Source organism: Anser brachyrhynchus, assembly GCF_964034855.1.
Source record: "Anser brachyrhynchus genome assembly, chromosome: 3".
NCBI lineage: Eukaryota > Metazoa > Chordata > Aves > Anseriformes > Anatidae > Anser > Anser brachyrhynchus.
The window spans coordinates 122,077,515-122,149,603 of NC_137696.1; the positions used below are offsets into that span (position 1 = coordinate 122,077,515).

The window sequence follows — 72,089 nt, forward strand, 5'->3', positions numbered from 1 at the left end:
ATTTTCTAGAGTAAACATTTTGACTTTTTCTTTTTATCATTTTTCTTAGTAACCGTTTTAGTTAAGTGTTCTATCCTTATATTTCAATTTTCATAGAATTTCCCAATTATTGTTAGTTCAAATAGTCATTGTTTTCTCTCATATTATAACTATTTTATTTACCTGAACAGAAGATTAGTTTTTTTTTTTTTTTTCTGTGGAGACTAAATTCCTGGCCCAAGAGGTTTTGAACTCATTTCTGCATATTATCAAGTGTAATAAATGGGACAGAAAATCCCTAATTTCTTATTATTCTTTTTTGTTCACTTTTTACAACTTATTGATTTTTTTCCATCCCCACAGTGCATGGAATGAGTGCCTAAGAGGGCCTATAGATAATGACACACTTCTAGGAAATGCGAAAAATGAGTTTAAGCTCCTTTTGACCAAGTAAAGTTTACAAGTGAGGTTTTCCTTTTCCTTACTTTAACTGGTGAGCTGGATTGCTAACCCAAAACATAGGGGATGTAAATCTGCTACTTACCTACCCTTTGAAGCTAAACTCCTCTAAAACTGTAGAGTTTACAGAGTAGCTTCCTTGTACAGGCTCTTAACAAGGTCTCTGAGCATCTAAAGAAAATGACTGGTGAAAGTTTAGGGACCTATATTTTAAGGTAGAGTTTGTGAATTGCTTACCTGGACTTGGCCACATAAATCTAACCTGTGTAGTACTTATACATCCTTTGAGGGATTTGAATCTAAATAATTTCAATGAACTTTCAGATGTAACATAAATAACACCGCAGCGTTCACTATAATACAGCTATAGCCATTATGAATCAAATAGATCCCCCCAGGCAATGCATTTACCCCAGAGAAGTAGTTGGCCTACTGTTGCTGAAGCTCTGTTAGTTTGAACACATCAAGCTTACAGGGGGGAGTGTATAGCTAAGTAGGTTTGCATGGAAAAGTTTAAATAAGTAGATCAAAAAAAAAAAAAAAAAAAAGTTATACCCAAACCCCAGTAAGCTGGGCCCATCATTTCACATTTGGATAGAACACACACACTCTGTTTTTTAAGTTTGTAGTTGATCTTTTTTTCTTTTGTGTCCAGGTTCATGATTAAATTGTAGAGTAAGATAACAATATCTTTCATCCAGATCTGAAACCATCAAAGACCATCAAATATCATACAGAACATACCTAAAGAATACATTTAAGCTCATACTTAATTCCTAAAGGCACACTTAAATTTTACTAATTTCTGTGGAATTTAATCACAGATTTAAATGAAAATCAAACACTTGATTAAGTGCTTTCGTGAGTCATTTTCATGAGATGGATCATTAAAATTAAGTATAGATTTTAGCCTCTAATGTTGGGAAAAAAATCAAATGTCTAATTTTATCTAAGTAGTTCCAACAATATATATGGGCTTCTATTGTATTTCAGCCAAACTGAATGTGAATGTTTGCTCAGTTGGGGTCCAATCTCTTTCCAGTTTAGGAACTAAAGAGGAGGGGGAATATCTCATAATGGAACTCTGAGAAATTTTTGATTCCTATCCTATTAGTACTCACTGAAATGCAAATGCTGTTCTCCATGGGAAGTTCTTTTAACTTTTAACTACAGTTCTCATAATTTTTAATGCACATACACGTACATGTTCAGGCAGCTTCATCATTTTAATTTTACTGTTTTCTCACTTAGTAACACTCACAATCTGAAGTTGTCAGGATCTCCTCTTTTGGTGAAGCCACCTAAAACATCTTTAGAAACTTTTGCTGTTTAAAGAGATGTGGACATTTGTCATGAAGACCCACTGATAAAGCTAAGAGATTTTAGTCATGGCTCTGTAGTGGTTCATACCCTCAGAAATAATCATTAAAGATTCTAAGTAGTCCAGAAAAAAAAAAATCAATAAGACATTTACAGTGTATTCTATTAAGTTTTTACAGTATTACCAGAATTTTAACATTTGATGCACTTGTTTTTAATTCCACCATACATATCATCTCTAAAATTTACTATATTACTTTATCTAAAAAAAGAAAAAAGAGACAACAACAACAAAAAAAAAGACTGGAATCTTCTGTTAAATATCTGAGTACAAGAGCAGACAGGGTGAGAGACAGAATATTTTCATAATGGCATCTTCTTTAGTTAAGGGGCATGAGTCTCTTCCATATCTATTTCTTTGCCTTTGCTTTCTTCCAATTTCTCCCACTAGCTGACTATAATCTGACAAACTATAAATCATGTAATTTGTGTCAGAGAATGTTTTGTGGAATTGAAGACAACATACAGGCAGTATGAAATTTTGTCTCTGGCATTATGTGCAATCAGTGTTAAAGCTTCTACGAAGCCATTTACATGGAAGACACCAAAATAGCACTACTATTACCTCTATGATTACGGCTACTATTACTGTTACTGCTACTGCTACTGATAATAATGACTGTAATGAAAATACTTAAACAGAACTTTTAGGTCTTACTCTGAATGGTGGCAAAACTCTGATTATAATCCAAAACTACATTAAAGTCAATGTTAAGAAAAAGAAAGAGTAAGTGAAAGAATGATCTTCAAAGACCAACCAAAAAAAGACGTTGTGAAAAAGATCGAAAACATATATATTCATTAAAACCAACATTGTGTGGAATAACTAACGTTAACTAACAAGCTAAGAGATATAGAAATCAGTCCTATAAAAAGTCAAGCAAAAACCTGCATCAAAGTATCTTATCTATTTCAGGGTGTTGAGTTTGAGTCAACCCTTTTTGATTAGATCTGCATGAAAAAAACAAAACAAAAAAACAACAACAACAAAACAGCATTATGTTGCTGGTATGCCTTTCTATATACCATACAAAAACAGCATTAAAAATGGAAAATGTCCTTGAAGTAGAACTGTCAGTTCTACTCTACAAACTGTGCTTTTTATGAGACCATCCAGGGTTTGGCTAGCAATGAGATTTTTTCATTGCGAAAGAGCTCACATTTAGTTCGCAACATGTCTGCATTTTCCCATATGGTTCCTTCCAAGGTGTTGTGTCATATACAATGATGTCACATTTTGGAGGAAGAAGGAAAAAAGGCCCCAAGCTGTTTTCTTCCCTTTTTAAAGCTTCACCGATTATGTGGTAGCTTTAAGCAGCCTGCTCATCTCTGGCGTGCAGTTGGTTATCTGTTCTCCTTAATTTGAGCTTGCATGTGTTCACAAAGCTTTAAAAGAAAAGGAACAACACTTCATACAGTTTCAGTGTTTATCCATCCACATTTTCAGTCCAACACATCTCTACTGGCTTCAGAAGTGTGAGATTTTAAAAGGTGCAGTGTAATATTTTACATCTCTATTAAAACTGATATATTTACATGCCTTGTAAACCTGTTGTGGTTAAGGCTTCCAGCAGCATTGCTTTGATTTCATTTGTGGTTTTATAATTATTGTTTTATTCTCAGGCATATTATTCTTGGAAGACCAACTTTGTAATGCAATGAGAATGTCCAGGAACTTCCTTTGTTCTCTCAGTAATTCTACTTACACATGTGAATGTATAAGCTGCACAAGTGATTTACAAAGAGTATTCCTCGAGTCTAGGAAAGTGTTTTTATGAGTCTAGGTAAAATGTTCCTATATAAAAAACTTACTATCTCTTATCTGACCATGATTGTGTTATCTAAATGTCCAATACCATCTGAGAAGTGTTACTGCATTCAAGACATCTAGACCAGACTAACAAGTATGGATCAGGATTGACAAGAGGCATGTATATTTCTGTGGCTGCATAGGATACCCCAAAGAACCTAAAATGTTACTAGATACCTTTGTTTAGACAAGTGAAACCCACTCTGTGGGGATGTTTCAGCTGCCTAGACTAGTGTCTTTCAAGTCTATTATCAAGCCACCTCTGTGTTCCTTGGGACCTCATCCTTGCCTCTCAGGCAAGTTATTTAAATTCTTATGATTTATTTTGCCACAATTCTGTCTGTATAATACCCTTATTCAAGAAATTTAGTAAAGCTAAGATGTCAAATGCTTTGGATTAATCTTTGAAAAAGTAGAGGTCTATATTGCAGCCCTATCTAAAGTCTAACCCTTTTCAATCCCCTAGTAAATGAAAGATGAGAAAAACGTATTGTCTGGGTTCAATACAGCTAATCCATAAATTCTAATCAAGAAAACTGTGCTGTAAATATGCCATTTTTGCTCTGTGAATACAGAAAAATATATTTAGCTAGCTGTTTTGTAGGTAATTTTATTGCTGTACGTAATTTTACAACAGAGACCTACAATGTGAACAGATGAACACCATTCCCATCCTGTATAGGTGAGTATTGTACAAGTTTTTCTGCACCTCACTAATTACCAAAACTAATTTTTCATCATTAATTTATTACAATGGCTAGGGTTTGTTAATTTAAAGAACTGAATTTGATGTCTACACAGACATCACCACCCAGCTGTGTAAACTCTTCCACAAGGACAGGTACGTGAATTCATCTGAAATACTAACTGCATAAGCTAGTTAAGTAATACAAAATTATTTGACATATTGGTACCTAAATTATTTTGAGATATTGGAGAGGTACACATGAACAATAAGAATACTTTATATAATTTTACAAAGCTATATATAATTTGAAATAAAAGCAAAGCAGTCCACTTAATGTTTATATTTCCTTAACAGAAGACAGGAAATGAGATGGCCTTAAAATAATGACTATAGGACAACAATGGATTTTTATGACAAACTAGTTGAAGCAGTTGATATTGTGGAACAATGCATTGACCACCAGCATTAGTTTTCTTTTTTTTAGAGTTCTTTTATTGCAGAAAATTCCATGACATCAGCCTACGTGGGACGTAAAAATCAGACTGAAAAGATACTCAAAACAATGTTGTTTTCTCTCTTACATTCTAGACCAAATATTACCCTAAAGCAACAATGTTGAAAGGGATTGGCTGAAAAATGAACCTAGGACACTCTAATTTTTCAGCCAATTCAGGAGAAAAGTACATTAATCAAAATTTCAGGAAAAAAAAAAGGGGGGGGGGGGCATTTTCAGTTAATAACTATTGGACTTACAAGAATATTAGAAGGTAATAATACATAAATAGAAAATGGCATCTTCCTGCCTAATTTTGCTATCCCTTCACCCATCTCTTCCATCTTGAGATTTTAGTTTGGAAGGAGTTAGTGTTACCTACAGTGATCTTAATTTGGTAAAACAGTAATATTTATGTCCTGAGGACACTGAAAAACAGGAAATGTTCCTTGTTTTCCGACCATTTCCAAACACAGCAATTAAAAGTTCCATGCAGCTCTGAAGGTCTTGTTCTAAAGCCTGGATCTTCATAGTCTAGACACACACCGTCATGTGGAGCTCCTGATAGACTCTCCCAAGAGGGAAATATTATTTGAAAATGTCCTAAAAAAAAAAAAAGTCCTTTGCAAATTTAGGACCTCATATACTTGCAGTATGACTTACGCAATGAATTCAATTCATTGAATTTAATTCATTGAATGAATGAATACACTTGAAAATAATTATCTTCTCAGTTGATACCTTAGACTGGTTAGTAAATATTAAAAATATTTACCTCAAGAAAACCAGGAATGTGATAATATTTCTTTGCCAATGAACCCTGCATTAACAACTCATTGTCACGTAGAAGCTTATACACCGTTGGTGACAGTCATTTTAAGTCATCTAAATACTGGGCATTCAAACCATGCTAGAGGTTCCCTGCACAGTCAAGAGGAGAAAGTTAAAGATAAAACAATTTTGAGAGCAGGAGGGCATTCCGTGGAAGGACCAGTCCTTTTCTGTTGACAACAGAAGGTTCCTAAATGACTTGATTAGATCAGACTTCCAAATTTTAGATGAGTATATATAGCTAAGGTTGTTCCTATGCAGTTATATTTCAGTTAGTATTTATTAAAGGATCCTACATAGAAATTGTCAGCACTTGTGCTTAATTCTGACAGTGATTAAGACAGTATTTAAGGAAAATATTACATTTTTCCTAAAGAATCATCGTGAATGAGTCATCATTCTCTGCTTATTTCTCCACTCTTCTTAGCAGCCAAACTGCAAACATTTATGACCACTCTAAGCTCCAAACCTTCAGAATATCCCTTCTCTCTCAACTAGATGGTTTGCATACAGTCAGCATGTGTGCCTATTGGATTAACAGCACTGGTTATATTACTGTTGTACCAAGCAGACAGGCATTACAAGGGAATAAATGTGGTCCGATGGAATTGAGAGGATAGAAGAAGGGAGAGGGAAAAATAAATAAATAAATAAATTGGATTAATCTGGCCAAAGTTTAACATTTTAATAAGTCAGATAACTGTACCTTAAAACTGCTTGTTTCACTCTGTTGTCTATTAAGAGATCCCAGGATTATTAGGGAAAGTGTAATCATGTGTGCTGTAGATAATTATTTTAATAAGATGAACCTTACCCTCAAGTTCTTCCCCCCCACCCCCCCACCCCCCCAGCTTTTTCAAAATTATGTCAAAAGTAGCTTTATTTTCTGAAACTGTCTGGAGATTTTGGAAGTCTCCTCTGCTAAAAGCCCAAATCAAACCATGGATTACCAACTGAGGTCGCTTACCCCACAGCTGTTCCAAGAAAAATCAAATGTACCTTAGTCATTTCTGGCAGGTGTTTGTCTAATCTATTTTAAAATATCTGAAATAATGAAGGCTGCTATTACTAGAAGATTTTGCTTAACATCTAGCAACAACTAGATTCTTTTTTTTTTTCCCTCATGTCCACAATATTGTTCAGAAAATATATATTTTTTGACTCAAATGCAGTAATTTTCTGGTAGTTGCAGTCAAAGGAAAATAAAATAAACAGCACAATATGGCAATAGAACTATATTAATCATACTTTTCTGAAAACAAACAAACAAAAAGCTTATTTTTCATCATCTTGTTAATATCATTAAATGATACAAAATGAACCTTGATACTAGGAATCAAATTTGATATGGAGATTTATTTTATGGAAGACCTAGAAGAATCTAGAAGGAATAATCTAGAGGCTCTTACTAATAATTGGAGACTCATTTACCAGCAAAGGTTAAGAAGTCAACATTCCATTACTGTGCTGGTACCCAACAGGTCTTGGACCAGTGAGGCTTAGATGAGTAGATGGATTGCCATCACTAATGGTAAAGAATTTAATTTAACATCATTGACGGATAGAAGGAGTGTATCAAATAAGCAAATGGAATAGACAAAACAAACAACTACTTCTTTCATCTGTGTGATAGACACCAAGCTATACACACCTGCAAGTCCTCATCTCTTCATACAAGCAGGGGCCTGAAGTAGCTATGATGCTTGAGTTAGACATACCTTCCAGTGGAAAACCAAAATTTTCTCAACTGAATCATGTGCATAACACCAAAGTGGTCTATATTTTATTTTATGTTGTTTTATTTTATTTTATTTTATTTTATTTTATTTTATTTTATTTTATTTTATTTTATTTTATTTTATTTTATTTTATTTTATTTTATTTATTTATTATTTTATTTTATTATGTTGCTTTCAATTTGATATCATATAAGTGTTATATTACTGAGTTCATTGGCACCCACCTAGCTTTGTAACTACCTGGAGCAGAAGTGGAAATCAATCCATAAGGCAGGGCTGTGCTTCAGAAAGTTTAAGAGCCTGCCATTTGGCTTGGAGATTTTTGGTTCCTTTCGATTCAGACTCTAACTGGAGTTCCCATAAATCCTGTGAATGGAATGAAATTCTTTTCTCATTTCATCCCATAAAATAAAATTGCCTTTCTTTTTGTCAACACTTAGGCCATCACAAGCTCAAAGAATGGGTGCCGCACACTTTCATGGAAATGTAGATGTTAATGAAGAAACAAGGTAGGGATTGAGAAAGAGAAACAAAGATTGTGCTTTCTGGGCCTTTATTTTGTAAATATTTGTACTTGTGCAAATTTGTTAATTGAGGCAATTGATTTTTGCCTGAAAATGGTAGTAATGTCTAATTCATTAATGCCTAAAATAACATCCTTTGGGCTAAATGGGGTCATTTCATTTGTAACCTTTTAGTGATGTATTAACAATTTGGAAGCATTTCGGTGCATATCTTAAAAAGTGCCACATTAACAGGAACGGGCCTGGAGAAAGAAAGAAAAAAAAAAAGTTACAAACACACACATGCATGCAGGCACACACACACACAATATATACGGCCTCCAGCCCCTGTCCTTCCTCTTCTGCAGCATTTTAAGGTCTGTGTTTAATATTGCCAAGCTTACTTGAGTGATAAATGCAACTGTATAAAAATTACTTATTACAAGCTGTCATGTTGCTTCACTCACATTGCAAGGCTAGAGGCACTGTACATAAAGCTAGAATCTCCACCTTGACAGCATCGGCAGCGCTGGCTTTAAAATAAAATGCTTTCAGTCATGAATAAAAAACATAATTTACCTTTTCATAATACTTCAGTTTGGAAACACTTTGGAAAGCTCATGTTACCATCAAACCTTTACCTGAGCTGTGCCAGCACCCAGTTAATTCCAAGTTGTCAATTTACTTCAGCGTTGCTTTCCATCACTTAGCCTTTGAAGAAACATTAAGCTGTTTAAATTGCCGTCCCTTTAATTTTTTTTTTTTTAAGTTATATTTATCCTCAGTTCTTTGGCAGTGAGTAGCTGACACAATAGGATTATCCCAAGCATTAAATTACAATTTGGGAGAGTGCCTGCTTGGTACTTTTTTTTTTCTTTTTTCTTTTTTTCTTTTCAGAACCTCCTTGACTTGCTGTGTGTTCACAGAAAAAAAAATAAAAATAAAAATAAAAATCCCGATTCCCATCCATTGCTTTTTCCCCCCCCTTCTTCCCTTCTTTTGCATAGAGTCCAGTTACACAATTGCCCTTGAATTGCTCCACCCTCCCAAAGAGATCCAGAGGTTTAATTCTTTGCTGTGGTAGCTCAGCCGCCCTTTTTCTCCTGCGTTAGTACTGTACTGATGCTTAAACATAAAAGCTCACTGTAAGCTGTGGATGTCAGCAAGATTGAAATTGAAAGTGAAGGTTCTGGGGAGACTGGCCGGGTAACAACTGATGCATTGTGACTGTTTTTATAGTTGGTCATGATGCATACAGTATGTGAAGTTCCCATCTGTACTGGTGTCTGCCCACCAGCCACCCTGCCACATTCGCAAAAGTGGCTCCAGCACCGAGCGCAATAGGAACAGAACTGCAGATGCCTCCCTTTAGCCCAAATTCCTTTTGACAATGTTCACATCCAGTTAGGGCCCAAAGTGCCTGTACTTGTCAGGAGGGATAAAGAGTGAGGAAAGTAGTCCCCTTTCGAAAGCAAAACAGAATTGCCAAAGGAAATATTTTTTCTTCGTCCCCCTCCTTTCCCTCCTTGGCTGCCCCCGCCACTGTAAATCTCTGTCCTCCCCCTTCCCTCCTCCACAGATGCAATGTCCAAAAAAAGGAAAGGAAAAAAAAATAGATTGGCATCTCTGATACAGGTTTACAACAATTGTCTTTTTTTTTTTCACTTGAGCAGTTGGTGGAGAAAATTATTGCAGTTGTGAGAGGGGGAGGGAAGGAAGATTTTGGAATTTGCAGTGCTGACTAAAACAGCCTGCAGAAGATGCACCATGCTCATGAGCTCTGGGACTCAGCTACTGGGGGATTCGTGGTTCTTAGTGGGTTGCTTAGCTAGGTGCCAAGAATGGGTGCATATTTTCTGTGCTATTTGAAGATATTTCAATTCCACCCATACAGATATCATTTGTCCAGAAGCAAAATAAATTTACCTTCATATTCCTTTTTTTTCTTTTCTTTCCTTTTTTTTTTTTTTTCTTTTTCCTTCTGTCTCTGGAATTTAATTTATTGATACATCATTTTGAGAACAGAGGCAAGGACACTGTTCTCATGACACAGGGTAGGAACTCAAAGGCCTTCTGGTTCTTCAGCTTGCTTTCGCCACAGGTCTGTGCCTCATTTTCCATATCTGTAAAGCAGCAGATGCACATCTATGTCAGTAGAGGACGCCGAACGTGGACTCCTGATCCTCTGTAGGGAGGTGTTCTGGTATCTGACGCATTAGATAGCAAAGCAGATAAGCCAACACATAGAAATTAATGTTTGTAATCAAGCTAAAGCTGACTGATGTTGTACTCATCCCGCAAACTCCCTTCATCCTAACCTTTACCTGAGGATCCCATTCCTTTTATCTGAGGATACCTGATGTAAAAGGAACTCCATCCACTAATTCCAGATGACTTGTGAAGATCTTTTCCAACCTAAATTTTTTCCAGAAGCAAGATCCTCAGGAAGATGCCTACTTCTGTAGAGCACTTGATCCCGAAGAAATATATTAAAAGGGTGTTTTATGTTCACAAGGGACTGAAAAGCATTTGAAAAAGCTAGCTTTTAATCTAGTATCTGAATAGTTAATATTAAAAAATAAAATAAAATACCTACAGTTGAAATACAAATGTATCTGACATGCTGTCCAATTATCTCCTCTTATCTTTTAAAAGTAATTCAATAAGAATCAAGAAATTAATAAATGTAGACCCCTTTTAGAATTATCCATGTATGCCTCAGAACATTAGTAAATTTGGGTTGTTTTCCCTGGGCTTTCAATTCTTTTTGAGCGGATATAGAAATTGGGTGGAATTTAGATATCTAAATGTCTTAAATGTTTCCACACTGCAGAACAAATGTTCTCAGGTCTGGCAGGCATAATCATCAAACTGGCTGACTTGAGATTAAAATAGAAACAAAGTCAAGGTGACCCTAGTTTAGATTTTGGATTACAAACAAACAAACAAACTGTATAGGAATTTTGGGTTGAATTCAGGTTGGTTGGCTGAAGCAATAACTTCCATGCTATTTTAGCTCTTATTGAGAGTACCTATGATGTAACCTCTGGAATCTCTATCGTATGAGACATCTAAGGACACCTTTATGGACAGTGCATGTTCTGAAAAAGCACTTGAAGCTGTGATGTACTCAGGTAGGCTCAGGCAGACTTTCTTTCTCTACTGGCTCCTGAGAACTTAGCTGTCCTTTCCTGGTTCCTTGCAGCACTGCACAAGGCAGCTGAGGGATTACCTCCGGGCAGTTGACATACTGTAGCGAGTAATTGCAAACCTGGAAAACAGCCAGAAAGAACAAAAAAAGGGAGGAGTTTCCTTTTTCCCCCTATAACCCCCCCCCGCCCCCAATAAACAAACAAACAAACAAACAAACAAATAAATAAATAAATAATACAGCTTTAAGGTCTGGGAAACAGCTATGAAGAAACTGGTTTCCCAATGACTCCTGGAACCCTGCATTTTGTTCTTGGAATAGCTGAACGTGATTTTACTACATATTCTTCTCTCCAACTCACATTTGATCTGGCCCATCTAGCCATTTCATAGTCCCAAAGAGGAAACACAGAAGTTCAGGGAGCGCAAAAAGCATCAACCTGCAATAGTATCCACGCTTCACGAGTTTCTGAACCCATTTTTAGTCACAACATCTGCAAGGAGGTTCAGCACAGACTTTTATTCTACTTTTCAGGGCAGCCATCTGATGGGGTGAGCAATGCAAATTTATCATATGGGATTCAAAGTTCAATGGGAGTGCAAAATGAAGTATGTATCAATTAAGAAAAGAAAGGAAAGGAAAAGAAAAAAGAAAAAAAGAAAAAGAAAAGAGAAGAGAGAAGAGAAGAGAAGAGAAGAGAAGAGAAGAGAAGAGAAGAGAAGAGAAGAGAAGAGAAGAGAAGAGAAGAGAAGAGAAGAGAAGAAGAAGAGAAGAAGAAGAGAAAGAAAAGAAAAGAAAAGAAAAGAAAAGAAAAGAAAAGAAAAGAAAAGAAAAGAAAAGAAAAGAAAAGAAAAGAAAAGAAAAGAAAAGAAAAGAAAAGAAAAGAAAAGAAAAGAAAAGAAAAGAAAAGAAAAGAAAAGAAAAGAAAAGAAAGAAAAGAAAAGAAAAGAAAAGAAAAGAAAAGAAAAGAAAAGAAAAGAAAAGAAAAGAAAAGAAAAGAAAAGAAAAGAAAAGAAAAGAAAAGAAAAGAAAAGAAAAGAAAAGAAAAGAAAAGAAAAGAAAAGAAAAGAAAAGAAAAGAAAGATTTATGTGATTACTTTCAGTCTTAACCATTAGCAAACAACAGTTTGCAAAGTTTAATAATGTGCTCAAGCACACCTTTTTATTTTTATTTATTTATTTATTGAGAAGGTACAAAACAACAGTGCAGGCAAAGCCATGCCACCCTCAAAACTAACACCAAATATGTTTCCCTCATTTGGAGAGCACTGCCTACAATACTGAGACACTTTGGAATTCTATTACATGGGGTTGGTGATACGGTCAGCTGAAATTATTTTTAGCCCCTCTAAAGCAATTAATTCACTGGCACGTGGATGAGCTTCAATTAACAGCCTTCCCTCTTTCCCTGCAGTTCTTTGAAAGGGAGAATTAATGGTAAAAGATACTGGAGATAGTCACAGTGGCATTTCTCTGAGGTTTTATAGACACATTTAATTTCCAAAAAGATAAATACTCAAGGCCACTCCACTGTTCCTTACACATAAACAGAATTTCAGAGCGATGATTTTGATCTTCAAGCTAGAGATATACTAAAAAATTGTTAGACACCTTCTATGCATATTGCAGAGATGGGAACCATGGGATGGTAAGAAAGGTGGAGGATATAATAACAAATATAATAATAATAACAGAGTATCAGTTCTCTGGAGCATCCATCTCTGTCCGTTTTAGGAGTTGCTTGATGAAGAACTTGGGGTGTATTCCATGACATGATGTCCTTAATTGAGAATTGAAAAAATATTAACGTCCTAATTAGATTTTGAATGTGATTGATGAGCACCATTGCCAGCACAAGGAGTGAGAAATGAACTGAAACACCCATTTGGAGCCATCCATCCATACCTAAATCCTCTTGCCCCCCAAAAGTGAGAGGGTGCACCCAAATTGCATACTAGAGTGCTCTGATCCAACTCCAGAACAGGAAGTTGTCTGGGACAATGCTTTATGGCATGGGCTAAAAACAAGTCAGTGGCCATTATGTAATAAGCTTGCCAATGTAAAAAAAAAAAAAAAAAGGGGGGGGGGGAATGATGGAAAAAGGAGGTGGGGGGGAGAGAGTTTTTAATTTCTTAATAAGATCCAGGCTTACATGACCAGACCTCACTTAACCAGTGGCCCAAAGATTTCCAGAGCCTTCACCAGAAATCAACAGTGAAGTCTCATGCAGAAAATATGCAAAAGTTCTTGTTCCATCACACAACCAACTGGTGTTTTGTTTCTTTAAATTTTACTGGGAAAATTTAGGAGAATTAAAAGCTGATAACTACCAGGGAATTTTAGGAGGAAGGAAAATGAAAGCTGTGTTTGCACAGGTTTGTGCAGTTGGAAACAGCTGAGTTTCACATGCCTCTGGCTCTTACATTGAATTCCAGCTATTGCAGTTTACTACTTTGTCTTTTGGATTAAGAATAGATATAGGAACTTTTCCACTGACTGCACAAAAAGAAAATACAAATCCTCCTTACGACACAGTCTCATTTTTTACCCTTTCCTAACTTTTCATGGTGACGCTCCATTGCTTTGGTGTGCTTGTTTAGGGAAGAAGATTCCTCTGCTTTCTTGTAAAGCAGAGCTGGGATTGTGTGTGACACATAAGCAGAAAAGGGCAGAAAAAATGAAATGTGTGAACTTTCCTTCCAGTCCTGACCTGGAGGGACTGTCTGTACAGTGAAAATATCCACACACAAAACTCTTCATTCATCTTCTGTGTTCCCTGTACAAAGATTGTCATCGGGACTGCCGGTCCATACCAGTTGTGTGATGTGCCATTTATTTGTTAGGAATTGAGTCTAGCAAGTCATTTTATGTAGTCCAGGTCTTCAAACAATATTTGTTGAAAACAAAGTTCAGCATCTATATCCTGGGTCAAATTTAAGCCAGCAACCTATAGTAAAGCACTTGTTATCTCATTGTATATCCCCATGAAGTCAAACAAGGCCATTACAAGTCCCTTTGGTACACTCTGTTTTTAGAACTATATTCAATTCTTATTCTGGATGAATCTATGCACATTCTGGGCCTTTGATATGAGTCTATTAATCAGACTTGTCACACTGCAGCATCTTTAGGATCAAGGAGAGAAGTATGAGCTTTCCCATGGACTGCCCAAAAGGAATGTTGATCCTTCTTAGGACACAATCCTTTCTTCACATTTCTCAATTTTTGATATAAAAACAAACAAACAAACAAACAAAACAACTTGTGAGAGATCATTCTTTTTTAGACGTCTTTCTTTTTAAACTTCTTAAATTCTTTTTAAATTGCCTGTATCAGACTACAGTATCAACTGTTTCAGATGAAGCCCATTTCTCATATGAAAATGAAGAGTCAGAGCATAAAGATGAAGAGTTTTTGAACTGTTTATCCTCTCTTCTCTTTCTCTTCTCATAAAAGTTAATGAGAAATACATCAGTTATTTGTGCACAGTCATCTTTATATTATTTCTGTCCTGTACCACACAGCACCGTTGCTCACTGTATACGAAGTAAGATGACCCAGTCTACAGATGACTGATGGTAACCGATTGTTTGAAAAACAGTTTCATTATAGTCTGACAATTATTATTATTATTATTATTATTTCATTCTCAGTTCTTTGAATTTATTTTTCCAAACATCAAAGTAATGAACTGGAACATAATTTACAATATTTTTGTTCTTCAAAAATGTACCGATGTTGAAACTATTAATTAAATTGTTTAAAACACATCCCTGTGAGAGATAACTTTTTCTTGTTACCAGATAATGTACATTTCTTCATCTTGGAACTGGAAAGGCAAAAAAAAAAAGACTTGTCACAAACTTGTGTTATTTTCATATTCCTGGGTAGTGTGTAAAGTTCTGGGAATCTAAAAGAATTGTTCTACCTTTGCTAGATCTGCACTTGTTCTTGTGCAAGAAATAAATGTCAGTCACTGGCAGAATCTTGATAGTCTCAGTGCTGTTTATTTCAATATGACAGCATGACTGAAGACAGGGAAGACGCACAATGATTTTTGTTGTTGTTTTTCCTAATGATCTTTTAATGCATTTCAATTTCTTAAAGTTGCTGGAGCCCATTTTACTATAAGAATGTAAGATTTGACATATCTAACTAATCCCCATCTGATCATCTCTGACCATGACTAGAGGTGAATATCTTAAGAACAGCAGAACAACGGGTTTCACACATAGTAAGAACAATGTGTTCTCCCAGTCTTCAATGAATTTTGGCTCTGGGCTGAACCAGGTTTTTAACTTTATATTAATAACTCTCCATGATTTCTTTCCTCCAGGAACTTCTTTAGCCAACCACTGTAGGCTTTGAGGATCCAAAACACCCTGCTGGAAAAAAAAAAAAAAAAAAAAAAAAAAAGAGGGAATGTTTATTTATATTTATATCCACTACTCAATTATATTCTGTATGAAAAATCACCTCTGGTAGTAAAGTTCTGCTGGCAAATTATGCCACAGGTGGTTGGGAGCACTTCTGTGTATACATAGGGAAATATATTTTACTGACCCACCAACCAACATTCTGCAAATAAATAAATAAATAAATAAAATGATTTAGTCATTCTGGGTACCCCTACCTGACTATTCTTCATGTGTGAATTTCTGCTTTATATGGTTTTCTCTCAAGACCACCCAAACTATGGATATAACACAGAATGACTCCTTCACAAAGAAAACAAACAAACAAAACAACAACAACAAAACAAAAGGAAGACTTTGGTGCTATCAAGTGTGTGTCTCCAAACTTGTGTCATGCAATGAGGGGCTTTCTTTTGACTTCAGATGGTCTTGAATAGGCTGCGTATGCCAAATCCTAAAAGGGATTTGGGGCCAAACCGTTCAGCATCAGAGCACCTTAAAGTCAGTCTTTGCAGAATTCATCTTGCAGACAGAAGTGCAGAGGTGCCTACATTCCCTGCAGGGCAACAGCTAATTCTGCTTAACTTCAAAACACTTGGGAAAAGTTGAGTGCCTTAAGCAGGTGCCCTCTTAGTGGTAAAATGGCTGAGCCAGCTCATTGCAAAGGCTGAGGGAAGTGGCTGGTCTGAAACACATTCCATGCCTTGGTTTTGGAGAATTCTGAGAAATAGGTATCCAAGGTAAGAAATTTTATTTTGGGATTAAATCTCTAAATCAAACCTTTGGGCATGGATAGTGAGGGTTGTGCTTCCACACCTGCCAGAAGAGGAGCTGCCAACACTCATCTTTTACATAATAGGCCCGTGGTTACTGCCTTGTCCTGGGAAGCTCAGCAGCTGAAGATTTAGCCTGAGAAAGATTTAAACCAGTTCTTCCCATACCCTGCAGTGTGCTTTAACCAGGTATATCTAATCCATTCAGTGTGGATAGAAGGAAACACTACCCTTTCTGCCAAAGACAGGCCATGGGCAACCACTTACAGGACCACAAAGAAAGCAGGCCTGAAAAATGCATCTTGTGGTTTATTGGGTATGAGCCTTAGCCAGAAGAGGAAGATCACATTTTCTGGTCTCTGCTTCTCCAAACTGCTTGATATAGTATTTAACAACTGTTCTCTAGATGGTAAAGATAATCCAAGTTGTTCTTTGTTAACTTTGTTAACTTGGATCCTGCCTGAGGAAAAGAGAGGGAATCAGCTCAGAGGGAGAAATATATTTTCCAAAAGACCCATGGTGACATACCACAATTGAGAAAACCAATTGCACAGAAAAATAACGTCATCAAGGTGGCTTCCCACCTGTCAGAAGAATTCTCTCCTCCTATGGCAGAATGAAGAGGGTTTGTGCACTGCTTACAGCAGCAAAATAAACACAACAGCACACAAACATTACCAGTAGACAGTTCATGCGGATATGAATCTCGAATCTTTGCACCAGAGAGGCTAAAGGTGAACAGAAACAATCAAACATCTATATACACTCAGACCAGACACAAGTACACATATTAGGGATAAATTTCTTGTATTTTACTTTAAATGCAGTACAGACTTTGGTTCTCATTTTGAATAACTTCATTAAAATAAAAGCTTGATTAATGATTAACTAAATGAGCAGGATCCATTCTTGAAGCAAGGAATCAAAAAAAAAAAAAAAGCAATCAGTGACTTAAAGCTTGCATGAGAAAACACATATGACAAAAGAAGGTGTATCTGCACAGGTGGCAGGTCTAGCATTACTTAGCTTCAGAGTGCTTCACTTCAGTGACTTTTTTAATGCTCTTTTAATGTTTGTATTCAAGGATGGATGGGCACTTATGCTTGTGCATGTGGAATGGAACAGAAAAGGCATAAATCAGTTTCTTTTCCCTTGTTGATCATAAAAACCTCTGTCAACACACAGTAGTATTGTAAATGCTCACAATTTCCAGAAATACTGAGGGACATCTTTCCAATGACAATTTTCCACTGATATTCAGAGGGAGAGCTGTAAACTGTAGCTATGGAAAATATCATGTGATAATTTCCAAAGTTAGTAATGATTTGTGTGTTTAGAATATGACATAAAGTTTGTGGTACATAGGCATAAATTTATTACCTTCCCAAGTTCCAGTCTTCCTGCAGTAAAAATACATTGCAAAAACTGTGCATGTTTTTTTTTTATTATTATTATTATTATTATTATTATTATTGTTTTTATTCTTTACTTTAGTTCCCCTTCAACTTTTCTAGAAAGACAGCTCAGATGAAAAAAAAAAAAAAAAAAAAGCCAATCCCTCACTGAACTTCTGCTTTATATATATATATGTATATTATATATATATATATATATACACACATATATATAACAACTAGATTGAATATAAGAGAAAAAGGACAAATATTTTCAGGTCAGAAATAGAACAAAACCAGAAGGCTGAAAAATGTTGAACATGGAAGTAATTTATTTTGTTATAAAGAGATGCAGGAGAGTATCACAACAGCCTTTTTAAAATTAAATATGGGCTCTGTAATGAAGTCATTGACACAACACTTATGAACACTTCTAAAATTAAAAGGAATATAATAACATTTCAAACTCACTTCCATTTTCATATCACCTAGGCCCATATTCACAATTGTGTCTCCCCAGGGTCTACTATAGCTAAACACAACAAGTGCAGTAGTGGAAAAAAAAGAATAGAGAATATATTTCAATGTTCAGTACACCAGGCCAGATTTACAAATTCACATGTTGTTTTTTATGTTTTTATATGTGGCTGCCAATTTTTAAGGAGATTTTAGTAGAAATCTATTGGAAAAAAAAATGTATTTATGTTTAATTAGGCTGTCACCAGATAATTTAAATCAATCTAAAAAGGGCTGTTTATTTGAAATTGACATAGCATTATTATAGAGATTGTTACAAGATTCTATTTATAACAACCTTAAAATTTTAACCTTCAATTTGTAATAGAAAGATGAATTTGGCATTAGCTGCTATTATTTCTATTAAAAGTAAGAGCATATTACTTTTAATGATCAGTGACAAATAATTATGTCATAAATTAATCTGGTGACAAAAATCTAAAGTTGTATATTTAAACCAACCAAAATTTTCTCTGCCTTAAGAAATTTTGCCAGTGTATGCGCGTTGTTTAGTACAGCAGGGTAAAAAATAGCTAAATGGCAGAAGGAGAAAAAAACTTGTTGACATAGTATTAAAATAGACACAGAATAAAGTCCTTTAGCTGATTCAGCCATTCCTTTGGGGAGAGGGAATTGTTCATTCTTTACCAGATATTTTTTCATCAGTATGGATGTGTCTTTGCTGATAAGGCTTGTCAATATATAACTACTGTAATTAAACTAATGGTAGACAGAGCCCAATCCCAATGAGAGAAGGAAGGCAGCTGCAAAGGAATTTCAGCACCTGAAGACATTCTTAATAGATGCTTCTGGGGGGAGAATTGGCTCTCCTTAGTCTCCTTGTTCTGGACTATGCAGAACAAAGACTTTTTGACGTAGTCATAGACATTGTATGGAACCAGAGTCTCCAAGTCACAAAACTCAGTATAGCGAAGGTCAGCAGCAAATTATCTTGACCAAAATTGATTATTTTGCCTTCATTCTGCATAGGGATTCCCACCCCCAAAGAAGCTTTAAACTACCTTTTAATTATTTTGGCATCAGTTTACATGTCAAGTATTTCTAAGAGACAGAGAAGCCACTTCTACTCAGTCTGAGGAGGGACAGGAAAATGTTGTTGAAAAGGATACAATGGGATGAGCAAAGTGGCCATGGTTGGATTTGTGTGTGCTTTTGTGTGTGAGAGGATATGCATGCAGAAATAGGAATTGCTGCCTCCTGCAATGCTGAATATCCCAGCCTGTCAGCCAGACTTGGTGCTGCTGTTGCATCACCCGGACTGGGCTGAGAGCACATGCTGGTCCTACAAACCATGCAGTAGCACGTCTCTTTGGCAGTACAATGCTGAAGGGTCAGATTTCCTTTGGTTATGTCATATGCTCATGGGGATTTAGTAGCAACAGAGAAATGGAGCTGGTCTATTCTTAGTGCTAGCAGGACAGGTGACACAGACACTAAAACACTGTTATTTCTGTCACTAGCTGGCACCACAGGCGACAGACACAACCGAGGCCAAGAATTTGGTCTTCAGAAGTTTGCTATTGGGCTTCAGAGAAATTAGTGCCACTGAAATTAATGTTTAAATAGCATAAGTAACAAAGACACTTGTAAAATATCTTTTTTTCTTCTTCTTCTTTTTTTTTTTCTTTTCTTTTGGAAATTACGCTACAAGAACAATCTTGTTCATATTCTGTAGGAAATTTGTTTGCAAAGAAGAGAAAGATGTGTGAGTGCATGTGTGTAAAATGGTTTCATATGTGCACAGAGAGAAGAGATGTGGGCTTGCATCAAACTTTTCCTCTGTGACAATATGAAATGATGAATTGTTTTGTCTACATGCAAATAGGACAGATATCTTCTTCCTGTATTATTCAGTCTCTATTTATACTCTCAGGTTTGACATTCAGCATTCACCCCTTTGAATTCTTTGGATTTGCTTATCATCCACTGTTTGTATTCAGGACCCATATGTAAGGAAAATCTTTCATCTGTTTGCACTGTCACTGTGGGAATTTGTCTCATGGTTGAAAACTTTGGGCTGGAGGTTTGTATTTTTAGAGCTGATTACTTACTAGGCATTTACCTGTTTTGGATTTGCCTTTTACAAGACATATAGTGATAGGACAAGGGGTAACTGTTTTTAAACTGAAAGAGGGTGGATTTAGATTATTTATTAAGAAGAAATTCTTTAATCAGAGGATGATGAGGCAATTGAACAAGTTGCCCAGAGAAGCTGTGGATGCCCCATCCCTGGAGGCGTTTAGGGCCAGGCTGGATGGGGCTTTGTGCAGCCTGGTCCAGTGGGAGGTGTCCCTGCCTATGGCAGGAGGCTGGAACAAGATGATCTTTAAGGCCCCTGCCAACGTAAACCATTCTGTGATTCTGTGAAGAATTAAATGCACACAAGAGAGCATCTTGATTTTGGTAAGAGCCCTCCAGCCTTCCTCTTCTTCAGGTCATAGCTGAAATCCCTGCTCCATGGGTTTGCCCCTGAGGGGTAGAAAGTCACACTGTGTATTCGCAGGGGACCTGGGCAGGGAGGGGTGCTGGGAGCTTGTCTGGTAGGTCCAGGCAGAAAGGACACCTGCCTGCAAGGCAACCCAGCTCCTACCTCTGCCCATTCTCCCTCCACAGAATAGTGCTTGTTATCTTTCGGCTTCTGGATATGAAGCAGTAAAAAGCATAATTTAAACATTAAAATATTTGGAAGAAATATTCTTTAAGAAAACATAGGGACACTAGTAGTTTGAGGAGAGGACAGATAGTCATGCTCAGATCTGCTCTGAAATCACAGCATACTTTCACAGCCCATCTTGCTTCTGTGAAACTTTCCCTATTTAATGTTCTTGTGCTTTTAAATTCAACCTTAAGGGTGTGAATCTTCACGTCTGATTTTAGGTCTCTGCTATGTGGCAATCCCCACTTGAGATAGTCATTTGGACTCCCTTTGCACTCAAAGGAAAGCAACTGATATTTGAGAGTCTGGTTCCACCCATCCTAAAGTATAATCCAAATCAGATCAAATCAGCTATCTTTTAAAAGTCCTGGTTTTATTTTGTTGGCAGTTACCTACATGTTGTCATGTAGTGCAAGGTACACAAGTTGACCTCAGGCTTTCTCTACAAAAGCATGATGATCATGTGTCTCACCTGACAGCTTCACGTCTTGGATATATTAGGACATTTTGACAGTAATAAACACCCAAGTGTTGGAAAAAAAAAAGACGAAACTCTTTTTTAAAGCCTAGTGAGTTATGTAGCTAGCTAAATGTAGGTATCTAAATATCTTTCTGCTTATCTTTTTCCTTTGATTGTGTTGACTGGGGTTTGGATCAGTAGCCAAAGCATAAATTTCTGATGCCATTTGAAAAGCCCTTGGCTATCCCGCGTGATATAAGTCCAGATATAAGTCCTGTGTCATATCTGCCAGCAGATTTCTTGGATACCATAGACAGTCACAGATGGTCCTAAACATATATATTTAGGTAACTGAATCAAAGTATTATATTCAGACACCTGGATCTGAAGCCAATCCATAAAGTTAGGAGAAAAGAATGTCATTCTATTTTCTTGGTCTACATTGTGATGGTGATGATGATAAATGTAAGACTCAAATTCAAATACAATGACTTAAGATTCTGGACCACCATGACTGGTTTGAGAATTTGACTTTATTTTATTTTATTAAAATTCTTCAGGGTGATGTTAGGTCAAGTTTTCAAACTTCTCAAAACCCACAAAGGTTAAAAAGAATATGTTTCCTGAAGGAGATGGACTTGCTTGATTTTTTCAAGAAAAACCTCAAGGTTTACCAGAAAAAACTGTTGAGAAAGTCAGTCATGAAAAAAGGGTTACATGTTATTAGGCACTGGCGAACAAAATATTACGACTTCTGATGCCTTTCAGAGCTTTCTATCAAATGTTAAACCTCAAATACATCCCTTGGCAGGTAAGACACCTGAGAGTCCATATCCACAAAAACAAAGCAAAACAAAGCAAAACAAATTCCAAACAACAAAAAGAAAACACTCCCAGCACAACTGTTTGTAAAGTAAAACTTCTTGAATTTTCCCTAGTAATTTGTCTTTCAGAATGGAAGAAACTAACAAACAAACAAGCAAATGAAAAACAACAAAAAACAACCAACAAAAAAAAAAAAGATGGGATTTGGGATTTTACAAAGAATTTATTACCTGATACAATTCATTTCAGATTTCCCCTCAGGTGTTAGTTAGACTTTTTAGTGAGTCAGAAGTTTTCTGAAGAAGGTTTACATTATTGTGGAAATGCAAAAGTCCAGATCTGCCCCTGACCTTTAAGCACTGAACAGATCAACTTTGAATACTGATCTGTCTGTTACTGACACGAGGCCCTGAAACACCTTTTTTTTTTTTTTTTTCCAGACACAGTCTGCAAACTTTGGAAATCGATAACAACATATATTTAAAAACAAAACAACAAAACCACACACACCTGTCATGAACCACAAATCTTTAAAATAAAATTGCAATGAAGGTATACTTTTAAGGGGGTGTGAAGAAAGGAAAGGAACAGAATAAATAGTGCCTGAAGTAAATCTGCTGTCTGGAGTATACCTTTTCTAACTGCCTCCAGTCAAGAGATAAAACTCCAAAGGAAGATTCAAAAATGAAGTGCAATGTAAGAGCTTTGAGTCAGCTACGAAAGGGCTTCTTTCTCTTCAGTGTTTATATATGGAGCCAAAGACATATCATTTTGATTTTGGCACCTCAGAGTAGTCCAACTTACATCTTTTGGACTGTTTGGACTTAAGTGTCTAGGTGGATTCAGCTTATGTGAGTTTACAGTCTGTAGTGTAAATCTCTATATTCATGTTCATCATCTAAAAAAAAAAATCATAATAACCAGTGGTTAGAAATAAACATTTCTAGGGAACGGTTTAACCAGATTAATAACTTCTCCTTTAGTTGAAATAAATTGTAAAACACACTTCCTATAGGTGCTTGTCTTTAGGAAGACGAATACTTCAGTTAGGTGCTGCAGAGATGTCCCTATACCTCTTCTTACTCACAGCTCTCCACAGGTCAGAATGTAACTAAAGGATTTAGTGCAATGGGAACTAGGAGAATCCCTTGTCCTGTTATTAGAATTTCCCAGGCTAAATTTAGTGTTAACTTTTTCTGAAGCCTCAGTGTTTTATGTTCAGTGGCTTAACATGCATTCCAGGTCCCTTGGTTTTTCCACATCCCTGATTAAGGTACTTGGATGCTCTTTTCAGGTTATAGCCAGAACAGTGTTACGATATAGACATGGCAATGTTTTCCAGTGGTGGATCTGGATGGGAAGAAAACATGTTTCCATGGCCTGAGGTATAAGATCAATTATTTTATTTTTGCAGCAACCAATTTTCACAGTAGTTTTTTTCACAATCGGTGATTACCTGATAATATTTTCAAATTAGTGATGTTCATGGTTGAAAAACATCTAGACTATCATATCAGAATAATGAGAGTAGGCCTACAAAATTCTGCTTCTCTTAAAAACAAGTAGATTTAAAAGACAGTATGACTCCAGCTGTCTGGTACTTCAATATCCTTCAGTATCTTCCAACACAACTGACAAACAAGGTATGCAGCTACAAAACTGAAGAGAGGTAGTCATACTAAATCTCAGAGTAAAGTTGAGATTAAATCTAAACCTTTTAAACAACTTCTGCCTCAGTTCAGTTTGAATGTCTTTAAATGCTGGGATACTAATAAGAATTTCCCTTACAGCTAATTAAGAAATTGTAGCCATAGAAAGAATCTGCAGAATTTTCTATGTTCTCATGAAATCTTTCAGAATTTCTTCAGCTTAGCCTAGGAAAAAATGAAGAATTATGCAGTGGAGGAAGATGGAAAGGATGTAAGGAGTTTCCATATTCCAGAATCATCTTATTTTTTTCCAAGAAATTGTTTTCTCAAGCCAGGTTAACCCATCTGTAGCCATAGCCTCAGTCTGTTTATCTTGGATGCTGTATGGCTTTACTATAGCAGTTCTCTCCTGTCCAGTTTTTCAGCTGACACTCAAAACTGTCTAATCAGAGAATAATTCAGTCAGTATAACTCCAGAGGAGTTTTCTCTTCTTTCTCCTTTTTCTTTCTTTCGTTTAAGTTTCCAATTAATGTGTTCTATTTTTATACTTTTAATACTTTTTTTTTTTCCTCCTTACTGGTGGTTTTTGTTCACTAATCCAGATCCAAACTATAGGAGGAACATACTGGCAAAACATGACTGGAATTCTCTTGTAGGAGATCCAACTCATCACGGTAAATCTGATTCCTGAGGAAAAGAAGTCCCAGATGACCATTGCCAGCTTCTACCTGTTGACACTAGGAAAAGACATCACAGATTGCTGCCTTGAAAAGAAACTGAATGATTATAGTAAACTATACTTTCTCCTGGAAATTAAGCCACCATTCATTCTCCTGAAATCAAGAAAAAGAGACATTTCTGGTTCCAAGCAATGCAAAAAACAGCTGGTTTGGCACTGCTTCTGTAATATTCTGTAATATTGGCAAGCCGTTCTACGGGCTGTTTGCACCTACCATCAATAAAAGACTAAGTGAAACTGCAAGCCATCTGTCTCTGGTGTGACTCCGAAACCTGCAGAACATCTCCCCGGTGATGGTAACCATTAGTCATCCCCTTAGTCTTCGGGGGAGATGCTTCATCTGGGTGCAAGGTGCAAATTTTCTCTAGTCATACTGGTAGATTGCATAGAACAGAAGTTGTAAACAGCAATATTTTACTGTAAAAGATATTTTAAAACCTTGGAAGGAGGAGATAATCTTGAAAATTTGACTTTAATCAGTTTCCTTGAGTGCTGAAACATGTTCTACTGTTCCTTCTATTCCCAAATTACAACTGCATTCATTAAATCAGAAAGTTCTCAGTATAAATTTGTCCATCATTTTCTTTTATATCTGTCTTCTGGGAAAGCACCAGACTTAAAACAATTGTTTGGGCTCCCATAGAAAAATCATAATGAGAAATGACCCCTGTAACAGCAGGTTTCTGTGTTTATATAGACAAGCCCCAGTTATCTTTAGTGAGTGAAAAGTCTGAAAAAATGGCCTTATATGGGCCCTCACGTTTTCACAACAGTGCATTTTCCTGGATTTTCTGGGCTTTGACTATTTTCATACTTATATACAGAGGTGCCATGATAAGAAAACGACTTCAGAGGAGCTAGGACACTAACATTTTTAAACAGGCATGGAAAGGATACCACCAGACTACTGAGCAGCTACTGCTTGGGATTTTGTTCTTGTTGAATTTATTTTATTTTATTTTACTTATTTATTATTATTATTTTTACTGAGATAATTGCGTCAACATTTTCTACAGACCAAACATCTGAAAAATTTCTTCTTTGAAGCTCTGGCACCAGTTGGTGGTGGAAACTTGGATCTTTTCCCCTCCCTCTGTGCCATAAACCTGCAGATGCCAGATCTGGCATTTGCATCCATGACAAGTATGCTGCCTTGCCAGCTTGTTTCACTGAAATTGGCTCCTGCTGGGAGGATCTGCTCACAAACTTGTTATGCTGGCACCTGACCATTTTTGGGTACTATCTTTAACAGGGCACATCTGTTGTAGGCACACATACTCTTTAGCTGGCTAAGTACCACGTGATAGACTGTCCTATTTTATGGAATTTATCCAGCCTTGACACACTCTTGGGTACACAGCTCAGCAATTCTACAGTCTTGGTTACACTTGACAGCCCAGGCTGACATTAGCAATCTTGTCTCACTTCCCCCCCTTTCATGAGGAGTAATCACAGTTGCCTTCCTCATCCGTATGGCTAAAACACAAGGCTAAGTCATATGGTTGTCGAGTCTGAGACATATTGGGTCTGTTTGACAACTCCTTTTTTCAAGGCTCTCTAAATAGTGCAGAAAATTCCACTGCAATTAATTTTGAAAATGTTAAGTGCTTATTAACTGTGAAAGCTCTGAAAGGAAAGCAAAAATAAATGGTTGTCAGGATTCCCTTTATTTAAACTACTATAATTTGTTTCCTTAAAAAAGGAAAGAAGATCAATGGCTGGAGAAAGAGCCTGGGAGATCCTTTAATTTCACCTTTGTATCTGATTTCTATTATGGGAGTTTGGGAAGTTCGACCCAGTTATATTCATTATTCTTTGGCAAGAGGTCTTGAAAAGTATTATTGATGTTAAAATTAATGCTGCTTCTTCAGCAAGAATCAGAGTATTCAGCTCTAGAGGAGAGCAATTAGCTGCTGATATATTTCACTCAGGCTAAGGGCAAGAGAAAAGATGAGGGAACCTGGGTCTGCCAGTACCACAACAGGGGGCTGCAGAGATTTCTCGTACTATGAAAGAAGACCAGGCAGGCAGCTATGTAAGCCATCAACTATGTTTATGCTCCATCCAGATCACAGCTCCATCCAGATCATGCCATGCAAACACATACAGAAAATTTCAGTAGTTATTAATTATGTAAGCTCTGAAAGGAAGGAAGAAACAAATGTCTGTCAGAAATCTCTTCATGTAAGTGAAACACTTCCAATTAAAAATAAATAAGTAAATAAATAAATAAAAAGAAACAAAATTTGCTTTAACGGTGTTTGAAAATTGCACGGAGTTGTTTTACCAGACAGGCATCAAAAGTAGCATAACGCATTTTCTATGTATACAAATACAAAATCACATACATGTTTATACACATAAACATACCAATATCTGTGCCCACACTTAATTTACTGTGAAACTGCATATTTATGTGTCTGGTCATCAGATTTATCCATATGTTTATGGATAGAAATATGGGTATTTAGGTGGTGATGCAACAGGATAAACTGAAAAGCTCCATCACTGACCATGTGTACATCACTATTCCTTTCTACCCTGCCCTATAACTCTTCCCTCTTCTCCCTTGTGAATGTGGCTTTCTTCCTCTGTACAAGCCCCTGGAAAGCAAAATTGAGTCCTGAAACAGGAGTCCTAAACGTTCGAAAATTGAGTCTTAATTGAGTCCTAAACATTCCAAAATCTTTACAATCAAATATCCTTCAGTCCTACAGGTCAAGAAAAGGGATATTTACACTTGCTTCTAGTACAGAACAATTATGTATATTAAATTTAAAAGTTGGGCTATTTTTATGTTACAAAAAACTGTCCTTGGCCCATATGAGAGAATTCAGTTTTGCTTCTTCCGTGCTCTCCATTCCGTGAATAAATGTAACCATGACACATCTGTTTCCAGTGCACAGACATCAAAGGAAATGCATTACAGAAAGTAGTCCTGATTAACATAAGTGGAAAAAAAAAAAAAAAAAAACAAACTTCCAGTTTCTATTTTGTTGCTTATTTTTCTCTAAATATTTCTGTGGCGTATTCCTAACATCTAGATGTTAGGAGAAACATGAAGGAAAGTGAAGCACTGGAGTAAATTGCCTGAGAAATAGGTGGTGGAATATCCATCCCTGGATGTTTCTGAGAACAAGGTAGGTAAGCAGCTGCCAAAAGAGCTTAGATATGGTTGATCTTGCTGTGATTAAGTAATAAAGCAGAAGACTTTGTGTAGTCCTGCTCAGATCCACCTCCTACAGATGCCATGTAGGGTAGATGGTGTTAGATGGTGATAGAGATATAAATGTTGCATTCTGATTTCTCTGTAATGTTTTGCTTTGTAAGGGTTTTTTTCTCTCCTAGTTTATCAAAGACAAACTAAAAACAAGCAAACAAGTAAAAAACCTTGATGAAAAACATTGTGTTGATACTCTCATACTTTCTATATATCACAAAAATGCATGGATACAGTGTTTGCCTTTTCCATGTCTTAGAAAACTGTGTGCAATAGACTTATTTATACTTACACTCCCATCTTGGAAGAAAATCAGGTCACCTACATTGCACACAAGAACAAACAGAAATATTCTGAAGCTATTATTCAGGTTAAGTGACATCATTTTATGGAAATTATACTGAAATTACAAATAGCTTAGAGTTAATGTAGTAAAATTGGAAGTTTAATGTAGTAAAATTGGAAGTGACTTCTTACTTTGTAAGGTGCACTGAAAGAATGTATTGAGATGAAATCAGGTCTTCTAGAGAGCATATGTATTGGTAAACAAATGTGTGTGTGCATGCATGTTTTACATATCTGTATATATGCATGAATGTGGTGTGTACATACCACAAAGCAACATTTTGGTATGGCTTATTGCTATGATATTTGGTTGTTTCTCCTTGACTGGAATTTGAGGCCAATTATTATCTAAATGATTTTCAGAATATTTTCTTTAAGGAAGATAAAACCAACAGAAGAAAATCTGTGATATCTCTGTCTATGGATATGTTTTCATTTTTCATTGCCTTTTTTCTCCATTACCTTGTGATTTTATTTTCCAGTTTCAGGCAGGATTGGAAGAGATCTGGAGGTCTAAAAAGTAAAAAATTCCTACTAGGAAACAGGTAGCTGTTAGAACTGTGAGACTAGTCACTCCGTGGCCATGAAATATACTACCTGAGCTTGGGAGCTACTATACGCCACAGAAACCCCTGGTTTTATCCCACTTCAAATTCACTGCTGGGTCTTCCTAAAGAACTACACAGAACCATCACTAAAAGATGCCTCAAGAGACACACAGTCCATCTGTGCACCTTCTTTCCACAGCTGTCCAGACTTGGATATTACATGGTGTTCCTTGGCAGTTTCCCTGTCTTCACAGTAGAAGTAAACAAACAAACAAACAAACAAACAAACAAACAAATAAATAAATAAAATGAATAAATAAATAAATAAATAATGTATATATATATATAAGATATTCTCAGGTTAGCTTATGGGCAAACATAAGCTTTATAATTGGGATTATTCTTTAAAATAAGTTATTGAGGCCATGTGCCATAGTCCATATTTCTAAGTACCTTTGTGTTATGAACATTTATGTCTTTTATCTAGTGAATCCTTTGCCCTTGTGTCTCTTGTTTTCACTACAAGACATATCCTGACTTAACAGTACAATACACGACAGCCTTGTGCATGAAATCATGCTCAGCAGCTACGTGGAAGAAAGGGAAATATTTACACTGTTTCTTCAGGACAAAACGAATGCCAGAATCAGGAGTTGCTGGATCTTATTATCCATGAACTTCCCACGTTATTGACCTTGTTACTTTCTGATCACATTTTGGGTCAACAGGCTTGTTGATCCACAAAACTTTATATTAGTTATTGAGATGTCTGTGGCAGTTTAGGATGTATCTATAGTCAATACAGCAAAGGACACAAGCACATTCATGAGGTGACACATCTTAGTTGAGCTGGCTCGTTCTCCTGAGATACCTCTTTCTTCACTCACTAGATAATGATTCAACAACAACTCTCATACCTTAAGTCATAAAGGATAAATCTGGACCTGGATTCTGACAAGAAAACTGAGAATCAGATCTATCTTGGACTGTCTGGTTTACACTGTGAAAAGTGATTCTCTGTGTTCATCTACACGTTAGGCAGGAAGGGCCTTGGAAGACAGACCTTGCAAGGATGACTGTTTCAAACTGTGCGACTGCCCAGTTGTGATTCATATACAAAGAAAAGGGGTTTCAACAGTCTTGTCTGATGAAACAAGGCCTCAGAATGTATCTTTCCTAAATATTCTTTATCATGGCATACCCAGCCTTTCACAGTCAGATGGCTGATTCTCTCCAGCTTCACATGAAATACTTTCCTGCACAAGCTGGGACACAGCATGGAAAGATCAAAGGCTGCTGTCTGACTGCTCATCTCTGCTACTGTTGAAAAATTTTTTCCAGGTGCAGAAAAGACCTTTAACCCTTTCTTCAGCCTGTTTGTTAGAGAGGAAAAGTGTCTCTTATGTTGTTTTAATCAAGAGATCCTGTAGGCTGTGTGTGAGAAAGGTTCAGGAGAAGGGGATTGGTAATTTTGGTATTTGCTTTAGAAGAAAGATGCTGGAGGAAGCAGTAAGAAGCAAAGTAACAAAGATCAGGCCTACCAATGTCTACACTGTCATATCCAAACAAGGATAATAAATATATTTCTATGCCATAACTATGCCTATCTTAAGATCTCTTTATTATCTGTGCATACTACTTGCACTAAAGGTTCACACTGCAGCATCACTACTGTGCTGGGAGAAGAAACATAGTGAGCTACCATTCCTAAAAATCACAGAAAGTCGTGCTTTGAAAGACTTTGAAAGATCTTCTGTACCATTACTCTGATCCAAGGCAAGATCAATTGAACCTAAAGATTTTTTTTTTTATTTTTTTTTTTATGTCTAATCCATCTTCAAAAATTACAGTATGATTTTACAGTTTTCCTACTGAGTGTGCTGGATGTGGTGGCTCCTATTAATGTCTGTGTCAAGAATCCCAAAGGCTCTAGTGGCCTGCAGTTCTCCTTTAGGATGTCTCATAAGCTACTTATTTTGCCATGAATGGGATATCTTAACAGTAAAGTCTTTGTTTTGTAAAATTTGGAACCACTTTATCCCTGAGTCAAATTAGAACCAGAGAGCTATCACTTTGCAATGTAGAGGCATCTTGTTCTGATATTTTAGTCACCATGATACTTCATTCCAAAATGATCCAATTAAATAATCCAATCCAAATAATTTGTAACATTAGAGTAGCATAATCCACTCTGAATAGTCTGTAGCACTAGATTTGCATTGTGAGCAGCACAAAATCTTGCAGAACTCAAAAGAAAGACTATCAGAAAATTCTGAGCTTGACATGCAGGATTTCACAAGAGGGAAGACTGAGGCTATCTTGGAGACATGCTTGCATTTGAAATATATAGATGTTGATATCCAGGGGTAGATTTATTAGTAGGAATGAAGAGGGTTTTTAAAAGCTTTATCTTGCTATCTTGTTTGCATACCATAGTGTTGGGTTCCTGGCCTGCATGTCAGTCAAGCGTGTTGGGCGAGGACTGTGGTGGAACAGTAGCATTGCAAAACATCTGTTGGACAATTTCAGCCAAAATTCGACAGATGGGGTACAGATTGCAAGGATGTTACAGCTTCTGAGTTTCATAAAAAATAAGCGGCCAGGTAGATGAAAGAGATATTGCTAGTACTTCCTTTACAGAGCAGGCTCAATATAGTCTCAGTTATTATAGATAGCAGATAATACATGGAAGAAAAAGAATCTCTGAATGTTGCAGCCATTCACGAGCTTGAATAAGCTTATTGGACATGAGGGGACTCCGCTAAAAAAACAAAACCATTACTTGCCCAGCTTCAGTTGTCCCACTGCATACACAGTAACTCATTATGCTGCATTTTTCTCATGCGTCCTTGATTTATCTTATGTCTTCATTTTTCAGAGCATTTAGTAGAAATATTATCATTTTTTTTTTCTTACAGAAATAAATGGACCGAAGTGTTAACAGTTGAAAAGGACCACAGAAATTAATACAGTTAATTTACAAATGTAAGAACAAAACAGCAGATTAATGAAAAAAATTGATAAAAAAAAATGGTGAAATGAGTTGCCCAGTGTCACACAGGAAAGTAGTAGCAGAGATCAGTAAAAACAGATATTTTTGTGCAAAAACCAAAGTAAGGAAGATCAAACATCCTTTATTTCAAACTCTAGAGCAATAGAAAACATACACTGGACAATAGATCAGACCTTGAATTTAGAGCACTTTAATATTTCCAAATTCAGGAAAGAAAAGAAAAAATCAACTCCTTGATAATAAGCACAAAGAAAATAGATCTTGAATTAATGTCTTGAAACAGAAACCTGGGAATCCTGAATTCCAGAGCCCTGCCAATTATAACTGCAATATATCTGTATTTAAAGGACAATAAAACTCTGCTGTTTAAATGGATTTGGTTCTTCATCCTGCAAAAGACTGCATGAGTCAAGTGGTGGGAATTTTCCATTTGTGCTAAAACAGCACTTTTATTTCTCTTTTACACTAATAGCTCAGGCCCCGTGTCTCTCATTTCATAACCCAAAGGTATGGAAGTCCTACTTGCATTATGCTCTGTCAGCTGTGTCACAAAAATACTGATTTAAAGCTCTATTTTTTCCTTCTTTTGCATGTTTCCAACAATGTCTGGGGCAGAACTTTCTACAGGTAACCTCCCATATTTAATATTCCTCTTCTCAAGAAAATATGTGCTTCTTAAACAGTAGATAGTCTGAAGAAGAAGAGAGAGAGAGGAAGAGAGAGAGAGAGAGCCTCCAGGCCTTCTCTTTTTCACAAATGACTGTGATAATGAAGAGGAAATACTGAAGCTCTCAGTTTACAGTTATTCTGTGGGATCATAATTTCGGAAAACCTTATTTGCCCATGGTCTTCTTACAGAAGAGCTCTTTGCTCCATCCCTCACATGTGCAAGAGGGTAGAAAAGAGATTAAGCGGAGTGGTCTCATCAGAGCTGCCAAGATAAAAGGGACAGTATCAGCTATTGATTTTCATGTCCACTGCTGCCACATCTAGCCCTATTCTCCATATACTCATAGGACAGAGGGCTTTTTATTCAAGGTACCTACCACTGAAAAATTCTAGAGAAGATCACATTTTGGAAATGGAATGTGGGTAACAAAATGAATCTTACTTGCTCCAGATAATGAATTACTTTTTGGATATAAGCTCAGGCAAAAGAAAAAGAAAAAAAGCTTCACAACATGCTAATTCTTATCCAAAAGTAGCATGAGAAATTCTCCCTTTTTCATTTAACAGTTATGCTTTGATAATCACGCACCTGTCCAACAGGGTTTCTGTTCCCAGACATACTTTTCCTTTGTCCTGATGGACATCCATGTAGAAATAGGTTTCTGGGCAATGATATTCTGTAGTTAGTTTCTTGAATCCTCTGGTAATCATATAAAAATAAAATAAAATTAATATGTATATATATCCTGAAGAGAGAATCATTCCCATCAGCTACCAACCTCATCATTACCCATTCCAAGTATACCAACATGCATCATCAGTCTCAAGATCACATGAAGTACTCTTTCCTCTCCACAACTGCATATCTCCCCTAGGATAATAATCACAGTTCTTGAATATTTCAAAACAATATCAAAAACAAAATAAAAATCCCAATTTTCCCCTAAATCCTAATCAAATATATTTTAGTATCTGGAAACAACACAAAGGAGTCTGTATCATGTAAGTTGCTAAATGCTTGTCTGGCTGCAAAAGGTGCTGGTGGTTGATAGTCATAATTTGAAAACTAATGTAGAGATAAAATCAGTGCTGTCTGTTGCTGGGCTATGCCAGGTAGGGATCATCTGTGACTCATGGTGAGAACAGGAGAACACAGGAAATCGACCTGGAGAATTTTCCAAGAAAGAAAACAGAGTGGTGCTATTAAAACAAACCATTAATATATGACTTTTGAACACGTTTGCTGAAAAACAGTAGATGTACCATCACTGAAATCCTCTTAATTTCCTTGGTCAAGAAACACTCTTCAACTGACCTAAGGGCATGAAGAAGCTGCCCCACCTGAGAAGTTTCTTCTATCTCTGTGTTCAAAGATCTTGAACTAGAGCAGCTGATAGCCTAAATATTTCTGTTTTCTTACTGAGGTAGTTAATTCTCTAAGTAACATGTGCAATGAACAGAAATCCTTTGTGCATTTCACTGACTTTACTCAGATTAACCCCACCTACCACTTGCCCCCTGAAGTCAATATAATGACAACTCCTGAAAATATATAATAATTATAGAGTCTTTGATTTGACACTTTTGAGGAAAAAAATGTAAATAAAAATAGTTTCTCTTACTACCATAGGTGCCTTTGAAACATAAATTAGAATTTCTTGTCCTAATTTGCCGTTGACAAGTCTTAGAGGCAGAGTTAAGACAAAATTCTTGAGCCAGCAAACTTGCTTCTACAAGTACAAAGGAATTTAAAGAGTGGCCTCAGGAAGAAATGGATGTAGCTGTCAGTCACATGAAAGAATTTAGAAACAGAATGCAATGCTTTGTCAAATGGTGGGATTCAAATGTAATGGCATGTCGTTGACCCTGGTGCTCAGCAACACATATTTCAAATCCCCAAAGATTAATAGGGAAGATGGTTACAGCTCTCACAACAGCTGCTGGAAAGTGTTCCTATCTCAGGTTTTAATTACATGTATTTATACAGTAAAAAAGTCCTAAATGCATTATAGCCTGTAGTATGCAACAATTTTGAACATTTATGAGATTCAGGCAATTAAGAGTCTAAACTTTCAAATGTTTCCAGATGGCACACTGATTAACAATTGTGTGAATTTAATATTTGTTTAAATGCGCTACTCTTTAAAATATTTCTTAATAGTATATGAATGCATTCAAATAAATCTAGGCACAACTTTTCTTCAAGCACAACTTGCCTCATTGCCTGAAGAAGTGGAAATCTCATTAGCTGATTATATAGACCAAAAGCAGTAGCAGAGCAGAGGTAAGAGATGAAAAAGACGAAAAAGAAGCCAAGCTATTTTTTAACTAATGAATGTTTCTCCTTTCTCTTTAGACACAGGTCCCACGGTATTCATGCAAGCCATTTACAACATCAGTCTCTCAGTTCTTGCAAGTGAACCTACTCATAAGGACATTTCCTTGGGGCTAACAGCATTATGAATGTTGACATCTGTTGCGTACAGTAAATGGAAGGTGAGGACCTATTTTTTTTTTTTTTAACAGCACTAAACCTTTTGTGCTTTCAATGGGGTTAAACCGCTTAAATTCCTTAAATAATGTATCTACAGCTTATTTTGATATTTCCAGGCCTTCCATGTATACTACATTTTTTTGCTTAAGACTTGAATCATTGCAATCCCCCTTCTTCCACCAAAATGCATATTTTCGTAGATTAAATTTACTCTAGGAGACAGAAACTTACTGATGATGATGGCAGTCACTAGCTATGCATCTACATCCTTCAGAGATTTTTGTGTGAGTTTATGGTTTGGTTAGTATCTATATTTGAATCCAATACTAGAGTTTGGAAGAACAGGACAGCTCAAAAATTAAATATCAGGAGTCCTGTAATTCCTCTGCTCTCAAATCTGCTGCTAACTAACAATAATCGTTTAAAATCTAGCCTCTGCCACATTCAGGAGAAATTGGGTTTTCATTTTGTGCAGTATTTGCAGTATGTGCAAGTCACAGAAAATGAGATTTATCTCACCTGCCATCTGAGGTCTACAAGGTAATCATCTGAGACCAGGATTTGGTGATATAGTAACGTCCCCTGATAGTTAACAGAGAAAAATACATGCCTTCAAAAAAGACATGCCTTCAAATCCAGATGCTTTTCTCCTCTTTCACTCTAAGAGGAGACTGAACCGCTCTCTGAAAATTCTTGCTCCCCCCAGTTTGTAAAAAGTCTGGACTCATTGCTTTAGATATAGTTGTATAACTCCTTGATACCTATATTAAGTAAGGTAAATCTCAATAATAAAGAAGATAATTTATTTTGAATTTCAAAATAGATGTAAATTTCAAAACTAACGTTTTCATGTGTGTGCATGTGTGTATCAGGGACAGCTGAAGTTAGAAAAAACAACAGAAACATCTACATTTTGGCAGAAATGATCCAGTTCTCCAGCTTGACTTTCACCCTTAATAAAGCTATTTCATTGTATTTTCTTTCTGAGGTACAATTTAAACCATTAATTACGCCTTTTGCCTTTCTTTTCCTCTGTTCTCTTTTCCCTTGGGTTACTTCTGCAGGTTGCAAAACTGGCAACATTCATGTTGGAGCAGTTTTTGAAATTCCACACAATCTCCTGGTTTTGAAATTAAGCAAAGGAAGATTATTTATTCACAAACCTGTAAGGAATCAGAATGAAACCTTAAAAATTAAATTAGCAAACTGAAATTGTGTGAAATGATTTTAATAGAAACAGGAGAAACAATGGAAACCTACCCCTAGGCGCTGGTTCCTGAACATCTGTAAGGGAAATTTATGAAGTAGATTTTGTGGTGTGCTGGGTGTGATTTTAAGGACAATATTCCTAGCTCAGTAGCAAGAACAGACAATCTCATCATTTGCTTCCACGTGGGAAAAATACACAAAAGGAAAAGGTATGAGAAGCAGCCAAAAGAATATAAAATATGAATGATGTCTAAAAGAAGAAAGAATGTTATGATTTCCTTTAGTTTAACACTGGGTTAGCAGGAGCTGGGAACAACTATAATCTAGAGCCCAGAGCCTGGACACTACCTGGCTTTTAGGATAAGTAACTTGTCTAATTATGTTTTCTTTTAATCTCTCTGCCTGTTTGGATTGCAAACACAATTGATGGAAACAAGAGAACTTCTTTCTATTTCTTTGACCACAGTCCTGCATAGGAACGCAACAGGCAAAAATACCTAATATACATATGATGATGTCTGGCAGGCTGTTTGCTGGCAGTATTGAACTCTTAAAGACCAATTTATTTTCTCCTTGTCTGGGACTACGCTGTTTGTTGTGTTTGTTGATGGAAGTTTATATATATACATACATATATATATATATGCCAACTCTATTTGTCATTGAATCATTGTGTTATGGTAATCTTACATACTCAGTTATTCCTCCACAAATTTTGCATCTGCCTTCCCCTTCTATTTCTATTTTTTAAAATGTCAGTGCGTACTGATTTTGTTGCCTTCATTGTTATGACAGGTGTTTTTTTTTTTTTTTTTCTTTTCAGCAGGAGTCATGAAGACAAAATTTTAATGCCAGTATTAACTTGTCCATAATAGCTAGTGGAGAAGGAAGACAGGAATGATGAAGATGTTCCCCCCACCCTCAGAAACAGACACAACTAGTCTGAGTTACTTGACAGAGGAAAACCTCTTCTGATTTCACCCACTCAAATAACCATCACATCTTTATGAAGTGGTATGAAAACTTTATTTTTACAAAAACAAAAAATTATTTATTTTTACAAAGAAAAAAAAAAGCATAGCAATTATACCTATTCCTAAATATCTTGACAGTACAGCTAATCCCAGGAAAAAAAAAAAAAGTTTTACATAAAGTTGTTTCTAAGAAAAAAACAATTTTTCAGTATAGCAAGGTAATTAGCATAGGCTTTCATACCTGAATTCTAATGAATTCATTCCTATTTATTCTTAGTGTTTTATCACCACTTACTTTTCCAGATACTTCATGTGATATATTAGTCTGTTTGGATTTGATAGGCAATAAAAACAGACCAGTCTGTCTGTTAGCTCTATAACTCTCTTGCATTTAAGAAATAATATAAATAGTATAAAGATAGAGGGAGAAATCAACGCGTCAATTATTTATATAGAAAAAAAGTCTACCTAGTAAAATGAAATTGCTTAGCTCCTAAAGGGCAGAGATGAACTTTTTTGGCTGCTTATGCAGAAATGTTATAAATATTTAAATGTAAATAATAAAATCTTTACATGCATAAATAAACATGAGATTGATATTACGCACACCACAGCATCAAAATATGACAACTGCTGCTTCTTCAAGAAAATGGATATTTCCTGTGACTGAATTTAGAATAATCTCAAAGCTAATAAGAACCTCACATATGCTCCCATTCCACATTGCTTTTAAGCAAATTTCCTCTTTTCAGAAAAAAATAAAAATAAAAAATCTGAAGACCTCTCTGGAAGAAATGTTTAGGATGAAATAAAACACAGGTTCTGACTTCATCGAATATAAAATACTAGGCTTAGAATGGGGGTAGCTGAGGGAATTTTAAGAGCTAGCAACATAAAAATCGTCAGCTATTTTGTCCATTATAATGGTCCTTATGGCTACAGGAATGAACCAGTTGACGTGACTGAAGGTTGCGTCAATAGCAGTGGTAAAGAGCCTGGTATGAAGAATAAAGTGGTGATCCCCAGGCCTTCTCTTTGTCTTCCACCGTAGCATTCAGACCAGAGGAGCCTTCCCAGACCAAAGTCTCATGTTGTGGCAGATCTGATGTTCACAGTCCCTCTCTGTGCCATGCGACCCAACTCACTGCTATCTTCTGCCTTCAGCCATCATGAGTCACTTCATGGCCACCTGGCTGTCTGTGATACACCTCGGCAGAAGGAACCAGGTCCAAGCTCATTACCACTGTTTTGCCAGGAGGTTTGTTTTTGAACCTTTGGTTATGTGCATATGATTACATAAAACAGGTCATGGATCAGTCAGAGGTCAGTTCAGTTCTACAGCTAAAGGAACACTCTGGCTTGCAGACACATGCCTAAAGTCTCTTTCCCTACAGAGAGGATAGCAGTGTTCAAACTGCCTGTTGGGAACAGTCCTTAGCATGTACAATCCCCTGGGCCATGCCTAGACATAGTCTAGGAGGGTGCTAACCTGTGCAAACCAAAGTGATATAAAAAGCATGTGAACAATTACATATTCTGTATAATAAGGGAATGGAGGTTGACAGCATGTTCTGGCTTTGATTTGTTTGTTGGTATAGACATAACCTTTGTTCCCAGTAGAGAGTTATGAGGTTCTGAAGAACTCCATGTTTATGAAAAGACTCTAGAGACAGGCTCTAAGAGTACTGGAAATTCTATGATTAGTCTCTTTTCCCACAGACACATTTATTTAAGTAATTTCCCTTTGCTAACATGAGCTCATTTTGTGGTATACAACTGTTCTAGGCTTTTAATCCATATCACCATCTGTATAGTTTTACCAATTGTAAGCATGTCTATATATGCAGAATATAAAGATACTCCAGGAATGTTAAATAAACAAGTTCAGGAATACTACTTAACATTAAAAATAACAGCAGCAACAAAAGAAGATAGAGTCCTTCAAGAGGTCTCAAAATCATGTCTCCCTCTTTGATGTTATTTTAATAACAGACTCAAGTTCAAATGTAAGACCACCTGCCCAAGTGAGAGATGGAAAATGTTCAGGACTGTTGAGCACTCCACACATTTTCATAGTGGCTCCGCAAAGAGCTATTTAGCACAGGTGTTTAATTACGACACATCAGGGAAGCTCATGGCATTCTATGCTCCTTAGCCTCACGCTCCCACCTGTGCAGTGGACTTATGTCAGCAAGCAGGGCTGAAAAAGCAGCTACACTGCAATGCTCACAGCTTCCAAAACTGCTCTGGGGCTTTTCCGACTTAGTGGGAGTAACCAAGCTCATTGCAAGAAAGCCACAGGTATATACTGCATGAGCACAGGAATAATGCTAGATTATGAAATGCTCTCCAGTTACATTGTTTGGAATTGGAGAGTGGCTCATGAGCAGTTTGGATCATGACACTGTGCTAAGGGTTTCTGTCCAGAAGCCCAAGGAATGGGAGAATGATCTTAAAAATTCAAGAGAAAGCTGTCTGGAAAATTTCCAGTGCAAATACTTTTTTCCTTCTGAAAATGCTGAGTTGTTGAGTATAAAATGTGTGGTGGAAACTTTCAGACTTCAATTCATCCTAACCTGCCCAAAAAACACAAGAAAAGAATGGAATGACCTTGTAAACTCAAAATATTCAAAAATACTCACTTTCACCCTCCCCCTTTTTATTTACTTTTTTTTTTTTTTTTTGAGACAAGATGCTCTGAGTTTCCGTTTTTAAAAGCTTATAATTAAATAAAAGTTTGTTCTAAGTTTAACTATAGTCCCTGAGGGTTACTAAAATAAAACTATTTCCCTATATGAGTCTGTCTCTCTTCCATCATCTCATATTTACAGGAATTTTTCAAGTTTTTCCCTCTGTGTTTGTGTATGTTTGTTTGTTTGTTTGTCTTAAATCACATTCAAACCAAATTTAAAACCTATTTCCTTTCTAGATCTGACCAACCATCTGACAAGGTGCAAGATTTCTAGCAGGAGAAACAAGTGTCTTATTAAATATGTTAATGTAGCAGTGGCACCTGGTTACTAGTAGGCTCTAATTTCAGTTTAAAAATAGAAACTGTTATCTTCAGAGTTATACACAGAACACAGATATTCAGATTGGATTGGTTCCAAGCTTTCTTACATAGTTATGAAAATCGTAGTCATAACATAGACTTTATTGGGCTGGTCCCTTCAACAGAAAGTAATAATAGAAAAAGAGTACATTAACTAGCACAGCATCAATATGATGCCATAAACAATCCATGGGTTTTGATCGCTGGAGTGCAATTCACAGAATCATAGGATCATAGAATACTCCTGACCCCATACAGCACCACCCAAAAGCCAAGCCCTATGACTGAGAGCATTGTCCAAATCCTTCTTGAACTCTGACAGCTCGGTGCCGTGACCACTGCCCTGGGGAGCCTGTTCCAACGCCTCATCACCTTCTCGGTGAAGAACCTTTTCCTTATATCCAGCCTGACCCTCCCCGGTTTCAGCTCCATGCCATTCCCTCAGGTTCTATCGCTGTCCCCAGACAGCAGAGATCAGTGCCTGCCCCTCCGCTCCTGTATGGGGTTTCTGTGGCAAGGTTCTGGTAGAGGGGAGCTGCACAGGTGGCTTCTGTGAGAAGAATCCAGAAGCTGCCCCATATTAGATAAGGGCCTGTTTCAGCCATCTCCAAACGGATCTGCTGCTGCCCAGAGCCGAGTAAATAAGCAATGTTGTTTGCACCTCTGGGACAGCATATTTAAGAAAGGGAGAAAAACTTGCTGCACAACAGCAGCAGGGAGAGCAAGGAATGAAAACCAGCCCTGCAGACCCCAAGGTTGCTGTAGCAGGAGAGCAGGAGGTGCTCCAGGCACGCAGCACAAGTTCCCCTGCGGCCTGTGGAGAGGCCCCTGGTGGAGCAGGCTGTCCCCCTGCAGCCCATGGGTCCCACACGGAGCAGATCTCCACGCTGCAGCCTCCCCGTGGAGGAGCCCCCGGTGGAGCAGGTGGATGGGGCCTGGAGGAGGCTGCGGCCCATGGAGAGCCCCCGCAGGAGCAGGCCCCGGGCCGGAGCTGCAGCCCGTGGAGAGGAGCCCACGCAGGAGCAGGGGGTCTGGGGGGAGCTGCCGCCCGTGGGGGACCCGTGCTGGAGCAGTTTGCTCCTGGGGGATGGACCCCGTGGTACGGAGCCGTGTGGGAGCAGTTGTTGAAGAGCTGCTGCCTGTGGGCAGCCTCCGCAGGCTCAGTTCGGGAAGGACGGCATCCCGTGGGAGGGACCCCACGGGGAGCAGGGGCACAGAGTGACCGTGAGAGGGCAGCGGAGATGCAATTCCCATTCCTCTGACCCCCTGGGCCGCTCAGGGGGAGGAGGTGGAAAAGAGTGGATGGGGGGGGGGGGGGGGGGGGGAAGGTGTTTTTAGTTTTTTTATTTGATTCTCACTGATTTAGCTTGTAAGTAATAGGTAATATATTTTATTAATCTCCCAATGCTGAGTCGGTTTTGCCTGTGACAATAATTGTTAAGTGATCTCCCTGTCCTTACCTCAACCCTTGAACTCTTGTCATCATATTTTCCCCCCTTTCCCTTTGAGGAGGGGGGAGTGAGAGAGCAGTTGTGGTGGAGTTTGGCTGCCCAGCTGAGTAAAACCACCTCCGCTCCCCTCATGAGGAAGCTGCAGGCCACCATGAGGCCTCCCCTCTGTCTCCTCTTCTCCAGGCTGAACAAACCAAGGGACTTCAGCTGCTTGTCATACATCTTGCACTCTAGACTCTTCACCATTTTTGTAGCTCTCCGTTGGACACTCAGAGTTTTATGTCCTTATATTGTGGTGCCCCAAACTGCACACAGTGCTTGAGGTGAGGCCTTACCAGTACACAGCAGAGTGGCACAGTCCCTTCCCTTGACCAGCTGCAATGCCATGCCTGATGGATACGCTTGGCCCTCCTGGCTGCCAGGACATTGTTGACTCATATTCAACTTGCTCTCAACCAGAACCCCCAGATCCCTCTCTGTGGGGCTGCTCTCCTAGTCTGTACGTATATCCAGGGTTGCCCCTTCCCAAACGCAGAATCCAGCACTTACTATTTTAAACTTCATATTGTTGGCGATTGACCAGCTCTCTAATTTGCTGAGATCTCTCTACAAGGCCTCTCTACCTTCAACAGAGTCAACTGCTCCTTCAAATTGAGTGTCATCTTCAAGCTTACTTAGTATAACTTCAAGTTCTGAGTCCAAGTCATTTATGAAAATTATAAGGAGAACAGGCCCTAAAACGGAGCCCTGTAGAACTGCACTAGTTACTGGCCTAGTAACTAGTTACCTGATACAATCCCATTTTCTATAACCCTTTGAGCCCGTCCCATCATCCAATTGTTTATCCATTGCATTGTGTATTTATCTAGCTGTATCCTGGACATTTTCTCTGAAGGATACTGTGAGTAGCAGTATTGGAAGTTTTACTGAAATCCAAGAAGATTACATCAACTGGTTTCCCTTGGTCACCTAGAAGGGTGACCTTGTCATAAAAGGAAATTAAGTTAATTAAGCAGGACCTTCCCCTTGTAAACCTGTGTTGGCAGTGACCAATGACCACATTGTCCTTCAGATTCTTTTCAATAACTCCCAGAATAATCTTCAAAATTTTAGAAGACACTGAAGTGAGACTGACAGGCCTGTAATTACCAGTGACTTCTTTCTTGGCCTTCTTGAAAATTGGAACAAAATTTACCAATTTCTAGTCAACTAGGACCTCTCCAGATTCTCAAGACCATTGAAAAATAATTGAGAGAGGTCTCACACTGACATCAGCCAGATCTCTGAGTACCCTGGGTTGAATCCCATCAGGTCCCATAGTATTCTGTGAATCCAGCTGGAGCAGCAAATTCCACATAAGTTCAAGGTTGGCTGGGAGTTTATTGCAGTCACAGTTCTCGAGCTCAGGGCACCTGGGGTCCCAGAGTCCATAAATGGTGTTGAAGACAAAGGCAAAGAAGGCATTTAACATCTCTGCTTTGTCTATGTCCCTGCCTGTGAGGTGACCATCTTCATCAAATAATGAAACAATGTTTTCTCTGGTCTTCCTTTTGCAATTAACATATTCAAAAAAGCCCTTTTCATTATCCCCCATGGTACTGGCCAGCTTCAATTCTGAGCCTTGGCTGCATGTATTTTCTCCCTACAACAATGAACGGTGTCTCTGTAGTCCTCCCATGTCACCCAACCTCGCTTCCAGTGGCCATACACTTTCTTTTTCTTTCTAAAAGCAGTCTTCCTGGGGACCTTGCTAACCAGTTCCCAGAGCAGCCTGAAGTCTGCTCTTCCCAAATCCAGAGTTGAAGTTTTGGTGGAAGTTTTCATCCTATTACCAGATATTTAAAACTCAACTACGTCATAGTCACTACATTCAAGATGGCCACCAATCACCACTTCACTCATGAGACCCTGTCTGTTCACAAACAACAGATCTAGGAGGGCATGTTTCCTAGTCAGCTTCCTTAGTACCTGTACCAAGAAGCTATCATCAATGTATTTTAGGAATCCCTGGACCTGTTTGCTTCAGCTCTATGGTATTTTCAGTTAATGTCTGGCAAGCTGAAGTCACCATAAGGACAAGGGCAGCTGTCCTAGAGGTATCTCTTAATTCCTTAAAGAATATTTCATAGGTGTTGTCATCCTGGCTAGGTGGTCTGTAGTAGATTCCCACAATGACATCTGATATAATTCATCTAATCTAATTTAAAAACATTAAGAATATGGGTCTAAATCAGTGTTCTAGGCTCTTTTGACAAGTAATGTAGAAAGAATGGCAATTTCAATGTAGAATTCACTGGGCTGATATGAATTTCATTTATATATTTCTTTTTTTTTTTTTTTTCCATACTTATCTTAAAATGAACTTGAAAAACCACCTCCCATGTGAATGTTTTCTCTGAAGATTTGTAAATCTAAAAACTAATCTTGCCAACAGTATCTTTTACCCTGGTTATAATATCTCAAGGAATAGCATTTTCTTTTCTATACGGGTGGATTCTGATGATCAGATCTTCTATATGACTGAGGTGCTTAGACTTTAAGTTTTTGTACTCCACAGGAGAAAAATGATAAAGACATGCAATATCTCCCCATTACTTCAGCTGTCGCTGAGGTTATGAAACAATCTTCTTTTGCAATACTTTCAGCTTTGTTCTTATAGGAATGCAGATTTCCAAGCTGGGTCTTGAGACAGCTACTTAGCCCAATATCTAATTAACAATGAAACATTTTCGTTGGCATGTGGGGTGAAAACTGTGGGCTGATGTACATTCCAGAAAGGTGAACTTCTTATGAAACATATGTTTCTTAGGCAGAAACATACAGTTTGGCACATCTCTTTTTATCAGGAATTTATCTTTCTTTTAAACACAACTGATCCCCCTTTTGTTGTTGTTGTTGTTTTGTAGGTAGGTTATTTATCAAATAGCCATCTAACCACTTTCCTCAAAGAGTTGATGAAATTAGTTGAAATCAAAAACAGTGATGTCCCAGCTCTGGCTGTTTGACATATTCAGTCCATACAGGCTTCCATGGAACAATAGGGAACCTTGGAAATCTATCCAAGTTGTAGAAAGGGTCATACTTTAAGCTTTAAAACTTTCTGAATGTATTATAATAATTTATACTTTTAATTTAAGAAAACCTTTGGAATTTTGCAATATTAGTTTCAATTTACACTTGATTTTAGCCTTTTTTTTTTTTTTTTTTTTACAATGGAATGTTGTTTCAACACAACATATGGGATATTTAGAACCGTACTGAAAGTGTGAATCATTAGTCTGATCCCTTACTGGAATTACTAGTTGAGAATCTCAAAAATTCAGAATCTGTCTTTTGGTTTAACTCAGTTTTCTGAAGTCTAAATCTGATGTCTTCAAGCTAACTGTCACAGAATTCACAGATAAATGCAATTATAATATAAATATTGAACATGAAATGCTTTGTTTGCATTACCAATTTCCCATCGACATCCAGAAATATGATCTAGAATTATGAGTTTTTCTGTTGTCTTCTGGCAACAAAGAAGAACTTTCTAAATGCAAGAGAACATGTGTTGCTCAGCTAAAAGATCTTATAATCTAGTTACTCTAAAGGCATTCATTGAATCCAGTCTTTGGAGATGAATTTTGCTCTCTAGTTACTTTTAAAATATATTCTTATATATAATTATATATTCTTAAATAATCTAGAGAACATATTCTTATGTTGTTTTACTATAACTTTAGAAAGCACTTCCTTGATTTCAGCTGTTTTCTTCCCTGGTGTAGCTCATTCACCACAGAAACATTGACAAACAGCATGGGATTCAGCTTTCTTATTACTCAGTGGAGTAAGACAGTCATCTGTAAAGAGTGGACCATCCCAATACCTCTCTGCAGAGGGAAACTTGAAAACTGACTTAGACCAGATGCTAACAAAAAATAAAAGTAATCATAATGAATCCTATTATCAATATCTACTGCAAATCAGGTCAAATTTTACCTGACATTACTGCAACATCTAGAAAAAGATTGTGCTCTGTTTACTCCTGAGGAAATCAATTTGTTCTTCATGGTGCTCCAATTTTCAGTACAGTAACAATAATGGAATAGTGTAATTGTTTAGTGCCGTATGAGGACGTGTTTAGTACTTAGTCGTTAAAAAAAAAAAAAAAAAAGAGTACTTCTTTTTTTCATTGGCGAACCCTACTGTTAAATGTGTCTCCAGCTAATGTTTAGTAACTACCTTGCTCTATCTTGTACCAATCTTCAATCTTGACAATAACTAACCTGAAATAACTGCAGTCTTCTTTAATATCAGATCATATTTACTTTGACAGTTTTAATTTGCTTGTTAAACAAAAGTTAAACAGTTAAATTCATGACACAACTTGAATGAAGAGAAGAAATTCTGTCACAATTTTCCTTCTTTGGAAATGTCTGCAATTTCTCTGACTTGTAGTTTTCATTACCAGGAGAGGTTACAACACTCTGGGTTTGGCCAAGATGCAAATTGATCTCCCACAAAGATTTAGAGAAAGTCTGGAGCAGTAAGTACCATAAATTACATGGAGGTGTTTAATTTGACTCTTTGCAAATCAGAGGCTCCAAGAAGAGCTAGACTTCTTGTTGAGGGTTATCATACAAAAGTGTTGCTGAACATAGGCATACATAGGGTCTGGCTTTCTTAAGAAAGCAAGCATGGGTTATGTGGAGACCAATCACAGGCAAGAAGGATGGGAAGATGGAGATAAGCAACATATAACTAGGATTTCAGTCTTGATAAGTGTTTGAGAAGCATAAGGATCTTCTTCATTTGCTAATTTCTCAAAAAGAGATGATATTTATACTAGTTGGACTTGCCAGCTAGATCTGCTGAGCTTCACAATCACCATAAATTGGTCAATAGCAGCAAAGTAAACTAGGCCTGAGTGCCCCATTTTTTATCATATATTTTTCTCCACTAATAAAAATACTATAACTTAAAAGATTTTAAAAATAAAACTTAGTATCATTGCTTCATCATCTTCATTCTTTCCCTGATCCAAAGCATGCAAGTTAGACTTAGAGCAGTTTTACTTAATGAAGATGGGAATTAGCTGGAAAATAACATATTGTGCTGTATGTAAAATGAGGAAAAGCATGCATAATGCTTCCTCTCATTTGTACATATTATATTTGTGATTGTCAAAAACAGGATTAACTATCCCTCTTGGGTTGTGCATTCCAAAGTGCTTAATCTATTCTCCCCTTGAAACCACAGAGTAACGACATTCATACACAGGCATACAGAAAAAGAAAATCTACCTTTGTTTCTCATCTCTCATTAATTTCCTACTACTTTCCATTAGCACCCAAAATCATTGCACTTCTCATTACTGGAAAAATAATTCACCCATATAAAATGCTGCATAATGAAAGACAAGTAGGAGAAGGAAAAAAAAAAGAAAAGAAAAAAAGAAAAAAAAGAAAAGCCTCTCCAAGTTTCACTCTAAGTGTCAAAACACAAAAATGTAACAGTTAAATGTAGATTATTATCCTTCAGCTTCCTTGAGGGTCAGAAATTCTTTCCATTAATCCCTGAAGATTCCTGAGACCTGCTGAAAGATGTGAATGAAGAAGAAGAAAAGGACTGAAGCAGTGATTGTCAGTGGATGTTTCTCAAACTGAGTATCTTGCCATCTACTTTTCGGCACTTGAGTACTAGGAATCAGAAGCTTCATATTCTACGGTCCCTATACAGCCAATAGAAAGATAGAAAGTAGAGCTCTAACGGCCTCAAGAAGTGCTTCTCTTCTTCCTTCTCTATAAGGATCTTTGAGTGACTGACAAAATAGATATCTCAGCCTTAGAAGCAACAGTCAATAAACAAACGAAATGTACAGGCTAGAGCAAGAGTTTCAAGAACCAGAAAGTCACAAGTCTATAATAATCATTTTAAAACCTTTATAATTATTATTTTTCCCCTGAATTGATATATCTTAGCAAAAAAGAATGTAGTGAAACAAATGGAAGTCTTTAATCCTAACTGATCTCCCCCCAAATGGTTCAAGTCTAGGGTAGGCACTAACTTCGGGGAAGCTATCAATATGTTTGTGAGATATTTTTCCAGTTATGGAAATGCATGCTCCTTCTTTCCTATATATATAGAGTTTTTCCTCCCCTGAGATTTGCAATGTTTTTGCCATCTGAATATGATACGCTGTCATAAACTAACTTTGCCATTACCAAATTTCCAGACTCCCTCTAACATGCATGACAATTAACCTGTTAATTCCTGTATCATATGGGTTTCTCTGTACAGCCTGCAAATTCCATGAGGAAACTGCCTGAAAAGAGCTTTCCTGAAATCTATTGTGTGCTTTACTGAATAATACCTCCTGTTCTATTTTGCTTCTTCTACTTAACATCTAGACAGAAAGCAAGGGACCACTATAAATAGATAACGTCATCACACATTTTGGATCACTAAGGCTATTAAACAAGGCTCAGGTTTTCTCACCCAACTTTAGGCACTTAACTGAGAGGCTTAATTCAAGGCTATCATCACCTTATCTTTCCTCTGTAGACAGTAGAAAAAGATCAGTACCCCCAGGTGTGATTCTGGTCAGACTACAATATGATTCTCTTTCCGTCCCTAACTCTAGAGGACATCTATTGTGGTTTTAATTTCCATAGAGCTCAGACAGTTAAAATCAGGTGAGATGAATAGCAAGTGGATTAACAAACAATAGATCTTGACTACAGTTTTGGTGAAGCTAATTTAATAATGCTTAGAAGCCTATATTTCATCAAAACATTCCAAATACAAGGGAATTCAGATAAGTTAATCTGTTTTTATCCTGACTCCATCCTCTTTATTCCTTCTCTTAGTGCACTCTTACTAGCACAGGGAATGTAACAGCATTGGCTCAGAAAAGTGCAGCTTAAACACATGCTTCTGGGTTTCATTCTTCTTAGGTGCAATATTTGACATGATTAAGCTGTTGCCAGGTAAGCAGGTTTGGATCAATAGGTAGGAAGCTGTCTTATGGTCCTGTGATCCCACTTACCTTTAATGGCCTGAGAAGCTAGAATGAAACTGTAGTACAGTACTACAAAAAAAAAAAAAAAAAAAGCACTTACTGTCACTCTCTTAGAAAACAGATCCTCAGCACAAAATATTTGTTTGACTCATTTCTTCATCGTTGCTTTCCACTTCTTTATTTAAGCACTGTAGCTTCTTTTTATGCAAATAAGAATGTTTTCAGACAAAGTGTTTTAAAAGAATATATACATAAACACGCACAAATGTTCCTAATCATTTGTGAGTATTTCTGTGATATGGTGGCACGACACTTTTGTGGAATGCAACACACCAATATTATTGCATTGTTGTGTGAAATGCAATGTTCACACTTTTGATTTTTCTGGTGATAATTCAAATTATCTCACTTTAACAGGGTTTTGATCTGTTAAAAACTAGAGAAAAATGTGAATCAGATACTAGTTGTCCTGGTACAAAAGAATTTGATTTCATTTATGATATGGGAGATCAGAGTCTGGCTGAATCTTAGAATCACAATGGATTTTATCCAGTGTCATTGTCCAGAACAACTCAGACCATCTATAGGCAAGCTTGTTTTGCTAAACTTGAGACTGTGAAAGTTTTTAAGTATACATATGTGTATAAAACATACTTTTATTTTTAGATCAGCATGCATATGTGACAATTTTTATTTATATTCTCTACACATCATGACTTTCCAGTTTATTAAGCAAATAAAATAGTGCCTATGGTAGTGTAAATTTTTATAGCTATATTTTCTCACTCTGCAGACTAATTTGCATATCTATATATCAGCAGCAAGTTAACAGGACCAGAGACACAGAAATGGAGTGGACAAAAGACACCTTAAGAAGCTACAAACCAACAACCAGAAAGCCTTTTAGCTGTAAGTCAGCAGACTTTTATGTCAAGCTTGGCTGACTAATTATTGCTTATAATTTGCATTAGGATTAATTAACTAATTAGAGAGGAATGTCTGAAGGCAAAGTTATGGCTCTGCTTGTCAAGCTGAGGACTTTAATTATTCTGATATTTTTAATTATAATCAGCTGCTGAATGAGTATTACATTGTCAGCTACTATAGCTGTAGCTGCAGCGGGTAGGGAAGCTGAAGGAATTGTGGGTATTGTACTAGCACTTCACCTAGAACCATGGAAAGGTAATGCCAACTATGCAAATATAATAGGAAAGCCTTCTGGCTTCAGTACTCATTAAAAGCATGTACACAGCACTATGCAAACAGTGACAGTTCAGGGTTCCATATCATTTTAAGAGTAAGACAGCAATATTTCCTCAGGAACGTTCCTGAGCCTATTTTTTTTTTTTTTTTTTTTTTGTGAGCCTGAATTGTCTCATGGTCCCTAGGTGCACATAGCTCTATGCATATTGCTTTAGGAAGCTAAATGTACAAGGGACTGTAAAGAAAGCACAGCCTAGAGCTAGGACAGGGAAAAAGGCATCTTCTTCCTACCTGTTTCTCCAGTATAAATTAGCCCAAGATGTCTGTGTTCCAATTAACGGAGGCTTTTCAGTGCTGCAAGGAGGAGAAGCCCTAACCATTGCAGAACAGGATCATTTCTGAGACACAACATATCTGATTTGTTTGCCAAGTCTTCTGTGATATCTTGGCTTAAGGGCTTGATCTCACAGCCCTGTCAGGAGTAAGTTTGTTCAGCAATTTAATGAGGCCACTCCTTTTCTAAGTCTTTTGATAACCATCATCGCAGACTAAGGATGCTTCATTATCCTCAACAGATATAATCTCACAACCCGTGTGTCAATACTCACATTTTGAAAATGGGAAGTGGGGAATAGATTAACTAAGAGCTGGAGTGAACTTCAGTACAATTTCCCTGCTTGTTGCTTTGCTGAAACTTAAGCCTATGAATGCCAAAGGGTGGAATACAGTCACTTGGTTTAGGTCCAAACTTTGACACTATTTTAGACATTTGACCTGAGATGGTTCAATATGTCTTAAATAACCACCTAAAATCTCTGTACCACTTCTGAAAAGAAAGATCTGGTCTGCCTAATGGTGATGCTTCCTTCTTATTGAACAGGCACTTTTACAGGGCAATGCAGCCTGAACCACTTCTACCAAGAGTATAAGGAATCAGTATGAACTGTTGGGTGTTTTGGTATGCAACTTATCTAATCCCCTTTAAGGAATAAAATTATTATTATTTTAATATTAATTTTAATATTTTTATATTTAATATTTTAATAATATTAAGATTATTAATTCAGCTGTATATCATAAGAAGATAACAGGAAGGCTGAATGAAGCTGGTATTTAGAGTATTCTGCTGAGAAGGGACCACAGTTCATACCAAAGTCTCCAAGAAACACATGGTTTTTACTTTAGAATTTCTTAAGGACTGGTAAATCAATGTAGCCCTGAACTGTGAAGTGCTTCATACTTCTTTAGGCTAGATCCTTACTGCTAGCCTTTTGTTTAAAAGGGAGATAGCATCACTTTCACACCACATTCTAGGTGACAGATCACATCCTGGCTATGCCCAATGTTTTAAGTAGCCGAAGAATTTTCAGTAAGAGTCATTGTTGTGCATAAGCCTAGATTACAAGGACTATCGCTAAAGCAGACATTTCCGGATGTGTACGGGTAACTAAAGTAATCCTGAACTTTCAGTGCAGTAGGAAGGCATTTAAGCATGTTTAAGATTAGTCAGTCCTGAAAAATACGCAAACTCTGTCACTGTCTACAGCTTAAGGGCTTTTGGAGTACAGCCTCATTTAGGTAGAAGTGAAGATAACTGAGTTCCACACCAACTTTCTCTTTGCCAGGTGTTCTCAATGTCTTCTGTACAACATGCACAGAATTGAGTTTCCCAGAGGGTAATGAGGCCCACCTAAGCTCTAAATACAATGAGAAGTTGTAGATCTGCCTCCATGGACTACAGAGACAATTGCATCCCAAACCAAGGCAGTTCACTTAGATGAGGTGGTTATAGGTGCATGTATAAACTGGATCAGGATTCACAAAATAGGCAGTTCTATTGATCTGATCTGTCTAATTGTCCTAGTCAGTGGCAGTGGGATTCATCTGACTTTGACCGAGGACCTTCTCCTTAGAGGCAATGGAAAAATTTCCTTTTCATATTTCTAGTGTGATTCATTTCATCCTACAAAAGATGCCTGAAAGAGGCCAGAGGAATCACACCCAATGTCTATAACATGGAACAGGTTAAAAAATACTTCCCAATTGTTAGTTATGATATTTTTTGAGCTGCATGAAAAAACTCTTACAAAACCTGGTATCTGTAATGAAGCTGTTAAAGAGAGCAGGTTCTTCTTCTTACTTGTATCTACTCTTTGAATGTACTTCTGAGCTTCATCTGAAAATCCCTTGAAGTTAAAATTTTCTGGGAAAAAAAAAAAAAGACAATCCGTTGATGAGACTTAGGTAGCCATCTCCTAGGAAAATTGAAGCTCAAGATCATAATTCCCCATCAATAGTCTAAACTTCGTTTATTTGTGAATTTTATTTTCAGGCATTGGAAACTACTTAAAGACTGTAGTTTATCTAATGATGTAATTCCAAACTTTGTATTGCAGTACAGAACAAAATATCATAGAAATCATGTAGTAGATATCAAAATTTAATGTGTAGAATTGGATGCTGCATTGCATAAATCCTTCTGTGAGGTTACCCAGACAGGTCATTCAAGGTCACATTTAAAATGGGGAATTTATAGAAAAGTAAGGTCTTGAACCTAAGTCTCAGAATAAGGCACTCCTAATGCCTCCGATATCATAGTTATTATTTTTGGACTATATTCCTCAAGTAACAATTCTCAAGTTCCCTTGTGCTTGTAGGACATTTCCTTAGAAGTGTAACAGGAAATAAAAACTACTTTGGATAAGCACTGTTCCCCAAATTTTGACTGTTTATTTTTCTGTGACCCTGCATGTTAAGGAAGTGGTCACATGTGCCCCAATGCAGAAGCAAGAACACAAGAGGGAAACTATGAAAACCATGAACACTTCTCCAATATTTTTATAATGGGAGAAAATGTGAAAAATTTCTACATATTTTCTAATTGAAAAAAAAAAAAAAAAAAAGATGAGAGAGATTAGTATGTTTGTTTGTTTGTTTGTTTGTTTTCCATGCTCTTTTCTGAACATTGTGCAGTGCACCGTGCAAACTGTGTGCATGTACAAGATCAAGATTCAACTCTGAAATGGAAAAATTTCCATTTGAGAAATGCAAATATCGCACTGGAAAGATATTTACCAAGGATATACCTCTAAAAAGCAGAATATGTTATATTCCAAATATATGCACTTGTTTAAAAAGTTAATGTTTTAAGCTTTCTGCCTTCTAGCCAAGTATATCTAATCTAATTAGTGCTTTCCAGCCAAACATGGCCATAAGCAGGCCCAGAGTACATTGATGATTCAGAAGACATGGCTCACCTCGGGCCTTTTCCGCTCCTCAGTCTATCCTAAGATTTTGAATGTACCTTGCAAAATACTACTTAGTTTGATGAGTTTGTCACTATTCCAATTTTATGTTCCTGCAAAAGAGCACAAAATATCCAGATGTCTTCTCTTCACTTTTGTATCAATTGTCTTACACCGATGTGGTTGAACAGTGAATTAGGGGTGCTAGCACGGCGGCAATCCAAGACTTGCATTTTAATCACCCTCACTCAGCAGTGCTAAAGACACTGTCATGAACCTCAAAAGGCTACGTATATATCACTGTTTCTTGGGAACTAGATTCATGCAGTTCAAGTCTATACAAAGCTCTATCTTCTGGTTGCAGCATGAAAATATCCTGTGTAGAAGCACAGTATAGAAGAAAAAGGCTGGTATGTGACTGAAGAAACTGTGACTGAAGTAATTGAGTCTACCACAGATGACTTTGCATGAATTTGAGTTCTCATTTCTTTCCACACAAGCTCACCCTACAAATGAATAAGATGGCAATATTCACTTTAACTAGCTCTTTCAAATTGTAGTGACCCTTATCATATGAAAGCATATCACCTAATAGAGAATAAACTGTTCTCACTGGACCTAACGCAAATAATCATAACAGTAGTAGTAATATAAAAATATTAAATTAAACAAGAGCAAATGCCAGATTCTGCACCTGGGATGGGGCAATGCTGGCTATATGTACAGACTGGGGGATGAGAGGGTGGTGAGCAGCCCCATGGAAAGGGATTGGGAGTTGATTCTAGTTGATGACAAATTGAATTTGAGTCAACAGTGTGCTCTGGCAGCCAGGATGGCCAAAGGTATCCTGGGGGTGCATCAGGCATGGCACTGCTAGCTGGTCGAGGGAAAGGATTGTCCCACTCTGCTGGTGAGGCCACTCTACTGGTGGGGCCTTATCTCAAGTACTGTGTGCAGTTTGGGGCACCACAATATAAGAAGGACATAAAACTGTTAGAGAGTGTCCAGAGGAGCGCTATGGATCTGTTAAAGGGTCTAGAGTACAAGATATGTGAGGAGATGTTGAAGTCCCTTGGTTTATTCAGCCCAGAGAAGAGGAGACAGAGGGGAGGCCTCACGGTAGCCTGCAGCTTCCTCAGAAGGGGAGCAGCAGGGCAGGTGCTGAACTGTGCTGTCTAGGGACAGTCACAGGACCCGAGGGAATGGCATGGAGCTGTGACAGGGGAGGTTTGAAAATTTTTAGGCTAATTTTTTTTGGCCTGAGAAAGAGCACTCCACTATGACCACCTTTTGTGGTCCATCTTGAACTACAGAGGTAAAAACAAGAACAACAAAACCTTTTGTGTGTACAAAACCTAAAAACAACAGAACAACCTAACGATCCAAAGAATATATACTAAGTCTTTTCAGTGTTTTCTGATGTGTACCAAGGAGAGGGAAGAAGATGAAAGGGGAAGAGTGAATGGCTTACAGTTTTACCTTTTCTTCTGCTAGGAAAAATCTTTTCATAAATGCACAAACATACTTTACAAATTTAATAAAACGAGGATGACCATATTAACTCTGTGATCATCAGGGACTTATTGCCATCAGCTTTATGCCATTTTGGGTGAAGCTCAGTCAATGTTGGGATAGAGTTAGATTAGATATTAGAAAGAAATTCTTTACTCTGAGGATGGTGAAGCATTGTCTGCCCAGAGATGCTGTGGATGCCCCATTCTTGGAAGTGTTCAAGGCCAGTGATGGGGTCTTGAGCAACCTGGTCTGGTGGGAGGTGTCCCTGCCCATGGCAGGGGGGGTTGGAATGGATGTTCTTTAAGGTCCCTTCCAACCCAAACCATTGTATGATTCTGTGATTTTATTGTTATATGATTCTATGATACCAAACATTTTTTGATTTTCTTCATATTTTGGATGTACTCTATTTTGTCTTCCACTATTTCTCGTTTGTTTTCAATAAGAAATAAATATTTTTCAGTCCAGAAGCAGTCACAGAACTTTGTATAATTATCAGTGATCTGTATATCTACTTCATTTTCATTTTTCATGGCTATAGAACTCTCCTTTATTCTCCCATTTTCTAGACTGTTTTTATAACCACTCTTTAGATTTGTTTGTGTCTTAGCTGAAACTGTTCTACACTTCCTTGATAGAAACTCTGATGTCTGAAACACCTAGCTAGGCATATGGCTGTAATGGATTTTTGAATTTCTTAGGAAGTTAAAAAAGCTGCAAAGCATTCTTTAGTACACTGAAAGGTTTTATGGATATGTTTGGATCAAATAAAGCATTTTACACCAACTTTTTTTTTTTTGGGGGGGGGGGTTATTTAAAAAGAAAAAAGGCACCTTTTCAGTTAAAAACTTTTTGACATATTTTAAGAAAAATAATAGTAAAAGAACCAGCTTCAATGAAAAAGCTACCTGAAGCAAAATTCACAACTTGAGAAGAAAGATTTCTATTGTCTATTGGGAAAAAAAAAATAAAATCTAGAAATGGAATGTTTATGTATCCTCCAAAAATTGCTAAACATTTTCACACCCCAAAATGATAAAGACCTCAGTAAAATCAAGTGGTCCTTGAGAAACCTCCGTTTGCAATTGCAAATTGCAAATTTGCAATTTATATTAGTTCTTATATAAATGAAAGAACTTCACCCTGACAGAGGAAAGAAACTACAGAATTATCCAGTGAATGCTCCTTGGTCTCCTTATCTGTTCCGATTTTTTGATGCCAAGAGGTGTATGTATATAGGCAGAAGAGGACTCATTAATGTGTGGGTAAAAGTTAATGCATAGTCCAGAAGTTTAATGGTGAGACAGTCTGGTTATTGCAGGACTGGACAATGATAGGAGAAAAGCAAAAATAAGAAATCCAGAGGAGTCCAGGCCTAGAAAAGACACAATTGGAAAGAGACTGATATGGAAGTCAGGGGTATTGTTCCATATGTGTCCTGAAGTCACCAAACAAACCTTCCCCAGGTCCTTACTCTTGAGTCACTAACATCGGCTAATCACTACCTCTGTGACACAATGATGCTTATTTTTCATTGCTAATGGGAGGATACTAATTGCAATATTCTCCTGACTCAGGTATGGTGCTGTCAAAAAACATAAAATAAAAAATAAAATTAATGAGAAAAACAGAAAGACATGGGAAGCCTACAAGCAATGCCATACTTACAGTGATACTTTTCCATCACCTAACACTCTGGCATTCTTACATCCCTAAAAATTAAAACCTACAAAATCAATCATCTCCTTTAGATATCTAGATAAATCCTTGCATCCAAAATCACCAGGGGGTGTTTCTTAATGCCATATAAATAGTTAGCCACAGGCTTGCCTGGATAATTATGCCTAAACTCTGCCCTAAAGGCAGCCATCCCTGGCGTTGAAGAGCACCTGAAAGGAAGGAGCAAATTCCGTGTTTTGATTGAATATGAGTTGGAAATCTTTTCCTTAATGTTTGGAATTATCTGCTCCAAGAGGTAAAATGTGGGTATAATTCAGTTTTATTCAAAGTGAAAAATAAGCTTCATTATTTGTTATAGATACTGGCTGCACCAATGGACTTTTGGTATAAAAAAAGATTGAATTTCTAACATTGGTAATTATGAACCTTTTCCAAAAAAAAAAAAAAAGTGAACCTATTCACATACCTTAGGCTGGATAATAAGTTAGATTTTGTGGTGTGCCAGCAAGGACATTTTGGGACATTTGGGATATTTTTCACCTTCTATTGCACTGAGAAAACATCAGGCAGACATTTGCTGCACAAAAGATTTCCTGGGCAGGGGTATTAGGAGACCATCAATCCCTCTTATCTGAAAAGTTACATTCAATGTATTTTGATTTTCTTTTAGAAAAGTGTAACTACATTCCAACTAAACAAGTGAGAATAAATTCTATGTGAATTTTGCCCTGTATTCTTAGAGAATAAATTTTCTCCCATGGGATGCCTGTGTAGGATACAGATTAGCATTAAAGACCTAAATTTATATTTTTCCTTCTTCAAGCATTTGATACAAAAGGAAACCCTTAAAAATTATCATCTCTTATATTCTTTCCTAGATGAAAATTCCCCACACTTTTGTCCATGTAAACTCAGAATTAGTCTCCTGCAAGTTTAGGTGGTGGCAGTTCCTGAACACAGTCATATTTTGCAGATAACAGGATTAGCTTGGATGTGGGTAATAAGTTGGTGAATCTCCCCCTGGCCATTTCTCAACACTGTGAGAGCACTAATCCTTTATGCTTTGATGTCTTCTAGTTTTCCATCAGGTGCAGCTCGGCACTTTTGTCCTGGGGCAGTCAGCGCTCTTATAAGATCTCATAGTGTCCTCATTAGCTGCGCCTATTTACCCAGCCAGCCTGTTGAACCCAATTTATAGTTTATGTGATTAATTCCCAAAGTACAGTAAACCCTAGCTTTAAGGCTCTCTATTATATGACTGCATCTCATATAAGGGCAAACACTAGCTACTGCTCTTTTGTTATATGACTTCTCCATATATAAAACTGTAATAATTTTGCTCTCAACTACACATTAAACATCATTATATATACCTCCTTTCAGACGTACAGCCTATAAAAATGTTGCACATTGGTTCATAAAAAAACATGCATGCACAAGAGTTCTTTCTTGGTTCTTTTCTATTTTTATTCTTAAAATCTATGTCTTTAACATTTTGTATTACAATTATTGATATTGTTGAGTAAGTCTAACAAGGCACATAATTTAGAACTGTTTATCCATGGAATTGCAGGTTACAAAGGCTTAGCAGTCAAAGTAGCAGCCTATAACCACTGGCACATTTTTTTTTTTTTTTTTAACATGCAGGTTTTGTAGATAAAAGACTTATGTTGTGAATTTTTATGCAGTCATTTAAGTCAACTGATGACATCTGTCAGCTCTGCTGTATTTCCTCCTATTGGGATATGAACTATGGGAGTTGGAGCTCTAGCAATTTGCATGCGAAAGAACATTGTATCTTTTTTTAAATGGATGATTATTTCCAGTTATCTCTCCTCAAGGGTTCACTGGGAGAGGCATCCTGCAGGTTTTTCTTTATTATTATTATTATTATTATTATTATTATTATTATTATTTATATTGTCCATCCTTCTAGTTTAAAAACAAACAAACAACAACAACAACAAAACAACAAAAAACCACAGCTCCTTGGAATTCTCAGTTACACTGGATGATCCCAATCACCAAAACAAACCACAAAATCAGAAGAAAATCTCAGAGAATTTTGAGTAAGATGCTCAAGGTAGTGAGCAGAGAGGATATCAGAAAAGCTTGGTTGAAAGGGGATCATTCAGTGTAAGCACAGCTGACCAAAGCTGATTGGTTAAACAAAGAGACCGAACTTGCTATACAAAGGCCACATTAGAATCAGCTGCAACACTTAAAAAAAACCAACAACAACAACAACGAAACAAACAAAAAAACTATAAATCACAGAATGTCAAATTGTTAACCTTAAAGCACTTTAGAATACAGCTGTGGCCAATGAGTATCTCATTTTGATTTAAAATTAGGTTTAGTCTGTTTTGTTCAGTATCCTTAGTGCCATCTGACAAATGGTATGAGATACCAGCTAGCCCCCAAATACCCTACCTTACTGAAAACCTTAGGGAAGGTAGGCTCCAGATCTGTGGGTTTCCCTTAAGCTACTTAGTCAGTAAGTCTTGAACTTGACCTGGAATGATGAATCCCCTGGAAGGGCAACAGAATTATTTAAACTTTCTGACCTTTAGTCCCTTAGTATTTCCAGTGAGACATATCTACACTGATATCTGTCTACCAAAGTCTGGACTGGGACAACCAATATGCATACAGTCACACATATTTATGTGTATATATAACTTGATACCTAAAATGTAAGTATATATATTACTTTTATACATGTGCATATATATTCACATAAAATTAAACAGAATAATAAATTTTATAAAAAAAAGTTTTATTTAATTTGATTTATGCTGTCATAACCCAAAGGAACAAAAAGGTTTCATGCAATGTTCCTTCCCAATTCACCATGTTTCTGCAAAAAAAGGCAAAGGGAATTCCCTTTCACTGAACATTTGGCCAAAGACATAGAGCTTTGGGCACAAAAAGTTTCTATAAGAATAGTTGATCAGTGGCCTGGCATATTAGTAAGGCAAACTTTTTTGACTTTTTCACTGAGCAACTGTACATTGTGATTTTCTCAATATATATGCCTTTTTTTTTTTTTTCCACTTCAGTTTTCTTTTGGTGAGATTTAAGATTCGGGTGATTTCATTGAATGGTTCTCTCAACAATGAATGTGTTGAACAGCCCAGCAGCCCAGTCACAGACATAAGAACTAAGACTCCTAAGTATATGACTACATGCATATGAAGCAAACAAGTCTTGGGCAGCTGTCTTGGATATGTCTGTATACAATAGCACATACAATATACATATACAATATCCATATACAATAGCGTGTGTTGAACATTTTAATTATTCTTCTTCACCGAGATTAATGTCCTAAAGTCCCTGGACCCATCTATGTTTTATGTGCATTTATTTATCCACTGGAAAACCTGGAGAGGAACTGTTTTCTTTTCAATAAATAAATAAATAAATAAATAAATAAATAAAATCTTTTTAAATGTAGAAAAATAATTTCATATAACTATATTTATGTATGTACATATAAATTGCATAAATACAGCATTTTATATATTTATATTTTTATTACTATATAGGATAAAGCAACATATGTTATTACAGAACAAACTCTTTATTAAAATTTTGAACAAGTAGGAAAGAAAAAAGAAAAATCTGGAATCAGATGTTAAAGTAAAATTATATGAGCTAGGTTTTATTGTTCTAATACCTTATGCTAAAAATTTTCTTTCTCCTTTGTTGAGTTGATATTTTTTTTTTTAAATTGGACATATGCAAGGAACTATAATACTTGAGCTGTTTCAATGTGTGGAAAGCTATTTTTTGGAGATACGGAATAATTGCTATTCAGAAACTGTGAACACCAGCAGTTCTCAAGTTCAAAAGCTGACCTATCACAGCATTGCATAATAAGCATGTTTTCCTTCCTCCTCTAATGTTGAGTTTTGCATTGTCTACTCTAAAGGGTACACCATGTCTGAATATATTCAGCAAAATTAATAAGTCTAATAAAAGAAGAAGATAACATTATCAGTATTTCCTTGTGTCGGATTTTAGATTGAGGAAATGAGCATTTGTATGAGCTTTTATAAAACTCTGTTTCTTCAAGAATATTGCTGAGTATATAATAGGAAATGAAGAAAGGGGATTGCATATGTAAGGGAAAAGTTCTAATTTGTATTCAAAATGCATGACAACAGATACTTTATAATACTTACCAGTTCTTGTTATGAGTAGCACCTTGTCTCTCAATATCCTGTAAACAACTGGCCCACAAGCAAGCTTGCAATAACTTAATGATCTATAAATAATAAAGATGTTTCAGCTTTTGAAAATGTTTCAACTGAGATTTTCAAAAGTACAATTCTATATTCTATTCTATATTCTGTTCTGTTCTATTCTATTCTGTTCTGTTCTGTTCTGTTCTATTAAATTCCAGAACACACAATGAGCTGTTTTGGAACCAGGAATAAAGAAACAATCCTCTTGTCTCTAAGTCCCATGCTATTGCAGATTGCACTGGTAGATCTGAGAGAATAAACCTCCTGCTAAAAATTATTTGTTTGTATTGGAAATCTTCTGAATAACTTACCCTTGGAAAATTCTGAATCCACAGGGCTATTTCTATAAATTTTTTCAGCCTAAGTTTTATATACTGGTTACTGCTCTGTATCTACTTTGAAACTTACCTGTGACTTTTTCCCTAGTTATAACATACTTTTAGTGGTGTATTTTGGTTCAAGGAGATGCACCAGTGTCAGGCAAGGGACTCCTTTTGAATGTTTTCTGACAGGTTCTGTGTTCTTAAGGCATCATTCAATACCATCCCAACACTATTCTGACCATTTTATTGTGTCTGCAACATTATAAGGAATGATGTCTGTCCAATGTTGATTCCTTTCATGAAATCCAAACATTTTTACTGTCACTAGTAGCTAGGGAAATAGTAAATAATCCCTACCTTTCTTCCTACCTATCCCTCCTCCTTTCCTGGTGTATTTGTCATCCACTTTTTTTTTTTTTTTTTAACTAGGTGAGGTCTTAATGATGATATCGTAAGTCTTCACCACAGTCAGTCACTAGAGGTCAAATGCACTCTTTGGTCCATGATCATTCATTAGAAAATATTTTTGGCTCATCTGAATTAGATTACCCATTTTAACAAATTTCAAAGGCCTCTATTGATTGATCTAGGACACTCTTCATTTAATTTTTTCCGAATTTGTTGGATCTAACAGATGGGCAAAATAAATTTGTCTGTTTATGCCTAAATTCCTTTCCAGCCAATGAAAGGAGATGATGTAATGATCTCCATCTACATCATCTTCCTTTCCTCCACATTCCTTCTAATCAATATGTGGAAATTCATATTAAAATAAATCGGTAAATAAAACATTATGATTTTCTATGATCTTAGGTCCAGATACTATTACCTTAGTTTAATCAGGGAATGTTCACAACGTACATCGTTTAAAGCAGGGGGTATTCTCTACACTCAGTTTGCATGTCTGGACTTCTTTTACTGTCAATGGAAAGCCAAAGGAACCTCTACAAAAGGACATTTAACTTTGATGACTAAGTAGATTATACATACTTACAATCAAATAGAATTCTACTCCTCTAGAAACTTCTTCAGTGGGTCCTTCAATGGGGTTACTTATGAGATATGTACACACTCAATAAAAATAAATAAATAAATAAAATAAATAATAATAATAAATAAAGATGATAGAATTTGGGCAAGTGTAAAGAATATCAAGTAGTTTCTCAAAGTAATTCATAGAAGTATTTCCTATGTTTAGCTGCATACTTCTCAAAAATTCATTGTGAGTATTGCAGGATTTTTTTCTTGTCCCATTTGTCCAGCTTGTCAAAGTCCCTCTGAATAGCAGCACAACCATCTGGTATATCGACAACTCTTCCTAACTGTGTATCATTTGCAAACTCACACTCTGTGTCATTATCTTGGTCACTGAAGATATCAGAGTACTGGCCCCACTAGTGACCCCCAGGTTCCAGCTGGACTTTTTGCCCCCACAACCCTCTGAGGCTGTCAGATCAACCAGGTATCAGCACACTCACTGTCCACTTACCTAGACCATGCCTGATCTGCTTGCAGTGAGGTTATAGCAGACTGTGTCAAAAGTTTTTCCGAGGTTAACACATGTAATATCCACTGCTCTCCCCTTGCCACTGAGCTAGTCACTACATTGTAGAAGGCTAAGAGTTGATGAGGAATGTTTTCCCTTTCATAATTGCATGTTTAATACTCCCAATCACTTTCTTGTCCTTCATATATTTGAAGTGGTTTCCAGAATTATTTGCTCCATCACTTTTGAAATGATAGAAAAGAAGCTGACCAATCTCTGCTTCCCTGGATCTTCCTCCTGGCCTTTTTCCTGGAAAATAAGAGTGACATTTGCTCTCTTCCTTTCCTTAGGGATGTCTCACAATGACCATAGCCTTTCAAAGATGTTTGAGAGTGACCTCACAATATCAGCTAACTCCCCCTATATTCATGTTACATCTCACCAGATCCAATTGAGTACATCCAGTTTGCTTAAATGCTTCCTAAGCTGATCTTCCTCCACTGAGGAGGACCACTTCTTTCTTCCAGATTTTCTCTTCTGACACTTTGAGGCAAATCTTACTGGTAAAGATCAAGGCAAAGAAGTCTTGGGGTATCTAAGTTTTTCCTGTCATTTGTCACCAAGTCCGCTGCCTCATTCTGAAGCAGATCCACATTTTCCATGGTCTTCTTTTTGTTGCTGATTCATTTGTAGAAGTCTTTTTTGCTGGCCTTCATGTCCTGAAGCAAAATCAGCTTCCACGTGGGCTCCTAACCCCATCTGTGCAAGAGTGTCTCTATATTCCTCCTGGGTACCTATATATATAAATTGATGAACACTATCATTTGTACCCTTCATTTTTATGTATTTTCATAAATTTGGGCTCTACCAATTCTATTTATATGAAACATTGTTTTAATCATGATTTAGTAGATGCTTATGACTGACGTCATAAACAGCCCTGGGCAAGAACTGGATATTCGGCTTTGCACAGTTGGTTCTTTTGCTTCTTCCAAAAATGATTTCTCTACTAAGTTAAACCATAATAAATAATGTCATGAGGGCATTAACAAAAGTTATCATAGAAATATTTCCTTTTTTTTTTTCATTCTTAAACTTAATATTTTTCTTCTAAATATTGCTTTCTTTGTAGGAAACGATCTCAAATAAGACAGTGGAAATATTCCATTTTGAGAGACTAGGAAAAAAACCAAGTGATTGAAATTGACTGTTTTAAAAAATGTGTTAATTTTTGACGTTAATGGTATTGTTTGTCTCTTTAATGTATAGGCATAATCAATTACCAACCATTGCTAAGAATGACTTAACAAGAAAGTCCATATCTATAATACCTGTGTTCCAAACAGTAATTTTAGACTACAGTCAGCAGACTCTTTTTCATGTCCCTAATAAGCTCCTCTTTTTCATAAACATTTCAATCCCTTTGAAGAAGATTTATGGTACAATATAAAAGCACATTGCAATAAATTATTTCTCTCTATATATGTCTGTAGATACATAGGTGTATAACCATCAGTATGTGAGCAATTCTGTGTATAAATATAGATATAGATATACGTGTAATCTTTTCCTATTAAAAAGAATTATTTTTGCAAACTACTAAGATATCGTCCTCTAATCTAATTCCTGAAATACTGTAAAGCATAATAGATAAGGTCTGTGCCTATTGGGAGAATTTCTTTTCATCCCAACTTTCCATGTCTTCCTAGGGCATGTCTTCTTCCACCTCAAAAACTTTCCTTGACTCTTCCAGTTTTCTCCTCCTCATTTGTGCTTAATTCATTTCTCATCTGCACTACAACCCTATGGCACTTATTCTGCCTTCCTCTCAGAGGTTCATAAGTCATAGTCTTTAAGTAACTATTTTTCTAAGCCATGACCATGCAACTGACATGTCCTGCTTGGGGGAGTATTTTTTCCTTGCATGTTTTATAACAACCCACAGTTTCAGTGATTTTGCCATTTTACAGGCTTTTGCCAAGCACTCTGTCTTTTCCAGTTCTGTTATCCTGTTTGTCAGACTAGTTCAAAGTAAGGAGAGGATTTTTTATTTTATTATTTTATTTTATTTTATTTTATTTTATTTTATTTTATTTTATTATTTTTTATTTTAATCTTATGTTTATTTTTTAATTTATTTTTTATTTATTTTTTAGTGGTTCCTGACACATAATATCACTGGTGATATTACAGGAAAGACACAATGCAGAATCTCAGAGAATGACATTTCTCGTCCTCTGGGATCCCAGCTTAAGTGACTGAACCATGCTCCCCAAATCCAGATCTGAGTTGAGCATTGGTACAACATCCAAAGACCACTTGACATGTTCAGCCAGATTTTTTATTTCCTTTCCAGTGTTGTACCTACTACAACAGATCATCTACTCCTAGCAAGCATCAGCAATGGGCCATAGAGAAACAAAAATAAGGAAAACAAGAGTATTTGGCAATATATATGATATATATATATATATTTCCCTATTTTTTTTTTCCCCCATAAGGGTCTTAGCTACAAAAACACCGAGGATCTCCTCAAAGTATACAGTTGTGTGTTGTTTCCTAGCCTTTGCTGTACACAGTTTGGAAGGTTTTGAAACCAAACAGGTCACATCATTCTTTGTAGTTATTTTATAAAATACTGATTTTTTTTTTTTTTGGCTATGCATCTGTTGGTTTAATTAAAAAAAACAAATTGTCTTTCAAACATGCTTACAGAAAACATAGATTAAGGTGATCTAAAGCTCTCATGATCTCAGATATTTATGTGTCTACAGAGCTAATCTCAGGTATCAAAGTCAATGTCCTGTCTCATTGTCCTTGAAGAGACAATTCCTAGATAAAAACATTTTAGCAGACACCTGAAAGCAGAAGACTAACTTACATGCCATGAGTTTGTTGTTTTCCCGTGGATAGAGATACATAAGTAAACTGGGCCCACAGTGTGAAATCTGGCATTGTCTTATGATTGTCTATACTGGGGAGGTGCTAGTCCAGTCTCTGAAATTGCTAACCAGACCAACACATTCCCAGATAAGATACATACATAATTCAATGGGATAGTGTATCCTAAGGGAAGTGTATCCTAAGCTGAAAAAATGTTAGGATCCAACAAAATAAAAACAAGATGTTCAAACCCCTTGAAAATCATTTGCATTTCCTTAGTGTCAGCTCATGTAAGATCCCTTTTGTGTCTGGACCTTTGTGCCTGTATTTGCTGATCTAAACCATTACATTTCAAAGCCTAGTATTTAAAAAAAGACCAAATAGCCACTCAAGCTTTTTCAGCCAAACCACTAGCTAGTGTGGGCAAGGTTTCTGTAACTAACTGCATTCATGGAAGGAATGAACTGATATTGGCTGTGACTTCTTTTGAATCTGCCAACAATATACCATCAACCAGTTACATTCAGGTTGGGGTGAGTTCAAAACTAATACTTCCACATTTGTAGCAAAATGTGAACTTTTGCACCTTGAGATTTAAGTGCGTGACATTGTTTAAATATATTAATCTTTGTAGTCCATAGACCAGGAAGACTGTAACACTACAGCAGTTTTGCCAGCAGCTCAGGAGGCAGGAAAAGAGAAGGTAAGAGTTCAGTTGATGTCTTGATAAAGCTGTCTTTGACACTTGGCCCCCTAGAGACTATGACTTTCCATCATCAAATATGAGCAACGGGTGGTGAAGTAATCATCAGCCAATGTTTATGCAGTCCTTTGAAGTTGAGAAACGCTTCTCCATGGTTCTTCTTTTTCTCTTTTTCCCTCAACTTCTGGCAGGCATGTCAATGGGACATTTTTGCCCAAAGCACTATTTTAGCCTTTTATTTTACAGAGATAAATTAGACATTTTGTTCCATTCTCTACAAAATAATAATTAAAAGAATGAAAAAGTCTGATTTGATTCCTAATATGCAGTGAAAGCTTAAGCTGACTAATAATTGCTAATATACTACTTAAAGCTTCCTCTGACTCACAGCCAACTGCACAGGGCAAGTCAAAACAGCCTTGGATAAATAATTAAAGCATTTAAAGATGTTAGGCTTATATTTTGATCTTAATCTTTAGCTGGTATAAATCTGCCCAGTTCAACAGAATGAGTAGTGCTGCAGAAACCAAAGACTGGATCTTATTTTCATGACTTCCCCAGGTCATAACTGAGTAGAATTTGTATTCATCAATACTTCTAAATCCAGTTATCTATTTCTCACTGACTGATAGTTTCTGAAGCATCTTTTGAATGGGAATAAACATTTTTTAATAAACATTTATAAACATATTACCCTCTCATTTCTGTACCTGCTACAGAGGTGACTTCAGGTAGTTCTGAAACAGACACATTTTAAAATATGGATCCATCTCATATAACTTAGTCTGCTAGACTAACATAAACATCTAAGCTAGTTACCATGGGCTCCTTTCAGTTGTAATGAAAAGATGCTTCCAAAATTTAATTCAACTTTCTCTGGTAAACATCTAAAATATTTCAGAAGGTCTGAGATGTAGAAATGCTTGTTTCTGCCTTCTGACTGTGAAGGAGAAAATACAGCTAATTCACATATTATCTACATTGTTATCTCTAAATTAAAGTTAGATGAATATTTTGCCATCAAATAAGCTTGTCAGCTAAATGTGCTTTGAATTACAGAGGGTCTCTGCACTAAAAGGTTTCATTTAAATGAAACTTCACAGCCTACCAGAAGAGAGGTAGTTGGTACAGAACAGTAAATTCCTCTCTTAAACCGAGTATGCAACAGGCATGTTGCAACTTTCACCTCCTTCTGTTTGTTTTCCTTCTTCCAAAGATATTCTTTCTCACAGATCTATCACAGTTCATATACTTTTCCCTACATTTTTCAGTTAACCTCAATACTACTGAGGATTTGTTGAACCCCAGTATAGAGACAATTGTCAGGTGAGCAGGATGTGGACCAGGCTAGGAACCATGACAGTATCATTCAATTATTTCATAATTGTTTCTTACGTACAGAAATAAAAGTGGTCTGGAGGTGGCCAGAAAATGGCCAAGGCTCCCTACCTTACCTGTTCTGCAAAACTCTGTTAGCTAGTATTCTTACTGTCTGGGAGAAAAAAAGACACACTAATTCAAAAAATGGTGCTTGCAGGAGCGGCCTTCTTAGGGTTCACCACAATTTGGGTAGAAGCAGAATCAGAAAGCTCAGATCTCCAGGGCTCTTCATCCCATCTTCATCCTTCCTGTGGTGCCTGAAAAACTCTAGTCTTTACAGTGGCAACAATCATTTTTCCTTCAGTCCTCTGTGTGTTTGAGCTACTTGTGCTCAGATAGCCTTAAGGAGAACATATCAGCTGCCAAATGGAGCTGGTTTTGCTTTAGGGCTCCACATACTCCTATTGCTTCAGTTGTGGTCTAGAAGAAGAATTCAGAGAAAAAATAAAATGAGATTACTGGATAGCTGAGATGCCTTAAGATAGTGGATTCTGGGGTCAGATAACTGTTTTTGTTGTTGGTGGTGGTGGTGGTGGTGGTGTTCTTTTTGGTGGGGGCAGTAAGCAATATAGATTCAACATTTAATATATTTATTAAGAGGCACAAAAACAAACAAGTTCAGGAAGGAAGCCATCTTAATCTGGTCAATAGAACCATAAGTTTAATCAAAATACAGTGAAATAGCAGTGTAATAGCTATGGAAATAACAATTCTAACGCATAAGAAGAATCAAAACAGCAAATCTGCTTTTTAATGCAAGCCCCCATAGACCTCAGTTCCACTGTCCTCACACAGAGGTTACACCATTTATAAATGGTTATTGTCCCAGGTGAACAAATCTGTCAAAGCATACCTCATCTAAATCCAGACATCTATGTTAGTCTAGCAGACAAGCAGAATTATATAAGATGGATCAAACTAAGAAATTGTACTTCTGTCTACCCTGGCACTACTGAATTCACCTCTATAGCAGATTAAGAAATATGAGAGTATAATGGAAATATTATACTCATATCTAATGAGTCCTTTGGAGAGAATCACATACACTCACCATCAGTAAATGTCCTCAATGAAAATTCAGAGGCATTTTGTTTTGGTTTTTGTCAAGAATTTACAGAAGAAATGTAAACAGAGAAGGTATTGAAATTTTCAGGATTATAAATCCTGAAATATCCATTTCATGAAAAACTTTCAGATATGTTTTTTTTTTTTCTTTTTTCTTTTTTTCCCCCCATATCTCAATGTGTGCAACTCTACTCTGTGTGTAAGAGTCATATGAATTGTGTTGGAAGTCAATCCTAGATACATACCATAGTGCTCTATGTCAATCTGCAGACATCTGCATGAGTGCCGGCTATTTAAATTTCCATTATAGTCAGTGGAAATCTCATCCAGAGATCTTCCATACTGGAAGAGGGGTCATCAGTCTGTTGATGTGTTCTATTCTTACCATTTTCACTTTAGCCACCCAGTGTAGAATAGCCACAGTGAAAGCTACATAGAAAGAAAAGATAGAAAAAAGGATGGCAAAATAGAGCAAAGACTGATGAAGACATTATAATAATTTTCAAATACTCAGAAGTCACATATAAAGGAGAAAAAGAAAACAGTTCCCAATATTTAATGAGTATGGGAGAAATAATTAGGAACATAAACAGCAGTAGGGCTATCTTTCTAATGAAATGGATTATTCCAAAGTGGAGTAAATCACCTGGAAATGTTGTAATGTGTCCATGTCTGAAAACTTTGGTGAACAGGTAGAGGTCATAGATTAGCCTTCCTCCTGAAGTGTCTTCTAGCCACACTTCTAATGATTTTATGACTGTATTTTTCTGTGCTAGGGGATTGGGAAATGATCCCTGTGGGTGGAAATGGACTTACCCCCATCACATAGGCCTCCTGACACCACCAACAGAATTTTAAATGAGGAGCTAGACAGTCTGTAGTTCTTTAATAGGGCTTTGCTGCCAAGGGGCCCAACATGTTTCCCATAATGAGGCAAGGGTAGGAGGAGAGAAGAGGGAAATTCCTCCATTCTTTATATTTCCATATTATTTTGTAATTAATTTGGTGCTTTTACAGAAAATTAATTGGTTTTTGATAATGAAATGGAGAGGACTAGTCAGACACTAGCAAATTAATATATATATATATATATATCACTGCCTAATAGGCCTCCACATCAGACTGATAATGCTGTCTCCCTCAGGTGTTTAAGAAAAAAATAGCCCAAGAGGAGACACTGTGAAAGTACTTGTTAATTTAAGGGTTAATCTGCCTTTCTTACCCACTCCCCAACTCCCTCACAACTAAAGCTAAGCAGATTAATTAAAACTTAAAAGGATTCTGATTTAGTTATGAGTAAGAAAGTGAAGTGCTGCAGCCTCACTCCTGTAATTCACCATTGTAGAGTGACATTCGGACAGGCCTGAGCTATAATTAGCTTATGATGTAGTATGTTCCCTGCAATTCTTCACAAAGCCACGGCCTCTCTTATTTTTTTTTCCTGTCTTGCTGCCTCTTTCCTCTCTTCTCTCCTAAGATGAAGGCATTTAAAAGTGGTAAACATTAATTTGTAGGAAGATGACAGCTGTGGGTCATACAGGAGGCTGATGAATCAGCTCTATAAGCTCAACAGGTATCTGCTTCACTTCATCTGTCATCCCCTGGTGAAACAGAAAGCCGTTCTATAATATTTCTACTTAATATTTCATTTTTTCCCCATATATTATCTGTGGAAAAGCAAGGAGAGGAAAAAAAAATCCACAGTCAAGGGAATCTCTGCCCTGTTCAGAGTACTATGAACATTCATAGAGAAAGTTAATTGTTTTCTACATGTAGAGACTAAGTTCCCACATTTTTTACTGTAGAAAATCATTTACAAATTTCTGTAGTCATAACTTTCAGCCATCAACCCCACAAAACATAAATACATTTCATCCTTTATGGAGAGCTGGTATAAAACCTATAAAATTAGTTGAATGTCCTCAAAGATATGAGAATGAATATATTCACTTCTATAATGTTATGTGTTAGCTCTTAGCACAGAGGTGTTTTGCAATCTGAAGCTAATCCTGCCCTTTGGACTTTGGTAGAAAGCTCTGGCGATAGCTTTCAAACAGGAGACATAACTGAATGCACCTATATAATGATATCCATAACACTAACTGGACAGATTGGTCCCTTCTTTGGGATAGGACATACTGAATTTTTATTTTGAGAAGTTAGAAGTTTGGTAGGCAATGTTCAGAATAACCACCTAGAAACTTAAAAAAAAAATGGATGTAGTTTTTCACATCTTATACCTTAGTGGCTAAAACACTCACTGAGGCTTTGAAAAATGCTGAATTCTTCCTTCCTTTGTCAGAGAGATGCATGCTCAGACCTCCCTTCTTTCAGGAGTCTGCCTTAAGTGTCAGCCTGCAAGTACTTCTGAGGAGGAGAGGTAAAGATAGTACCTATGTTTTGAAGCTTATCTACATATAGAAAATAAATCTACCTGCAATAAACCAAAAACGGGACAACAAATGAGCATAAGTTTAAAGTATGCTGTAATACAGTATGGTAGAAACACTAAATTGAGCTCCAGACCTTGTTCCAGGGACTTAATTATTTCATCTGTTGCATTTTTTTCCCATTTCTGCTCAATGAAATGAATTCAAAAGGAGGTTTGTAGTGTGCTTTTCTGTATGTATTTGGTATGCAATGACAGGCCAGAAAACCCCACTTTGGTGGGGTAGAATATGAGTCTGAATCACCTCTGGCAATGGAAACAAGCCTGATCTCTCACATCTTGGGCAAGCAGCCTGACTACTTAGCTGTTGCTTAAGAAGGGGAGAAGGGATCAATTTTCTTCTTAACACTTTTTAAAGAAATTGGAAGCCACTGCACCAAATGTGGTGCTCAGCCCAATAGCCTTGTACTGGTTACTTGATTTTTTTTTCACAGCATGCCTCTTGGACTGAGTATTTCAACAGGCAAGCAGAGGAACAATTACTTTCCAAGCAATATCCTGAAGTGTTTTGGAGAAATTCTTCAGAAATTCTGAGGTAGAAAACAAGCATGGAGATTAGGTCTCTCTAGAGTTAATTCAAGATTCAGTGTATGCAGCAACAGTTCATGTTGCTGTTGGGTTTTAATACTTGTGTGCTCTTTAGGAAGGGCAGACAAGGGAGGCGAGGAGGGTGCATGACCCTCTATGGTGGAGCAACTGGAGTGTATGGAGCTCTGCCTGGGGATGGGTGCGGAGCTGACAAAGAGCTGATGGGTCCAGATTAAAAGGAGGGCAGGGACAGGGGACAGGAACAGGAGGACAGGGACAGTGGGGTTCTGCTACAGGCCACCAGATCAGGAAGACCAAGAAGATGAAACTATAGACAGCTAGAAGCAGCCTCATGTTCACAAGCCCTGGTCTTCATGGGGGTTTTCAACCACCCCGATATCTGTTGGAGGGACAGCATAGCATGGCATAGGCACTCCAGGAGGTTTATGGAATGCATTGATGATAACTTCCTTCTCTAAGTGATAGAGTCTAATAGAGCATATGCCAGTTCTAACATTGCACCTAGTCTTAAATATTGGTAGACCAAATAGGTTGGATTTGCAGCAGCTGAAATGTACTCAAACAGGCAGACTGGTGTAGGGATCAGCTCAGTTGCCTTAATATAAGTATCTAAAGCTTTGGAAACAAAGACAACTTCATGGGGCTGACAGATATGACATATGAGACATTATGATCTATGCAATCAGATTCTGTGACAACAGAAACCACGTATCCTTGGGTGACTGAAATACATCAAACACCTATATGTAGGCAATGGTATTAAACACACAAAAGAAATAATAAATAAATAAATCAGGCCAGCTGGACTCCTGATGCCTTCCCAACTATCAAGGAGAATTAGGCATCTGTCTGTAAATCTCTCAAAGTACTCAGTTCAGTTTACAGCGCCATTTGA

General features: G+C 36.9%; 1 long non-coding RNA gene across 1 annotated transcript; it reads left to right on the plus strand.

Annotated features, from left to right (window-relative positions):
* The first annotated feature begins 27,515 nt into the window (after nucleotides 1-27,515).
* LOC308191972 lies at nucleotides 27,516-37,092 on the plus strand. Its single transcript, XR_013948437.1, has 3 exons — nucleotides 27,516-27,622; nucleotides 34,634-34,773; nucleotides 36,804-37,092. It is a non-coding gene; the product is annotated as an uncharacterized lncRNA (long non-coding RNA).
* The last annotated feature ends 34,997 nt before the right edge of the window (nucleotides 37,093-72,089 follow it).